The sequence below is a fragment of the Sarcophilus harrisii genome, chromosome 4 (genome assembly GCF_902635505.1).
Source record: "Sarcophilus harrisii chromosome 4, mSarHar1.11, whole genome shotgun sequence".
NCBI lineage: Eukaryota > Metazoa > Chordata > Mammalia > Dasyuromorphia > Dasyuridae > Sarcophilus > Sarcophilus harrisii.
The window spans coordinates 413,665,217-413,726,164 of record NC_045429.1 but is presented as its reverse complement, the minus strand read 5'-3'; the positions used below and the strand labels follow the sequence as shown (position 1 = coordinate 413,726,164).

Below are 60,948 nucleotides of genomic sequence, written 5' to 3'. Positions count from 1 at the left end.
GGTGGCCTCCACCACATTGTTCATTAGCTCTTTGGTTTCCCTTCTACTCAAATACTCCAACACCATCTGTTTAGCTTGGACCACAACTTTCTCCTACTTCTTGCTGCTCTTGGGGTCCATCCATGCAGCAGGGATGCCAGAAACCAATGTGGCTTGGCCATTATTGGCATACCAAACTTGTCTGCTGTTTCAAAGTTAACAGGCAAAGTCTTCATGACTCCATTCTTCTCAGCCTTGGCCATCAGGTCATTGACAATCTTGGGCTCCTCTTCAATAAAAAGAGAAGTTCCAATCTTCATGCTGTGAGAAAGCTGAAATCCACCCACCACCAATGGGAACAAACATTCTCCAGCAATAGAACTCTTATAGATAGAGCCACACAATCCTTTAGGAATAGAACATCTTTGCCCAGCAAGGATCTGAGCTCGGCAGCCATGGACTCAAACGAGTGTTTGCCAGGAATGGGGTTACCATCAGGTTGGCCTAAGGGGCTTACAAGAATGATGGACTTGATTCCATTATTTAAAAAGTAACTGAGGCTAGGAAGAGCAGTTTTGAGTTTTGGGTTATATCTTTGTTCTTTATGGGGACATCAAAATCTACTCTCATGATGACCCTTTCCCCCTTCAAGTCCACCTTGTTCAAGGTCATTGGTGGAGAGAAGATCACAGGGTGGCTGCAGCTGTATACAGGACACGTATTAGAGGGAAGATACTGGACTTAAAAGGAGATGGAACTCAAAGGAAGCCAAGGAGGTCAGGAGTTGGAGCAAGACAGAAGAGCTTTCCCCCTGGAGATAGGGGACAGCCAGAGAGAATGCCCAGAGCTGAGAGATGGGAGGTTCTTGTTCCTAGAACAGCCAGGAGACCGGTTATCACTGGTTACCTGCTGCAGCCATCATTGTGCTGATCTTGTCCCAGTTTCTCTGCTGACCTCCCATCTCATATCTTCATTTGCCCTTCAGATATCTTGAACTAGATGTCCACTAGTCATCTTAAACTCAGCATGTTGAGTTCAGCCTGCCTGACCTAGGGACTGTTCTGCACATTGGGGTCACTGCCTACTGCACAGGTTTTGAGATCTACCCAGGGATTCTCTTATCACTGAAGTGATTCTGGCAAAACATCCCACCCCCTGCAGCAAAAAGGAAGACATTTATTCTGCTTTGCCACCAAAAAAAAAAAAAAAAAAGTGGAAATATGGGTAGATAAGTGCTTACAGCTTCAAGGTTAGGGATTCCCAAGACTATACACAATGCCTATTTGGAGGCTTTGTCCAGAATACCTATTTCATCCTCCCCAAACCTTCTAAAAAGCAGCAGAAACTGACTTGGCTCAACCAAAGAAACAAGAACCAGAATGGAACTGGGAAGGGGTCCAATGTGAGCAGCTTCATCAGGCTTGAAGAGTGCTGAAATCTTACTGGAACCAGACCTAACATCCCAGAAGCTACATAGGGCAGACATGAAAAGTCCTCAACAAGAGTGTAGCCCAGATCTACCATTGATCAATCAGTGAGCCAAACATTAAGGCACAATGCTGAGCATAGGGGATACAGAAAGAGGGAAAAGATAGTTTCTGCCCTTGAGTTTACAATTTAATGGGGGAAACAACATGCAAACAAATTTATATACAGTAAGCTATATATAGGACAAGTAGGAAATATTAGAAGGAAGATACTGGATTTAAGAGGGGTTGAGACTCAAAGGAAGCCAGGGAGGTCAGGAGTTGGAGCAGAGATGGAAGAGTTTTCCAGCTGGACATAGGGGATGGCCAGAGAGAATGCCCAGAGCTGAGAGGCTTGGAGGGGGGGGGGGGGGAAAGGTTCCATATTCATGGAACAGCCAGGAGGCCAGTTGTCCCTGGATCAAAGAACAGCAAGTAAGGTGTCAGAAAAGGGAAAAAGTAGGAGGGGGCAGGTTATAAAGGTTAATGAGTGCCAAAGAGCACTTTATATTTGATCCTGGAGGTTATAGAAAGCTCCTGGTAGTTTGTATTTGATTCTGGAGGCAATACCACTGAACCACTGAAGTTTGTTGAGTAGGGAAGTGACACAGTCAAACCTATGTTTCAGAATAATCACTTTAGTGGCTGAATGGAGCATGGATTGCAGTGGGAAGAGACATCAGGCAGGCAGGCCCACCAGAAGATTATTGCAATAATCAAATGTGAGATGATAAGGGCTGGCCCAGAGCGATGGCAGTGCCAGAGGAGAGAGGGGAGAGAATCTGAAAGAAAGGTGTTGCAAAGGGGAAATCACGAGCCTTGGCAAATGGGGTGAGTTTAGAGATAGTGAGGAATACAGAATGACTCCTAGATTGTGGGAAGAGAAAAGGAAAGAAAGGTTCAGAGGCAAAGATGAATTCTGTTTTGACATGTTGAGTTTAAGGTGACTAGTGGACATCTAGTTCAAGATATCTGAAGAGCAAATAAAGATATAAGATGGGAGGTCACTTCCTCATAGAGGAATCAATGTATCTTATGCAATTAAATTATAGAATAGAAAGGAACAAAAATGAGAAAAAAAAGTGGAGAATAGAGTGGTATATGAGATACTATAATAAATTTCACAAGTATACAATGAGAGGAAGGAACCCATGTAGTAGGACAAGAAGAGAGACTTTAGAATAATGGGAGAGGTGGCAGAAGAGAGAGATTAGAACAAGGGAAAAGAAAGGGGGGAGTTTCAAACTAAAGTAGAGAGATTTCCATGAGAGAGCTTTCCTATATTAGGGGGGTCTTATAATAAGTCTACTTAAGGCCTACTCAATGTGCAAGGAGACCACTTTCTTTTTCACAAGTACAAGAGGGGCAGGCATAGCTAGCAAGTCATCTGGAAAGAATTCTAGATATAGAAAAGAATCAAAAAGGATCTTAGGCTAGAATAGTGGGTTGAATTTAAGATGAATAGTAATAGGGGTAAATTACACAAAGTAATTTCTGCTATGGAACAATGCTTCAAGCCTCATGATTTCTCCATTTTATGAGTGAAACACAATAATAGAATAAGATCTATAAAGACAAAAAGAAATTTTAAAGGGTAGTTTAACTCTGGTACTTTAAAAACCTTAGTTACTTGAAGAACATAAAGATTAAAGAAGGACTAAATAGCCTGAATCCAAAATGAAAGTTCGAAATAGAAGGAGAATTAATGAAGTCAATTGAGTAAAAAAAAAAAATCCTTCTTGGGAAAAAAAATATAATAAAATCAAACAAGAGGAGAGGAAGGGAGATTTTGAACTAATCACTAAAGGGAGGGAAGGAAGGAAGAAGGAATTAGATAACTAAAGAACATTATCAATAAATAAATCCACAAAACAAGCAAAGATTTAACAAATGGGAGAAGGGTGGTGTTGAATCTGGAAGAGAGACTATGGGATTAGGGTTGCATCAAAGCAGATTAAACCTCTCTCTGGTTTATAACCACAGACCAAAATCATAAATCACTTTGGGAAATTGTGTTTAATGCTTGATCATGGATGAATAATCCTTTCTCTACTATGAATACCCATTCCCAGTGAGAGCTAAGCGAACCTTATTAAAAAAAAAACTATTAGAGAAATTATAAATGTCTAATTTCCAGTTTTAAATAAAAAAAATAAGGGGTTTAGGCTAAGTGAGACTTTGCTTATGACAGTTTTAAATGCCAGGGGATTTTGTATCCTAGGATTAATAGTTGAGAAGACAAAGTCCAGAAAAATACATAGTATAAACATGAGTATATAAGTGTAGTTAATCACTACATTTTGGTAGTGTATACTCAATGTGCTATAGAAGTTAAGAGAGGAAAATCCTCTCACTGTAAGGAAAGCTTATTTGAACTAAGTAGCTAGCTAGCTTGAAGAGCAGATAGGATTTAAATGAAGAAATGAAAGGGAAATGAAAAAGTTTACTGTGAAGAAGACCAAATATAAGTTTCTTCTTTCGTTACTGCCCTGAATCTGTAGTTTTATGAATTTTAAATTATCTAAATTTCAAGTTTTATTTTGTTGTTCAGTTTTCAATAGTATCTGACTCTTCATGGCCCTAGTATGGTTTTCTTGGTAAAGATATTGGAGTGGTTTGCCATTTCGTTCTTGAGCTTATTTTAAAGATGAGGAAACTGAGGCAAATAGAATTAAAGGACTTGCCCAGAGTAGTAAATGTTTGAAGTCAGATTTCTTTTTTTTTTTTTTTTTTTTTTTTTTTTATTTAATAGCCTTTAATTTACAGGATATATATACATGGGTAACTTTAAAGCATTAACAATTGCCAAACCTCTTGTTCCAATTTTTCACCTCTTACCCACCCCCACCCTCCCTAAATGGCAGGATGACCAGTAGATGTTAAATATATTAAAATATAACTTAGATACACAATAAGTATACATGACCACAACATTATTTTGCTGTACAAAAAGAATCAGACTCTGAATTATTGTACAATTAGCTTGTGAAGGAAATCAAAGATGCAGGTGTGCATAAATATAGGGACTGGGAATTCAATGTAGTGGTTTTTAGTCATCTCCCAGAGTTCTTTTCTGGGTATAGCTAGTTCAGTTCATTACTGCTCCATTAGAAATGATTTGGTTGATCTCGTTGCTGAGGATGGCCTGATCCATCAGGACTGGTCATCATCTAGTATTGTTGTTGAAGTATATAATGATCTCCTGGTCCTGCTCATTTCACTTAGCATCAGTTCGTGTAAGTCTCTCAGGCCTTTCTGAAATCATCCTGTTGGTCATTTCTTACAGAACAGTAATATTCCATAATTTTCATATACCACAATTTATTCACATTCTCCAACTGATGGACATCCATTCAGTTTCAGTTTCTAGCCACTACAAAAGGGCTGCCACAAACATTCGTGCACATACAGGTCCCTTTCCCTTCTTTATAATCTCTTTGGGATATAATCCCAGTAGTAACACTGCTGGATCAAAGGGTATGCACAGTTTGATAACTTTTGAGCATAGTTCCAAACTACTCTCCAAAATGGTTGGATTCGTTCACAACTCCACCAACAATGAATCAATGTCCCAGTTTTCCCACATCCCTCCAACAATCATCATTATTTTTCCTGTCATCTTAGCCAATCTGACAGGTGTGTAGTGGTATCTTAGAGTTGTCTTAATTTGCATTTCTCTGATTAATAATGACTTGGAGCATCTTTTCATATGACTAGAAATATTTTCAATTTCTTCATCTGAGAATTGTCTGTTCATATCCTTTGACCATTTTTCAATTGGAGAATGGCTTGATTTTTATAAATTAGAGTTAATTCTCTATATATTTTGGAAATGAGGCCTTTATCAGAACCTTTGACTGTAAAAATATTTTCCCAGTTTATTGCTTCCCTTCTAATCTTGTCTGCATTAGTTTTGTTTGTACAAAAGCTTTTCAGTTTGGTATAATCGAAATTTTCTATTTATGATCAGTAATGATCTCTAGTTCTGCTTTGGTCATAAAACCTTCCTTCCACAGGTCTGAGAGGTAAACTATCCTATGTTCCTCTAATTTATTAATAATTTCATTCTTTATGCCTAGGTCATGAACCCATTTTGACCTTATCTTGGTGTCTGGCGTTAAGTATGGATCAATGCCTAGTTTCTGCCATATTAGTTTCCAATTTTCCCAGCAATTTTTATCAAACAGTAAGTTCTTATCCCAAAAGCTGGGATCTTTGGGTTTGTCAAAGACTAGGTTGCTATATTTGTTGACTGTTTATCCCTTGAACCTAATCTATTCCACTGATCAACTAATCTATTCCTTAGCCAATACCAAATAGTTTTGGTAACTGCTGCTCTATAGTATAGTTTTAGATCTGGTACAGCTAAGCCACCATCATTTGATTTTTTTCATTAATTCCTTGAAATTCTTGACCTTTTGTTTTTCCATATGAACTTTGTTGTTATTTTTTCTAGGTCATTAAAATAGTTTTTGGGAGTCTGATTGGTATAGGCTAAATAAATAGATTAGTTTAGGTAATATTGTCATCTTTATTATATTTGCTCGCCTATCCAAGAGCATTTAATATTTTCAATTGGTTAGATCAGACTTAATTTGTGTTAAAAGTGGTCTGTAATTTTGCTCATAAAGTTTCTGATTTTCCCTTGGCAGATAGATTCCTAAATATTTTATATTATCAGTAGTTACTTAAATGGAATTTCTCTTTGTAACTCTGACTGTTGGATTTTGTTAGTGATATATAAGAATGCTGATGACTTATGTGGGTTTATTTTATAACCAGCAACTTTGCTAAAGTTGTGGATTATTTCTAATAACTTTTAGCAGAATCTCTGGGGTTCTCTAAGTATACCATCATGTCATCGGCAAAGAGTGATAATTTGGCTTCCTCATTGCCTATTCTTATTCCTTTAATCTCTTTCTCAGCTCTTATTGCTATAGCTAGCGTTTCTAATACAATATTAAATAGTAACGGTGATAGTGGGCAACCTTGTTTCACTCCAGATCTTATTGGGAATGGTTGCAGTTTGTCTCCATTACATATGATGCTTACTGATGGTTTTAAATAGATGCTGCTGATTATTTTAAGGAAAAGTCCATTTATTCCTATACTCTCAAGTGTTTTTAATAGGAATGGATGTTGGATTTTATCAAATGCTTTTCTGCATCTATTGAGATGATCATATGGTTTTTGTTAATTTGGTTATTAACATGGCCAATTATATTGATAGTTTTCCTAATATTGAACCAGCCCTGCATTCCTGGTATAAATCCTACTTGATCATAGTGTATTATCTTGGAGATGATTTTCGTAGTCTTTTGCTAATATCTTATTTAAGATTTTAGCATCAATATTCATTAGGAGATTGGTCTATAATTTTCTTTCTCTGTTTTCAGCCTACCTGGTTTAGGTATCAGTACCATGTCTGTGTCATAGAAGGAATTTGTGGACTCCTTCATTCCTATTTTATCAAATAATTTATATAGCATTGGGCCAATTGTTCTTTAAATGTTTGGTAAAATTCACATGTAAATCCATCTGGTCCTGGGATTTTTTCTTAGGGAGTTGTTTAATTGCCTGTTCTATTTCTTTTTCTGAAATGGGACTATTCAAGCAATTTACTTCCTCCTCTGTTAATCTGGGAAGTCTATATTTTTGGAGGTAGTCATCCATTTCACTTAGGTTATCAAATTTATTGGCATAAAGTTGAGCAAAATAACTCCTTATTATTTCTCTAATTTCCTCTTCCTTGGTGGAAAGTTCTCCTTTTCATTTTTAAGACTACTAATTTCATTTTCCTCCCTCCTTTTTCTAATCAGATTTACCAAAAGGCTTATCTATTTTATTGGCTTTTTCATAGAACCAACTCTTAGTTTTATTAATTAGTTCAATAGATTTTTACTTTCAATATTTTTAATTTCTCCTTTTAATTTAGAATTTCCAATTTAGTATTTGATTGGGGGTTTTAATTTGGTCTTTTTAGTTTTTTTAGTTGCAAGCCCAATTCATTAATCTTTTCTTCTCTGTTTTATTCAAGTAAGCCTCTAAGGATATAAAATTCCCTCTTATTACCGCTTTGGCTGCATCCCACAAATTTTGGTATGATGTCTCATCATTGTCATTATCTTGAGTGAAATTATTAATTGTATCTATAATTTGCTGCTTCACCCAATCATTCTTTAAGATGAGATTGTTTAGTTTCCAATTACTTTTGGTCTATTTCCCCTAATTTTTGTTGAATGTAGTTTTATTGCATCATGATCTGAAAAGAAAGCATTTACTATTTCTGCTTTCTTGCATTTAATTTTAGAGGTCTTTATGTCCTATATATGGTCAATTTTTGAATAGGTTCCATGAACTGCTGAGAAGAAAGTATATTCCCTTCTATCTCCATTCAATTTTCTCAAAGATCCAACATACCTAATTTTTCTAATATTCTTTTACTTCTTTAATTTCTTTCTTATTTGTTTTGTGGTTTGATTTGTCTAATTCTGAGAGTGCAAGGTTGAGATCTCCTACTATTACAGTTTTGTTGTCTATTCTTCTTGCAACTCTCTTAACTTTCCTTTAGGAAGCTGAGTGCCATACCACTTGGTGCATATATGTTTAATATTGATATTGCTTCGTTGTTTATAGCTACCCTTTAGCAGGATGTAGTTTCCTTCCTTATCTCTTTTAATTAGATCAATTTTTACTTTTTGCTTGATCTGAGATAAGGATGGCTACCCTACTTTTTGACTTCACCTGAAGCATAATAGATTTTGCTCCAGCCTTTTACCTTTACTCTATGTATCCCCTGCTTTAAATGTGTTTCTTGTAAACAACATATTGTAGGGTTCTGACTTTGATCCAGTCTGCTATCTGCCTCCTCTTTGAGGGAGTTCATCCCATTCACATTTACGGTTAGAATTACTAAATCTGTATTTCCTGCCATCCTAATAACCTAGATTGTGCTTTACTTATTCTTGCCTCCCCAACCCTCTTTCCCCTTTTAAACTTATGTACCTCTTGTATCACGATACTTTATCCTCTTTATAATCCCTCCCCCTTTGAGTCTTTCCTCTTCCTTCCCTTATTACTTTTTCTTTTCCTTTTCCTCTCCCCGTTTTAATGAGGCGAGAGAGAATTTTCTAAAACAAATGTCAATTATTTTCCTTTGAGCTAACTCTGATGAGAGTAAGATTACACAATGTTCTCTCCCTCTAAATTCCCTCAGATATGATAAGTTTCCTTAGCCTCTTTGTGGGATGTGGTTTCCCTCTTTTATCCCTCCTTCCCTATTCTCCATTATCCTGCCTATCATCCCTTTTTCATATATCTACTTTCTTTTTATGTTATATCAGTACTATCAAATTTAATGTATTTTTTTTTGTATATCCATAACTAGAAATACAATTTCAAGAGTTATTTTACCTTTTTCTGCATCTCTTGTAGTTCTCATTCTTGGAAGATCAAATTTTGTAGTTTAGTTCTTGTGTAGTTCTTTCCTTCAGAAACAAATGGATTCAGTTTCATTAAATGTCCATCTTCTTCCCTGGAAGAAAATGCTCAGCTTAGCTGGGTAGTTTATTCTTGGCTGCATCCCAAGTTCTTGTGCCTTTCGGAATATCATATTCCAGGCCCTGAAGTCAGATTTCAACTCTGAAAGATGAATCCTGATTCCAGGCGCTGTGTCCTATCCATTGTGCCACCTTCATATTCTTAGCTTTTCATTTTTACAAACCACATATCAACTTTTTTTTTTTTTTTAATACTTTGGAGCTTTTGATCTGCTTCCATTTTAAGATATGTCAGCTCAGAAGGAGGGGATCGAGATGGTCCTGATTCTGAGTCATATATTTACTAGCTGTGTGACTCTGGGTAAGTCATTTAACCCTGCCTGCCTCAGTTTCCTCATCTATAAAATGAGCTGGAGAAAGAAATGGGAAAGCTCTCCAGTACTTTTGCCCAAGAAGACCTCCAAGAGGTTACAAAGAATTGGACACAATAATTGACTAAAGTCAGAAGGAGGTCTCCAGTGCATCTTTCAGGGACTAAGCTTGGTTCTGGAGGTTAATTAACATGTTTTGTTTTCTCATTGATTTAGATAAAGGCATATAGATGGTGAGCTTATCCCACATAGAGCTGACTAAAGCCAGTGGAGATAGCTTACCCAATGGATGACAGAATCAGTTCTCAAAAAAATCTTGAAAGGCTAGAACCTTTCAAAAGTCAGGGCCAGATGTGTTAGGATGTGATTTAAGGAGTTAATGCAAATGCACTTGGATTCAAACATAAACCTCACAAGTAAGAGGGGCAGGCATAGCTAGCAAGTCATCTGGAAAGAATTCTAGATATAGAAAAGAATCAAAAAGGATCTTAGGCTAGAATAGTGGGTTGAATTTAAGATGAATAGTAATAGGGGTAAATGTAATGTTCACAGATTTCACAGCTTTAAGATGGAGGAATTATGGTTAGTATTTGAGTATTTTCAAAGGCTGCAAACTCAAGGAGACAACAGTGTGATATGGCAACCAAAAAAGCCAATTTATTCTTGGACTACATTAAGAGAGGCATAATGAATGGGGGAGGGGGAAGGAGGAGAAGCATTTATTAAACACTTCTTTCATGTTGGAGATATACAAATAGAAAAGTAAGACAACTCTTGTACTTTAGTTGCCAAGCAGATGGAAAGGTCCCTTGGTCCTTAGGGTGAAGTGATGGAACAGCCAATAATACTTCTTCTTTAATGTTATTTCCTCTGTTAAAATAACAGTTGAATGTATGGGATTACCTACCATCTAGGGGAGGGAGTGGGGGGAAGGAGGGGAAAAGTTGGAACAGAAGTTTTTGCAAGGGTCAGTGTTAAAAAACTACCCATGCATATATTTTGTCAATAAAAAGCTATAATAAAAAAAAAATAACAGTTGAACAATTGGACAGGGCCAAGAACTTTGGGAACAAGATTTTCTTTTTTGGGGTCTTCAGTAGCTATGAGTGTAGCACCTATACAGGCAATTTTCTAAATGCATCTTCACAGTTTGCTTCCCAGGATATTAGCCAAGAGTACTGGTCTTGAAGAGTTACTATTCCCAGGCTCTTGGGTCCTGAGCTGTCTCCATCAGGGTCTAAGGAGAGATGGTGGTCAGTATATGGAATAGAGAGAGATAAGGCAAAGAACTTACAGGAATGTATGAATTCTTTTTCTGTATTTTATTTTCATTATTTCTGTGTTTCCCTTATGACCTGTATAATATGTGCAGGCTCATATTTACTTGAGCCTTGGCCAGTTAGAAACATATTTACTTAACCTGAGCTGATAACATTTATTGGTATTTGACATTTATCGATATTTAGTCTATTAGCTGGACCACTGTCTGCTTAAGTCTGAAGGCCTGATTTTCTGTTTTCTAGAAATCAGGAGATTTCAGGGAAACAGAAACCTTCCATTCAAATCTCTCCGAATACCAACAACCAATTAGATACCTCCCCCTCCCCTTCTCAATGCTCTCTTACTTGTGATGTAATTTCTTGTATAAAAGCTATGTATCTTTACTACTTCTTTAGCCCTCCTACCATGAGCTTTCTCTTATCTCACGATGGAACAGCTCATCCTCCAGAGGTTTTCAATAAAAAAACTTTTCTGCCTTCTATTGAGTGATCTCTGAGTAATCATTTTGGGTAAGGGTCTTCTACATCTCTCACATCAGGATGGGGGTGGTGGTAGTGGTTGGATTCATTCAGCACATAGACTGCCTCCTTTCTCTTCCCTATGGTCTCCTGTTGCTTTAATGTGATAGTGCTGCTGTATTCTGGTATGGTCAGACCATAATTAGGCTATTATATTCTGTTCAATCAGACAACAAGCATTTATTAACCACCTATTATATCCCAGGCACTGTGCTAAGTGTTGGGGATAAAAATAGAAACAAAAAACAGTCCCTGTACTCAAATAGTTCACAATCTAATGGGTGGGGAAACAACATGCAAACAAATTATATATATATATATATATATATATATATATATATATATATATATATGTATGTATGTAAAGCAAGCTATGAACAGGACAAATAGGAAATAATCAACAGAAGGAAGGTGCTAGAATTAAGGAATTGGGAAAAGCTTCCTGTAGAAAATGGAATTTCAGTTGGGACTTGAAGGAAACCAGGGAAGCCAGATTAGGGTGCTGCGATTTAAGGAAGGCCTTTGTTAAACTGGATAATGTCCAGAAGAGGACAACTAGAATTGCGAAGGACTTGAGTCATTTGAAGATCACTTGACAGAAATGGAAAAGAGAACCTGGAAAAATGGATATGATAATCATTTCCAAATATTTGAAGAGTTGCCACATCAATTAGGAAATATCTATCATGTGTCAGGCACTCTGCTATTCTCTGGAGATACAATAAGATAGTTCCTATCTTTGAGTTTACAATCTAATGAGGGAGACAACACACAAACAAATATGTATAAAGTAATCTATATCCACGATAAATAGGAAATACTTAACAAAGGGAAGACACAGTATTTAAAGATTGGGGAAGTCTTTTGGTAAAAGGTAAAAGGTTGGGACTTAAAAAGGAAACCAGGGAGGAATAGTTGGAGTGGAGGAGGGAGTGTCTACCAGAGGTAAGAAAAAATGTTTGGATCTGAGAAATGGAGGGTTTTGTTTGTGGAACAGCACAAATATTCAAAGAATTTCCAACTCTAGATCTATGGTTCTAAATCTTCATGAGTCCAAAAAAACAGAATTGAGGCTTAATTTAAGCCACAGGATTTTAGATGTAGAAGGAATTTTAGAGGTCATAATTATTAATAGATTCATATAGCACTTTGACATTGGTAAAGTATTTTCATTATCTCAATTGATCTTCACAATTTGTCATAGACTTTATTACCATTTACAAATAAGGAAACTTGATTTTGAGAGGTAGTGAGCTTCCTAGTATCACACAACTTGGTAATGTCTGAAGCAGGGTCTGAATCCAAGTCTTTTTGATTGCAAGTCCAGTACTTTGTCAGGTACTATGCCAGAGTATCAAATCACAGCCAGTAGGCAGTGTGGCCCAAAGCAGATTAAAGTACAACTGAGAAATGGTTAAGAGAGTGTAAATAAAAGACATAATTTTAATATTAGTTGCAGTGCACCCACAGGAAACCTTATGAACATGATACTTGTGCTCTCTCTCTTCACTCTTGTCCTTTGGCTTAACCGAGTGTCTCTCCAACAAGGACATGTGGGGTCCAGTGACAGGAAGTGTCCCCTCTCCACCCCCAAAAAACTGCAAGTGAACACAAAAGATCATTGCCAGATCAGGGGCTTGGCTTTGTGAGGCACGAAGAAGACCCTTACTCAAAATGACAACTCAGAGATCACTCTGTAGAAAGCAGAAAAGTTATTAATTAATAAATTCTCATGAGAAAGAGCAATTCCACTGCAAGGAGGAAAAGAGAGAAAGCTCCCAGTAGAAGGGCTAAAGATTTAGGAAAGATATAATTTTTATAGGTTTGGTTACAGAGGATTACATCATAGGTTGGAGAACATTGAGAAATAGGTGCCCTCTCCCCTAATTAAATGTTAAACATTGGTGGCAAAGACAGATTAGAACGGAATGCTTTGTTTCCCTGATTCTGAGAGGAATCATCAGTCAGACCTTCAAACTTCAGATTACTGAGCTGACGGCATTTAATAATCTAAATATTGATAACATTGAACAAGGATAAATATCATCATTTCTAGTTAAGTAAATATATCTAGTTTTAATTAAATATTGGCTTGCACACATCGTACTTATGCAGGTCATAGAGACATAAAAATAAAAAATACAAAAAAAGAATTTAAACATTCCTGTAAGTTCTTCATTCCACACAGCTTGAGACCTTTGCCCTTGAGAGAGAAGCCTTTGTCTCACCTTGCCTACCTGCCTACCTCTCTAATTATGTCTTCTTCCTACCCATGCTTGGGTACTGTAAATCTGTGCCGGCCCCTGGGTATCTTCTGTCCTTTTCTTTGTGTCTGGGTCCAGCACCCGTACGTCTTCTTCCTTCCTCTCCTTCCTTTTGGTTCTGGCCAGGTTCCATGTGTCTCCTGCTCTAATTTCTCTGTCCCTGGATTCGACATGTCCTTACCATCTTCCTCCTGCCCACAGCCCCCTTCCTGCTTTCTTCCCTTTCCTACTTCTGATGGTAAATTTGCATTACAGAAGTTGTTTTATATAGAGGTCTGTGAAATGGTCCAACTTACTTGAAAGTGAAAATATTGTACTGCCATGGTTGAGATGACACAAGATTTAATGGCTTTCATGTTAAAGGAATGAAGGGCTTGGAATGATATTCCATAAGGCAAAGGATCGAGGTCCACAATCAAGAATAACTTTTCTAGCAAAATTGAGTATACTTTTTAAAGCTTTTAATTTTCAAAACATGCAGTTTTCAACATTCACCTTGCAAAACTTTGTGTTTCGAAGTTTTTTCTCCCTCCCTTTCCCTCCACTCCTTCCCTAGATGACAAGTAATCCAACATATGTTAAACATGTGTAATTCTTCTATACATATTTCCACAATTATCATGCTGACAAGAAAAATCAGATCAAAAAGGAAAAAAAATGAGAAAGAAAAAAAATGCAAACAAAAAAAAGTGATTTATACTCAGTTCCCACAGTCGTCTCTATGAGTGCAATCATGGATCCATCACAAGATCATTGAAACTAGCCTGAATCACCTTGTTGAAAAGAGCTGCACCCCTCAAAAATACAATCTTTTTATTGCCATGTACAATGTTGTCTCGATTCTGCTCATTTCAATTAGCATCAGTTCGTGTAAGTCCCTCCATGCTCTTTGTATTCATCTTGTTGGTCATGTCTTATAGGACAATAATATTCCATAACATTTTAACTTAGCCATTCTCCAACTGATGACATTCACTCAAGTTTCCACTTTCTTGCCACTACAAAAAGAGCTGCCACATTTTTGCACATGTGAGTCCTTTTCCTCCTTTATGATCTCTTTGGGTTACAAGACCAGTAGTAACACTGTTGGGTCAAAGGGTATGAACAGTTTGATATCCCTGTGGGCATAGTTCCAAATGGCTCTCCAGAATGGTTGGATCCATTCAAAACTCCAGCAACAATGTATTAGTGTCCCAGTTTTTTCACATCCCTTCCAATACTCATCTTTTCCTGTCATATTAGCCAGCCTGAGAGATGTGCACCTTGGAGCTGTCTTAATTTTCATTTCTCTGACCAATAGTTGTGGTGTTGTTCTTTTCTAATATACGATGGTTCTCTGGGAGCAGCTTCTCAGGGGGCTTCTGGAGACAGCCTTAGTTTCAGTTCAGATCAATAATCACCTCAAATGCAGCCACGTGTTAAAAGTTTAAATCCTTTATCGTCTCCTTCAAAATAGCCCAGTTAGTTTTCTTTGAGGACTATCTCTCTCCTTAGTTCCAAGAGCTCTTGCAGCTTGTCTGCCAACTTCAGCCTCCAGCTCTTCCTGAATCTTGGTTTTGAATCTCCCGACTGAATTCTGCCTCTCAATCTCCTCCACTCATTCTTGACTTGTGAATCTCCCAAAGTCTCCTCCTCTTCCTAGAGGCTTCGTTCTGCCCGACTGCAGTCTCTGGCTTTTCAATCTCCCCAACTGACTTCTCACTTCTCAATTTCTTCAAGTCTCTTGACTGAAGCTCTAAGAGCTTCTTATATATGATCTCTTAAAGGTGTGAACCCAAAGGTTGAGTCCTCCTCTGAAAGAGTGGGACTATGGGAGGTGTAAACTTGTGAATCTCATACTGAATCCTGAAATCTCCCAAACTTGTGAACTAATATGTGAGCTAATGTGTGAATTCTAAAAAGTGTAAACATAAGCATTGTTTCTACCAATTCTAGTGACTTAACACCTTGTAAGGATTCTAACAAATAGTGATTTAGAGCATTTTTTTCATATGACTAGAAATGGTTATATTTCTTCATATGAAAATTGTCTATTCATATCCTTTGACCATTTATCAATTAGAGAATGACTTGAATTCTTATGAACTTGAGTTTTCTCTATATTTTAGAAATGAGGGCTTTCAAAAAGTTATCAAACTGTGCATACCCTTTGATCCAGCAGTGCTACTACTGGGCTTATACCCCAAAGAGATACTAAAGAAGGAAAAGAGACCTGTATGTGCCAAAATGTTTGTGGCAGCCCTATTTGTAGTGGCTAGAAACTGGAAAATGAATGGATGCCCATCAATTGGAGAATAGTTGGGTAAATTGTGATATATAAATGTTATGGAATATTATTGTTCTGTAAGAAATGACCAGCAGGATGAATACAGAGAGGCTTGGAGAGACTTACATGAACTGATGCTGAGTGAAATGAGCAGAACCAGATCATTATATACTTCAACAACGATACTGTATGGGAATGTATTCTGACAAAAGTGGATTTCTTCGACAAAGAGATCTAACTCAGTTTCAATTGATCAAGGATGGACAGAAGCAGCTACACCCAAAGAAAGAACACTGGAAAATGAATGTAAACTGTTTGCATTTTTGTTTTTCTTCCTAGGTTATTTCTACCTTCTGAATCCAATTCTTCCTGTGCAACAAGAGAACTGTTCGGTTCTGCACACATATATTGTATCTATTGTAACCTATTTAACATATATAGGAGTGCTTGACATCTGGGAGAGGGGGTGGAGGGAAAAAGTCAGAACAGAAGTGAGTGGCAAAGGATAATGTTGTAAAGAAAATTTTTTCAAAATAAAAAAAAAAATGAGGGCTTTATCAGAACACTTGGGATGCAAATCCCCCCCCCCCCCCCCCCAGTTTATCACTTCCCTTCTGATTTTGTCTGCATTTTGTTTGTACATAAACTTTTTGATATAATCAAAATTATCCATTTTGCATTCCATAATGTATTCTAGTTCTTCATTGGCCACAAATTTCCCCCTTCTCCACAGATCTGAGAGGTAAACTATCCTTTGTTCTTGTAATTTGCTTATTATATCACTCTTTATGTCTAAATCATGAACCCATTTTGACCTTATTTTGGTATAGGGTGTTAGGTGTGGGTCAATGCCTAGTTTCCACCATATTAATTTCCAATTTTCTCAGCAATTTTTGTTAAACATTGAGTTCTTATCCCAGAAGTTGGGGTCTTAGGCTTTATTAAATATTAGATTACTATAGTCATTGACTATTCTGTCTTGTGAACCTAACCTATTCCACTGATTGATTATTCTATTTCTTAGCCAGTATCAAATGGTTTTTGATGACTGCTGCTTTATAATTTTAGGTATGGTACAACTAGAGATTCGTGTCCATCAGAATTGATCACTGTATAATCTTCTTGTTGCCATGTACAATGTTCTCCTGGTTCTGCTCATTTCACTTAACATCAGTTCATGTATGTCTCTCCAGGCCTCTCTGAAATCATCCTGCTGGTCATTTCTTACAGAACAATAATATTCCATAACATTCATATACCATAACTTATTCAGCCATTCTCCAATTGATGGGCATTCACTCAGTTTCCAGTTTCCTGCCACTACAAAAAGGGCTGCCACAAATATTTTTGCACATGTGGGTTTTGCATTTGATTTCAAGGTTTTTATGCTCTAATACATGGTCAATTTTTTGTGCAGTACCATGTACTGCTGAGAGAAAAGAGTATTTCTTTCTATTTCTATTCAATTTTCTCCAAAGGTCTATCATACCTAACTTTTCTAAAATTCTATTTAACTTCCTTCTCATTTTGTGGTCCTATTTATCTAGTTCTGGTGGAGCAAGGTTGAGATTCCTCCATAAGTATAGTTTTGTTGTCTGTTTTTTCTTGCAGCTCTCTTCTAGGAACTTGGATGTTTTACCACTTGGTGCATATATGTTTAATATTGATATTATTTCATTATCTGTGGTATCCCTTAACAATGTGTAGTTTCCTTCCTTATTTCTTTTAATTAAATCTATGTTTTGCTTTTGCTTGATCTGAGATCAGGATCACTATCCTTGCTTTTTCTTTCTTTCTTTTTTTTTTTTTTTTTGCTTTTAACTTCAGCTGAAGCATAAGATTCTGCCCTAACCTTTTACCTTTATCCTGTATGTATCATTCTGCTTAAAATGTATTTCTTGTAACCTATTATATCTGAGGGAAAGGAAGGGGGATGAACATAGTGTGAATCTTACTCTCATCAGAATTGGCTCAAAGAGAAAATATTAAACATATTTGGTTTACAGAGAAACTCACTGAAAAATGGGAGGGGAGAAGCAAAAAGGGAAGGAGTAGGAGTAGGGAAGGAGTCCTTATTTTAAGGACTTTTCTTCCTTAAAATAATCAGGAGCATATATTTAAAACCATCAGTAAGCATAATATGTAATGGGGATAAACTAGAACCATTCCCAGTAAGATCAGGAGTGAAACAACCTTGTTGTTATTGTTGTTGTTGAGTGAAACAAGGTTACCCACTATCACCATTATTATTCAATATTGTATTAGAAAAGCTAGCCTTGGCCATAAGAGTTGAGAAAGAGATTAAAGGAATCAGAATAGGTAATGAGGAAACCAAATTATCATTCTTTGCAGATGATATGATGGTATACTTAGAGAACCCCAGAGATTCTACTAAAAAGCTATTAGAAATAATCCACAGCTTTAGCAAAGTTGCAGGATACAAAATAAATCCACATAAATCCTCAGCATTTTTATACATTACCAACAAAATCCAACAGCAAGAGAAATTTCATTCAAAAAAATAAATAGAATTCATTCAAGCATAAAATATTTGGGAATCTATCTGCCAAAGGAAAGTCAGGAATTATATGAGCTAAATTACAAAACACTTTCCACACAAATAAAGTCAGATTTAAATAATTGGAAAAACATCAAGTGCTTTTGGAGAGGTCAAGTGAATATAATAAAGATGAAAATACTCCCTAAACTAATCTATTTATTTTGTGCTATACCAATCAGACTCCCAAGAAACTATTTTAATGACCTGGAAAAAATAATAACAAAATTCATCTGGAAGAACTTTTGGTCAAGAATTTCAAGGGAACTAATGAAAAAAATCAAATGAAGTTGGCCAGCTGTACCTGATCTAAAACTATATTACAAAGCAGCAGTAACCAAAATCATTTGGTATTGGCTAAGAAATAAGACTAGGTGATCACAGTTGGTTCACAGGACAAAATAGTCAATACCTATAGCAATCTAATGTTTGACAAACCCAAAGACCCCAACTTTTGGTATAAGAATTCACTGTTTGACAAAAACTGCTGGGAAAATAGGAAATAGTATGGCAGAAACTAGGCATTGACCCACACTTAACACCATACACCAAGATAAGGTCAAAATGGGTTCATGACCTAGGCATAATGAGATTATAAATAAATTAGAACATGGGATAGTTTACCTCTCAGACCTGTGGGAGAGTAAGGAATTTATGACCAAAGAAGAATTAGAGATCATCATTGATCACAAAATAGAAAATTTTGATTATATCAAGTTGAAAAGCTTTTGTACAAACAAAACTAATGCAGACAAGATTAGAAGGGAAGCAATCAACTGGGAAAACATTTTTAAAGTTAAAGGTTCTGATCAAGGTCTCATTTTCAAAATATATAGAGAATTGACTCTAATTTATAAGAAATCAAGCCATTCTCCAACGGATAAATGGCCAAAGGATATGAACAGACAATTCTCAGATGAAGAAATTGAAACTATTTCTACTCATATGAAAAAATGCTCCAAATCATTATTGATCAGAGAAATGCAAATTAAGACAACTCTGAGATACTACACAGTTGTCAGATTGGCTAAGATGACAGGGAAAGATAATGAGGAATGTTGGAGGGGATGTGGGAAAAGTGGGACACTGATGCATTGTTGGTGGAGTTGTGAATAGATCCAACCATTCTGGAAAGCAATTTGGAACTATGCTCAAAAAGTTATCAAATTGTGCATACCCTTTGATCCAGCAGTGTTACTACTAGGCTCATAGCCCAAAGAGGCTATGAAAACTAAGAGGCTAAAGAAGGGAAAGGGACCTGCATGTGCAAAAATGTTTGTGGCAGCCCTTTTCATAGTGGCTAGAAACTGGAAATTGAATGGATGCTCATCAATTGGAGAATGGCTGAATAAATTGTGGTACATAAATATTATAGTTCTGTAAGAAATAACCAGCAGGATAATTTCAGAATGGCCTGCAGAGAATTACATGAACTGATGCTGAGTGAAATGAATAGAACCAGATCATTATACACTTCAACAATACTATATGATCAATTCTGATGGAGGTGGCCCTCTTCAATAATGAGATGAACCAAATCAATTCCAATTGATCAGTAACGAACAGAACCAGCTATACCCAGAGAAAGAACACTGGGAAATGAGTGTGGACCACAACATAGCTCTGTTGTTTGCTTGCATTTCTGTTTTTCTTCCCGGGTTATTTTTACTTTCCAAATCCGATTTTTCTTGTGCAACAAGATAACTGTATAAATATGTATACATATATTGTATCTAATATATACTTTAACATATTTAACACGTATGGAACTACCTGCCATCAAGGGGAGGGTGTGGAGGGAAGGAGGGGAAAAGTTGGAACAGAAGTTTTTGCAAAGATCAATGTTGAAAAATTACCCATGCATGTTAATAAAAAGCTATAATAATAATGTTTCTTGTAAACAACATATTGTAGGAATCTGGCTTTTAATCCAGTCTACTATCCACTTACATTTTATGGGAGAGTTCAAACCATTCATATTCAGTTAAAATTACTAACCATATTTCCCACCATCTTATTATGCCCACTATTTTTTTTTCCCTTTCCTTTCTCAACAATGCGTTTTGCTTTTAGTATCCTCAGGGCTTGTGGTCTGTTCTTCTCTGTCTGATAAAAGCTATTTATGGTCAGAGCTTTTTGCTTTTTTGCTCATTTTAAAAGGTTGAGACCTGCTTTTGGGGAAAAGGAGAGATTGTCCCAAGCTTCCTCTATAGGTGACTTTACACTGACAAGGTGCTGCTGGCTCCCTTTCTGAGTTGGATGGGCATGGCCAAGTCCCATGCATTATATTGGGATTCAGGTGCTTACTATTTGCCGTTTGTAGATGTGTTGGAGGCCCCACAGTTAATCAAAGGCTTCTGAACCAGGGCAGAGTAGCAATGCTGCTGTATTTTGTCTACAAGACTCCCACTAGATTCCCCCAGCACGGAAGCTTCTCTGCCCTGGGTCTCCCTGTACTTCACTGTGCTGTGCTGGCCTGCAATCCTCCTCCCCTCCCCTCCTCATATTGCCTGATTGAGGCAGCCTTATCCTGAAGTTCTTCCAAAATATCATCTGCTGGAAATTTGTTACTCTCTTTACTTTTATTTTGCAATGTGGCTGTTTTACATGATTTCCCATGGATAACTGATATCACATTGCTTACCTTTTCATTGGTGAGGGAAGAGAATAAGGAACGCAAAACTTAAAAAGAATGCTAAAAATAATTATTTTTTAAGTTAAGGTGTTATCTTCATCATTTTGAAATTAGTATATGACTTTTGCTCTTTCCAGATGAGATAAATTAGGAAAAAAATAAGTGATCTGTCCACAAAGACAGTGTCAGAAGTATAATCTGAACCAAGATATTTCTAACTCCAACAATAACACTACCCACTCTGGCACAGCTTCTTAAACTTTTTCTACTAGGGACTCTCTTGCTAGAGAAAAATTTACATGACTGTCAGAATATAATAGGTAGGCAAACATTTGTGAATAAGTAATAATAATTTTGCAACCCCTTCCTTTCTTTAATAGCTTTTTATTTACAAAACATATGCATGGGTAATTTTTTCAACACTGACCCTGCAAAACTTTTAGTTCCAATCTTTCCCCTACTCCCTCCCCTAAATAGCAAGTTTAAAAGAGGGAAATATGACTTCAGTTTGGGACATATTGAATTTGAGAAATCTGGAATATCCCATTTGAAATGTTGCATAATTGCTTAGTGGAGAAATTGAAGCTGGATAAATAGCACCTGAATGGAGATAAGAAATTAATCTACTGAAAGAAAGTATAGCAGAACAGAGACTCTTACCCATTTTTGTGTCATGACCTCCTTTGGCAATCTGGTGAAACTTTTGGGACCTTTTCACGATGTTTTTAAATAATCAAATGTTAAATTTCTTAGTAAAAATAAAATGTAATTCTTTTCCCATTTAAGTTGAGGAGCTCCATGAAATTTCTCTGTGGTTTAAGATTAAGAATCCCTGGTATACAAGGGGAATAGGGCCTAGGACAAAGGCTTAGGAACAATTAAGACACTTTATGAGCCAGCATAGGAGACTGAATAGTCAGACAGGTAGGAAAATCAGGGAAAATGGAAAGAAAACCCAGAGGAAATATCCTTGAGGAAAGGCCAATTACCAGTGTCAAATGCAGCATTTGAGAAAAATGAAGACTACTGTAGATTTACCAACTCTTGAGGATTCTTCTCATCATTTCCTCTTATCAATATTCCAAGTTTGTTAGCCAAAGCTGGAACTCTTGGTAAATTATGATAGCCCTATAACACTCTAATGATTTACACAATAATTTATGTTATTAACATATTATGTTATGTTATTAACATACGCTATAATGTATTAACATAATAATTTACCAAAACAAATTACACCCTAGAGCACCAAAAGCATTTATAAAATGTGGTTCCAGTACACCTTTCCCTTGAACTCTGTGGAATCAGAAAGTAAGATCAAAGATTCAAAGTTGTAGACCTTCAGAGATCACTTAGTACAACACGCTTTAAAAAAAAAAAAAAAAAAAAAACATCAGGCAGGATTCCAGAATGGATGACTAAATGGTTTGTGAACGCTAAAATGTAGTGATTATAACAAACAAGTGTGAATTTAAGAAAAAGTAACTTCATTCCCTTTTTTTGAAAGGGTTACTAGACTGGTACATCAAGGAAATAATGCAGATACAACTGACTTTCGCCAAGATCATCTCACAAATACTTTCAACTAAATTTGCAGTTAAGTGCCTGCTCATCACTAGGCATGATTATACCCTGGAAACACAAAATGAGACAGTCTGTGCCCTCAAAGAATTTACCTCCTACTGAAAATGGAACCTCGGGGAACAGGGAAGGAAAATCATTCACCACTGTAAAAGGAAGACTTTCTTTTGGAGGTGACTTGTAAATAGGAGATAACCTGTGTCAAGGCATGAGGGAATGTCTTCTACTGGGAAAAGTAATTAGGCCAACCTGGCAAAAATGTAGAGAATCTGAAATCAGTCTGGAAAGTTGGCTGAATAAGAAAATGCCCGTCTTGTCTTTGTGTGGTTGAAAGAAGGCTGAGGTGAGTCAGAAGGAATAGGTTCACATTAGGTTCTGTCACTATGTGACTTTGGGCAAATCATTTTACATCTATAGACCTAAACCCTCAACATCTGTAAAAGGAGGACCAGATTAGGTACCTTTAAGGGTTTTTTCCAGATTTATTTTCTTGTAAGTAACCACTGGGAAGACAGGTAACTATAGAAATAAAGCTCAATTCACGGGATAAACATCTGGAATACTCTCAGAATTTAAGCAACAAACTTTTTTTAGCTTGATGGATTATATTTAGTTGGATTCTCCAGGCCCCAATGGCTTCAATATTAATTGAAGTAAAAAAAGATTTTCTCCAAAGAGACATCTCTGGTGACTGTTATCAATTAGGTAGGAGACTTTAGAAACTCCTTTATTAGTATAATTATTAGGTTTAACATTTGATAGGTTAGGAGCTCAATTCAAGTAAAAGTAAAGTCACAGCAGTTGCTGAAATAACAAGTTCCATAAAATGAATGAAAACATTAAGGAACTGTGAATTAAAATATGTGGTATATTTTACAATATCCTTTTAAGTGTGACCACAAAGTGTAATATAACTCAATCACATAATTAATTGCACAATATTTTCTTGAAGTGGTTGAGAATTACATGATTTCTGATACTGTTTAGAATCTTAGCATGATTTTTTTTTTGACATTATAAAGGAATTCAATGGGAAAACATTACACACATTTCTTATGCATACTTTCCTGGAAATTGTTAAAATAAAATAATCTTCTTTAGCACCTAATCAAATGGCAAATATGAGTTCTACAGATTCCAGAAATTCTGATACAATTTTTTTCTCTGGAACCACACACTAAATTTTAATAAAATTTAATAAAATTTTAGAAATCACCTATGTCTTAAAAGTATCAGTTATTTCAAGATGGTAGATTGAGTCAAAATTAAAACTTAAGCTATAATTTGAGAACTTCTGATAGTGTTCTAACCTTCATTAAAGTTTTTAATTACACCAAAACATAAAGCAGTTGATACGAAAGGTGATCTTTGTAAATCATTCTATTTCCAAACCTCATAGCTCTAGAAAGATTCAGGCTCAGTTCTAGGAGGGATGGCAATACAATGTTTAGAGAAAGATTTTTATTGAGGGTCACAAAGAATACAGTTTCTACATTGTTAGTGAACTGTTTTTCTTTGTCTTAATTAAAATGAAATAGTTTTTACAGAACTGACTGTGATTGTGCTTGTGCCTTCTTTGCTAGTACCTTCAGGTCTGCGATGCACTTGGTAATTGTTTCCTTTTCCTGTGACAAAGAGAAAAAAAGGGCCATAATAATTATAGTTATATTCACATATGTGTATTATAAAAAGTTACTTTCTATTTCTGAAATTCTATGATTGTATGAGACCCATAGGATCTAACACCTCAACACAGATTTCCCACTACAGCTTCCCAGCTAGGGAATGAGATAACCAAGAGAAATTAGTTATCCCGGGAAGAGAACTGAAAATGAAGAATGGGACAACAAACTAGAGACTAGGCATGAATCTACCTAGCACATATCTTTCATAAATAGTGCTTGTGCATATTTAAGTGATCACTGGCTCCTACAACTTTTAGTCATATTCCAACCATATTCACATGTCTTTCTTCTCTACTGCTGAAGTCTCAGTCATTTCTGAATAGAAATAAAGTGATAATAGAGCAAGTAACAAGAAATTATTAATTTGTAGTACCAGCAACTAGGTAGGTAACTATGGAGACCTACTGTACCTAAAACTCAGAAGAAGTATCTTTTATAAATCAGATTTTAAGAAAGGAAGAACTCTGCATCAGCTGTGCAGTAACTTCTTCTGAAAATGATTTTCTCCAGATTAAATGATAGCAGCTTCAGTTTCTTCTGACAACCACTGGCCAGGTTCCCTTCCATCTGCAGCCCAGGACCCAGATTCACCAGACATGCCAGAAATGTGATACCTCCTGAGCAGAGATGCTCTTCATAACATGGTTCTCCACCCATGAGATCATGTGTTCTTGCTCCTTGCGTCGCATCATGTTCTGCTTGGCAATGTGATAGTCCAGGCGATTCTTCACCTCTGTGTACACCTTGTGCAGCCTCTCACGGTAAAAGACTTCTAGTGTCATGGCAATGTTGTTCTAAAGAAGGTGAGAAAGCTTAGTTTTGTGGTTAAAGAAACACAAGTTCTCAAGAGCTGTGCCAGGAGAACAATATGAGCATCATGCTTTCATATCCCATACAAAAGATAAGGGTTTTTTTTTGTTAGTTATTTTCATTTAAAATGTAGTGATCTGCAAGTAAAAATCTTAGCCCAATTGGATATAATATTAACATGTGAAATGACAAGTGGTCCCTGATTTGTATGAGGATAAATTGTACATAACAAGCAAGGACCTGTGCTACTGAAGCTGGATTAAAATGTCCCTAATAAACCAACTTCTGATTTGTCCATGTTCCAAGAATTTTGCTCGTCACACTATAATCTCAATATAGACAGGCAGTTGACACTTTTGTTCAGGATTCATTGATAACATGGTAGAAGTAAATGAAATACTTAATAATCTGAATATAATTCCTAAGTCACAAATGAATTAAATTCTCCCAAAATGAATTATCATAGTTTCTTTATATCAGACACATTTAATTGAGCATTTTGTTTTTCCTGAATCTTAGTGTACCGAATGCCCAGGAGGTATGTTTTTTCAGGTGGGAAAGGTGCCTTTTAATTCCCCAAAAATACCTACCCTCTGGACATCAAAAAGGTAATGACGTTTAGCAACCAGGGCTTGCTGTTTCTTTTCCAACTCAATTGCATCACTGATACCTTTCAAGGAGGCCTGTTTAAGTCCTTCTGCCTGACCCAACTGGTCCTACAATCAGAAGATATTTATGATAATATTGATGAAAAGGTCAATGTTAACAAGCACCGATTCATTTTCCCCTTCCTTTGTGTGCAATGTGAAGAAAAGATGCACACAACTTTTATGGCAGCCCAATATCTGAAAGAACTCAATCTAAAATTTAAAAGTAATAAAAGCATTTTAGTAAATACAGAAAATTATTCCATAGGACTTGATCTATCATTCAGATTACAAAATGTTTATTGCCATGGCTATAAAACAGGTTATTAAAATATTTGAAAAACATAGGGTAAGTAACAGTACTAAACTCTGCAATAATTACATTATTTTCTCCCTCAAAAAACACTTTAAATCCAAATGGGTAATAAGTTGAAGGCCCTATCATGAATTCCTAAATTTCTATCCAAAACAAAAATTGGGAAAAATCAAATTTCCAACCATACCTCTCTGAGTTTATCAGCAAAACTGGCTATAGAGGGACCATATTTTTTAACTACATAAATGAAGAGCCCCAATGTTGTCATGGCAGCAACTGTATCAGCAGTTATAACATAGATTTCTTTGGAAAGAAGATACAGGATAAGCCCTGTGCCCAATACATAAGGACCTGAAAGAAAAGGAATATTTATGAGAACTTCTATATAGCATTAAAAACAAGGAATGAGTGAAATTTCAAGATGAAGACTAGGCTAGGTAAGAAAAATTCCAAAAAAAAAAAAAAAAAAAAATCAATTCACTCTAGTGCATAACCTCCCCCTCACCCTTTCATTTAGAAAAACTATAAATTAATGACATTCAATAATCACTGTTGTCAAAGTCACATATATTTGAAATCTATCCACTACTATCTATAGTTAGCACCTTCACATTAAAAATAGGGAAAAAAGACTATGATCCTGTCAAAGGGAGTACTCTTTGCAGCAATGCAAATTGTAAGCTGTGATTTAAAAAAAAAAAAAAAAAAAAAAAATCATCCAATAGCCCACCTTTTACACTTAGGCTGGCTAAAGTTGTCAGAGTTTAAGCCACTCATTTCAACAATTATACACTTTAGAATTTCTTAGCTTCCATGTCATAATTCTTAGTAAGTTCTGACTTTATCATCTAGACATCAAAAGTTATTATGCACATATATCCTTAAATACTTTAAAAGGATGAAGAAACTATATCATACTTTAGAAAGTCCAGAAATATTTAGTTTCCAAAGGCTAGTCATTATAGCAATAAGTTTGCTTGTCAAGAATAAAGATTACATCCTTTAAAAAGCACTGATTTGTTTTTCATTATAACAAGGTATGATGAAAAGGAAGAAACAATGTGAAATCCATGTACCTCAAACTATTACTATAATAAATATCAGACTAAATCATCTCTGCAGGAAAGCTTGCTTACCCGTAACTCCAGTTTTAGGATACATAAACCCAAAGAACTCCTCAGGAATCAACCCATGACGAATTTTCCCCCCGTGCTCAGGAAGAGGAGGCAAAGGAGCCAGATGGGGAGAAGCTGTGTGAAAAATTCTGGATGCCTGAAGTACTCTGCAAAAATAAAAAGACAGCATATAGAAGTTCTAACTTTAAGTAAGTGAAGCATTCCCCAGACCGTTTATATAATGAGAATTTGCCTCTAGAAATGGGGAAGAAAGGGAATCACATGCCCTTGCAGAAGGGGCTGATGACAAAGAAGTAGAAGCAGAAGCAAGAACACAGGGATTGGGCCAGCTACTTGGGGGGTGGGTAGGTGGGCGACAAGTACAGATGCATGGGAATTAGACATGAACAGACTGGGGCCAGGGACAGAAACATAGTACCCAAACACAGAATCAAAGACGGCCTCAACTAAGGTTGGATGGAGTGGGACAAAGGTCTCCTTCTCTCCATACTACATGTCTCAAGTTAAGCCCTTATTCCATTGGTGGCAGAGGTGTTCACATGTCTGTTTTTCTATGTTCATCTAGCAGGTTTTTTGTTTGTTTCTTTTGGAGGGTAGATGGAAGGCCAGAATGCAGAGCTGAGGGAAGGGACAGGAGTAGAGGGAGTGCAATGAGTTAATAGATGTTTTTCCAGAATGCCGATTACTTCCAGAATTCTTTAAGTCAAATTTGCATAATATGAATTTACATAAATAACTATTTCTAGTCCCACTACTACTACCTATGTCTTCCTTACAGAGATTATCTAATACGATTTGCTTCCCAATACACGCTTTTTTTCTTCAACATCTCAATAACTTGCTTTGAACATGTCTCACAATAGGTCTGTTATCTTTCTAGACAGTTTACATTTCATGGTGGACAGCTCTAACTGTCCTTTATGTTAAAGGAGTTCTTTATATTAAATGAAAAATCTGGCTTCTATTAACTTCTAGCTATTGCTTCTAGTTCTCTCCTTTGAATTCAACAACAAGAATCTCTCTTCCAGAAGGTTCCCATGGATATTAGAAGATAGCTAATTTTTCCTGGGCAACTTTCCTTTTCAGACAAAACACTCTTGATTTCTTTAACTGTTCTCTTTGGGTGTTAAGCCTTCTAGAATCTTTCCAGTCTGGTTACCCTGAAGAAGTCTGTGCCACAAGGAAGGCAGATTTCTCTCCTCACAATTTCATACCAATTTCATCTTAGAACCTATGTATATTCTACTCTTAATTCTTTCCCTTTTAATATACACAAGGCTGGGGAGCACCAAGAGCAACAGGCCCGAGGTCCCCTCTTCCCAAGTGTTCCTACTTTGTCTTACATAGCCCAGGCCAGTTTCTCTGTGACCTTGGATGGCTTCTCCTGGAATGTGACATCACAGATAAGAGTAGATACAGGAAGGGAGGCACTCAGTTATGGATTCAGAAAAGCACTATTATTCCTAAACTTTCAATTGAATGAAGGCTGACTTAAAAATAAAATGCGAGAAGTTGGGAAGTGAGAGCAAGTGACCTGTCTATATGCTAGCCTCCTGCTTATCTGAGGAGTCTACAAAATCCTGAATAAGAACTCTTTTGTCTTAAAATATGGAGTGTGGTACAATAATTATTTTTTCAATTTATGTTTCTTTACTTTCAAAAAATTCTCCTCATATGGGTGTGAGTTATATTTGTTCTACATTAGCAGTCTTCCTTGATTTACTTTCATTTCTTTCATTTTCGATACTGAAAAATATTAAATATGTTTGTTCAATATTTTAAAGGGTTAGAAAACACTATGCATGTGAACCTCACAATATTCTTACGGAAGTACTGCAGACATACTCTGTAAAGGAGATAGAGTGGGACAAAAAAGCCTATGTTCACTAAGACTCAATGAGTTAAGAGGCTTGTCCAACTTCAGAGCTCCAAATGTCAAACTGAGACCAGATACAGGTCTCTCTGGACTCCAAACCAATGCTCCGCTAAACTCAAGCAGGTCAGCTTTGAATCCTACTTGAGGTGGCAGTATGCAAATAAAAAAAAAAACAAATGGAGAAAGGGCCGACTATCTCACGTGCTATTTCTTCAAAAGTAGCTTTAAAAAGCCATGGGAAGAATGAATTGGTAGGTACTATCAGAACAGTGCTAGTTGCACATCACTAAGATCTCCACTTAAATGTACACCCATATACATTGATATGGATTCATCTAACATTGATTATTTGGACCACATTTTCAGTTTGGGCCAATTCATTATATTGAGCAATGCCTGCCTAAAAACAAGATGCAAAATGCCCAGAATGCTCTTTTAATTCAACAGTTTAATAAACCTTATCAAAAAAGGAAACAAACATATATCAGAACTGCCCGATTTTAGCTAAGATTTTACTTCTTATTTGGTTTTTGCTGTCAAAGCGGGGTCAGTCAACAGGTTTGGCAGTCTTACTGTAACCATGCTTGTCCTTGGTGAAGCAAGCATTCACGAGCTAGATTTCTTTCTTCAAGCACCACACCTTAAAGGCAAACCACTGGCTCTCATTCATTCTAGTTCAAGCCCCACAGGGCTTTTGTTAGGGCCCAAATTAGAGTGAATGTAAATAGCAACGGATTCAGGTTTAGAATAGAAAACCCGAGGATCTTCCCCTCCCAGATTAAATTTTTTTGGACTAGGTTTAAAAAAGGTCATTCTTTTCCTCATTTCTTTCTCATCACCTAGCCTTAAGGACTGGTTTGGTGTTACCTCAACCCAACTGAGACCCGTTAAAAATCAGATCTTAGAAAGGTCGGACAATAATACCTGGAAACACCTCCCCTGGTCCAGCGGAGGCAGTGAGGCAGGTTAGCCAGCCTCCTTCACTTAAATCCAATTCGGTGTCACAATTGACAACAAAATACCAACAAGACCGTTTTCTCTCATTAATATCACCTCCGTGTCAATTACCACGGGCAGTATCTCAGCTCTGAAACCGCACTCGCCTTCAGGGCCACAGGACGGATCTTCCAAGCACATAAAAAAACCACAGAACAAGGCCCGGCCCAAGCGCGTGACTTCACTGTATATGGAACTCTCGGATGAGGAAATTCCCTCGAACAACGCACGCGGGCACCTTCCAGAAAACCTCAAAGTCGGAAAGAGAAGGCACCAAAATACTAAGCGATTTCCCCAGAATCACCGAGCCGGTACCTGTGGATCTGAGTCCCGGCTTCACGCACTCTTAAGGTCAGCCCTCTAACCCGTAAGCGCACAGCTTCAGAGAAAAGCCGCCTATTTTCAAACGTGCAAACTCAAACACCCCGGGGAAGGGTCGGGCCTCCGGCGGATGGGGGGGACCGCGAGCTGGCCCCGGCGATGCAAGGTCTCGGACCTGGAGCAGGACGGGGCCGGGCAGCCCGGGTGCCCAAGGTCACGGAGGAAAGCTAACGCCTCCAAGGCCTTCCCCTTGGGCACGAGGCATCGGGCGAGACGCTACGGCGCAGCCCCCCCGCCCGAGCACCTTAGGAGGGCCGCAAGCCAGGCCCCTCGCCCTCATATCCGCAGCGGCCCCGGGCTGCCGGGCGGGAGGTTCGCTAGGGCTCACAGCGAGGGGCGGAGGGCAGGACTTACTTACCCTGGAGCCAGCGGGGCCGCATTCTTGAGCGCCGGCGCTGTGGAGAGACAGAGTTCACAGGTCAGTGGGGTCCGCGATCCCGGGCCTCCCTTCCCTGCGGCACCCCATGACCTCAGGGTCTCCCCACCCCCCTCCTTGTCGCGGTCGCTACCCAAGGACGTTCTCCTTCCCAGCTATGACTCCGCGGCCCCTGCTCGGGGCTCCTCACCCAGAGCGCCGGCAGCGTGCAGAGCCAGCCGGGACAGCATGCTAGCCGGGAGTCCGTTCAGCAGCCTCTGCGTCCCAATGACCCCGGCGGGGAGAACTTGTCAGCCGCCGCGCTAAGATGGCGGATGGCAAACCTCGCGAGATGAGGAGGGCGAGCGTTCTCTCGCCTCGTCCAATCTCTGCTTCTCCCGTCGCTAACCCCTATTGTCGCGAGAACAGGAAGCGAGCAGGGACAGGGACGGGGGCGGGGGGCGGGGAAGGAGAGGAGGAGGGAGGACGGAGAGCGTAGCTTAACCAGAACCCAGCGGCTAACGGAAGGGGGAGGGGGCGGGCCGGGGCCGGGAAGTAAGTCTCGCGAGAAGCGGGGGCTCCGGGCTCTCTGGGCCGGAGAGGGGCGGGGACCCTAGTGGACACCACGTGGGAAGCGGAGCCTGGGACCGAGGGAAGGTTAGATCCTGAGCCGCGGAGATGCGGAAGGAGTCGCAGCAGTCGCTGTCGCAGCTGTCGCAGCAGTCGCAGCAGTCGCAGCAGTCGCTGTCGCAGCAGTCGCTGCCGCCGCAGTCGCAGTCGCCGTCGCCGCCGCCGCAGCCTCCCGACGCCCCGGAATGGAACCTGCCTCCCAACGCGCCGGCCTGCATGGAGCGGCAGCTGGAGGCGGCGCGCTACCGGTCGGGTGAGCCCCGCCCCCCGGCCCGGGCCCGGCCGTCCCCTCCCCCGTGGCCGCGCTGACCCGCGGCCCGCTCTTCCCGCAGATTGCTCCCTGCTCCTGGGCGCCTCCAGCCTTAGCGGCCGCAGCTGGGCCGGCTCCCTGTGGCTGTTCAAAGACGCCAACGCGGCCCCCAACGAGGGCTTCTGTTCGGCCGGGGTCCAGACCGAAGCCGGGCTGACGGACCTCTCCTGGGTAGGGGACCGGGGCATCCTCGTGGCCTCGGACTCGGGTGAGTGCCCCCTCCTGCCGGGGCGGAGGGGGGGGGGTGGGGGGGCGGGGGGAGGGGAGGGTCCCCAGGTTTGCCCATTTGGGGACTGAATGACTCCGAGCAGACTCTGCAGGCGCCCGAGATGGGAATGCAAAGCCCCTTCCCAGGCAGGTGCCCGGTCAGACTGGGGCTGGGATCAGGCAGCACTTGGCTCCCACGGCCCCCCGGGCTCAGGCTTGTGCACGGAAAGTTTGTTCGGCCCCCCCCTCCCCCGCTGGGTGAGGAAGATCTAATCTTTGCGCTGTGGCTACCAGGTTCTGGGAACAGAAGCCGGGGAAAACCCGGCTTGGCCGCCGAGAGCGGGAAGTCTGCCCCGCTGCCCCTGTTTTAACGTGCGCGCCTGCCCTGGCCAGCTCTGCATCTTTTCCGCCGAGTTTTGGAGCAAGTATTTTATTAACGGTTTTCACTTCCTGCGGCACAGTTGCTCCCCAGTGACCTCCCCTCCCCTGTGGAATTCTTATAACAGGAAAAAAAACCTGTTAAATGATAGCAACCGAAGGAGCAACTGCCCACTGGGGAAACATTCCATGGGCCTGGCCCGGGCTCCAAGGAGAGACGCAAGGGTTGCCCAGCAGGAGGAGCGGAGATTGGGCTCTGGAGAGCCGAACTGGGGCAGTAAGGACCCAGCTTTCAACGAGTGTTCTTGTTTCCCAGCCTCTGCCTTGTCTTGTTTGGGAGTCATCTCTGGCCTGCTGGGCACTTGTTTTCAAGGTTTGGGCAAGCTGGATTGATGGATCACACTGACCAGTAGCTGCCAGAAGACCCGAGGGGAAAAGATTCTTTTTCCTTAGGAAGCTCATTTCTTTTTTTTCCCCCACTAGAAGGCTGACAATATCTCTTCTATTCTTTTCTTCTTCTTTTTTTTTTTTTTGGTCAGGCTTTTCCTAGGAAACCAACACCAACATAAAATCATATGAGGAAGGAACCAGTTCAAAACTTTGATGATGAGAGTTGCTGTCATTCTGCAGTTTTACTCCCTGAAAAATAATTAAATTCACTTTGTTGATGTTTAGGATAAAAGCTAAAGGAGAGTCTCCAGAGTCCTAGAAGTCAACTTTGCTGCCCTATGAATTGTAGATCTGGCATAATTCTAGCCCCCACATCTTCTAGGTGCTGTGGAACTATGGGAACTGGATGAGGGTGAGAGACTTATCGTCAACAAGTTCTGCAAATATGAGCATGATGACATAGTGACCAGTGTTAGTGTCCTCGTCACTGGCACACAGGCTATCAGCGGCAGCAAAGACTTCTGGTGAGTCCCTCTTCTCACTTGTTGACCTTGCTTGTGCCCCTCTTCTCCTTTTGATCCCACTAAATAATGCTAGTTCATTCTTGGGGGGGAAAAAACTCCAACCTTGAATAATAATGGAGGATATCCTCAAAAATAGCAGGTCGTCTTAATACACTTTAGCATGAGCGTTTCGGTAAGGAAATGAGTAAAGTGAAAACTCATTTTTCTAAACTTTATTTAGCGTCTGTATTTGAACGTGTGCTTTTTATGAACTATTTTGTTTACTAATGAATGTGGGGTTTTTTTTCTCTTTAGTATAAAATTTTGGGACCTTTCAGGAGAGAGAATGCTAACCTCCTATAGAGGTGAGTTTTGCTTCTCCTTCCCACTTCCATTTTTGTCATCTTGGTTCTTTTGAGTTTCTTGATTCTGTTTTCATGGTAAAAGCTGTGTATGTTGATGGGTAAGGCCCCATTGTAATCTACCTGGTCATTAGAAAAACACTTATTCATCCTGTTGTAAGGGAAAATATATTTTCTGTGTTCTCCGCCTCTGGTGGCCTCCTGAAGCCTCACAAACATCTCTTCCCACCGTTGTCCACTTCCTCCAGGGAATCAGCTGAGGATCCTAGGTAGATCTAGAGCTGGAAGGAATCTCTGAGATCATGGCCTTTGTTATAGAGAGAGGGAATCTTAAGCCCTTCGAGGTCTGGGAGCCACATGCTGTGACCACCCAAGTAATGGCTGTGATTCATTCACCTTGTCCTTTCTGCAAACTCCTCAGTTCTGCTTGTAGCTGTCCATGCATTTAAACATGAGAGTTCCACCTTGAGGCTGGAGGGGAGGGGAGGGGCGGGAGTTCCGCTGCTTCTGCCTGGTGGTGATGGTGCTGTTCCTTTCCTCCCTAGCTCACTCTGGTCCCGTCTCGAGCGTTGCTGCTTCTCCCCACAAGGAGGCTCTGTTCCTGTCCTGCGGGGAGGTGAGGTGACCCCCTGCCCTTGCCCACACCACGGGTGTTAGCTGCTCTGTACAGCTAGAGCCTAGAGTGGTCACCTGAGGTAGATTGGGGAGAGACCCTTATCTTACACTGAAGAAATGGAGTCCTGGAGAAAGGGGAGAGCCAGGTGACCTAGATAGTAAGGGTCAGAGCTGGGCCGTGAACTCAGGAATCCACTACACTGATCATGAAGCACTCTATATTCTCTTATTTGTAGGACAACAGAGTTTTACTGTGGGATCTCCGATGCCCCAAGCCAGCTTCACATGTTGGTGAGTCTGAATGGTAGCCTTAGGAAAGATCTTTTAGAACAACCTCTGTCTTCTAGGACAGAGATCAGCAGACACCCTAGGCAACTACCTGTTTTTGTATGGATCCTAGAGCTAAGAATGATTTTTAAATCCATTATAACTGTTAATGCAGCTAGGTGGCGCAGTGGATAAAGCACCAGCCCTGTGAGTTCAAATCTAGTCTCAGACCTTAACATTTCCTAGCTGTGTGACCCTGGACATATGAAATGCTAAAACCATTATTAATTCAAGAGGACTATCTAAAAATCAGCTGCTGGATTTGTCCTGTAGTTTTCTGAGACCCTGCTATAGGTTTGTATTAATCCAGGTAGCAAGGAAAGATCACTTTTTCCTGGATAGGACCTGATTGGGGAACTGAACTGAGTCACTTTAGGGGAAGGGGACTTGAATATCAGTTTATCTTTATTGGTTAGTGTCTTGGAAGTATAGGGTCATGGGAGAGTATATCCTAACACCAGGCTCAGGGCTGAAATATGATTGGAGGATGTAGTTTTCTACCTCTGGGGTTTTCAGTTCCCTTGCTCTCACTTTAAAAAAGCCAAATCTTAAGCTTGTTTATTTTTGTTATGTTTTGAGTTCTGAGTTATATTTTCCCCTCTTAATCCTTTGTTAGAGAACTGTTGTGTCAGATCTGTATGTGGAACCACACTACACATACTTTGACTTACCAGGTTTTTTCCTTTGGAAGTAGAGAGAATTTTCTTCATAGTTGATTTGAATGGTCACATCACTCAGAATAGCTTAGCCATTCAGTTTTACTTTGAATAATACTGCCGTTGCCCTATATAATGTTGTCTTAGTTCTGCTCATTTCCCTCTGCTGTTCTCACTTTCTCAGGCCAAAGTGCCTCCCATCACCTTCCTACCTCACTGGCCTGGCATCCTCAGAAGGAACGCGTTTTCACTTTTGGTAAGAAGTCTTGGAGCTGAGGCGATTGTCTCTTACTTTCATTCCTTAGAGTAGCCAACCTCCCTCTTGTTCTTTTGTATCTCTGGGCTGTCTGTGGTTATGATAAAATAATCTCTCCCTTCATGATTGTTTGCTTACCTATATATGTTAGCCAAACTGCACACCACTACTCCTAAACTCATGACAGACCAAAGGGCTTGTGAGGTGGGGAAAAGTTGATTGAGTAGTTAGTTTTGATTTGAAATGGGCCATAGGTAACCTACAAAGAGGCACCTTGAGTCTAGGCCAGGAGTAGCTGTGAAGCCTTGTATACTTATGCCATCTTGGTTCGTGCCCTACAGGTGATGAGAATGGCACTGTCTTCCTTGTGGACTTCAAGAACCCCAACTCGATCCTCTCCTCATCGGTGCATTCTCAGAGCGTCACGAGGCTGGTGTTCTCACCCGATAGGTATTGACCTCCCTGCCCTGATGCTACCTATGTGCCTTGGTGGTGTTGGGGGGAGGTTGACATTTGCAGGTAGAGCTCCAGAAACGAATCCAAACTGCTGGGAAAGCCGAGCAAAAGCACTACCAGGCCCGGTTACTTGGGTGGTAGGTGGGTCACTGACAGTGGCAAGGGTACCCCCATCCCTTGTGCATCTGGCTGTTGGTGTGGCAGGGGAAACTTGGGTGCAGCTGAAATTGTAGGCTGGGTATCAGGCCCAGGAATCCGTCCTCCATTCTCCTGATCCCTGCCTTTGCCCGGCTGTAGATGCCTTGTTGAGGTCTGAGCAGTGGCTCAGCATCTCCTGGGCTAGTGGGGAAATCAGGAACAGGTATTCAAAGGTTTGTTGAGGGAGCCGCCAGCTCTGCTGTTCTTGCCCTTTCTTCCTTACAGTTCGCCCCTCCTGGCATCCCTCAGTGAAGACTGTTCCGTAGCTGTGCTTGATTGTGATCTCTCGGAGGTGTAAGTATAGAATGAAGTCATGAGCCTGAAGCAGGAATTCCTTGGGGGGGGCGGAGAGTGGGGTAAGGGGGAGCTAGCCAGCATGTCTGCTCAGGTTCCTACCGTCCTGGTGTTCAGATGGCAGGACTTTGGTTGTCTGGTTTAAAAAGTCCTTAGTCTGTCCAAAGTTTTCCAGGTCCTGGGGCCAGCCTGAAACCAGCACTTTGCACTGGAGTGGGTGAAGGGTGGGGCCTCACAGCAAGAGTTCCTTTCTAGGAGACAGAGGCTTGTGCTGTGAGTACAGCTACATCTTAGGAGCTGCAGTCATGGCAAGAGTCCCCAGTTGGGAACCAGGGAGCGCAGGTGCTGCTCTTCACTTGGCCTCTGGTTGTGGGATGTTAGTGGACCTCTTCTGAGGGTCTGAACACACTTGGAGCTCTAAAATTCTTAGTAGCCAGTAGATGTAAGATGCCCTCTTCAAATGACAGATTCTAGACCCTCCTAACTTGTTTTCTCCTTTTAGTCCTTTCGCATCAAGCCAGGCCCTGTTGTCTTCCTTTTCCAGGTTCAGAAGCCGGGACCACACAGACTTTGTGAGAGATGCTACGTGGTCCCCAGTCAACAACCAGTTGCTCACAACTGTGGGCTGGGACCATCAGGTTTTCCACCACACTGTGACCTCAGAGCCAGTTATAATTCCTGATCCCAATGGTGCCAGCAACTAGATTGGATTTGAGGCAGAAAAGGCAAAAAAAATCCTACAAATCCATACCCACTTACTCCTTGGTTTGTGAGAAGACAAGTCCTGTATGTAGCAGGTTTGATCTGTTAGAGCTGAGCAGTTGGGAGGCACTGAGTTTCTCTGCATGGGGTCCTGTAGACTCATAAGGAGACAGCCATTTATTTTTTTAGATTATATTTAAATTTTTAAAAAATGATAATCCGGGACCGTTTGTTCCCACATCTAGTTACCTCCCCTCCCCTTGTTGTTCCTTCCCAAAAGTACATAAAAAGGTATAGAAGAGTCTACTCGGAAGTTTCCCTCTGGTGGTGAAGCATTTGCAGAATCCTGGGCACCAGCTGAGATTGGAGCATCGCTGTGGCCTCCTGTGCCCTCCTGGTTATTGTGATTATAGAAACCAGAAATTCTCAGCTTGGGGATCCCAGAAATCCCCAGAACAGCCTCTTGCCTTAGTCATTTGATGTAGTTTCTTTCCCTTGGTATGAATCCTTGCTTGGTAGAGCAGGAAGGATACCTTCTTGCCCTAATCACAAGAGACTAGTTCAGTGTTTTGTTTTGGCTAAGTGCCAATGGGGTTAGTTTGACTTGGTTTAGGGGTGTCCATCCAGGTGGATTTGAAGAGAAAATGGGAAGTGGGGACAATTCAGAAAACTGACAGACTAGAAGAGGGGGAGGGCTTGGGGATTTGTTCTCTGGTATCAGCCTGTCCTGACCACCACCTCCTGAGGCTTCTCAGCTTTCAGAAGTTGGCTTGCTGTGGTTAGGGCCATGTCAAGGATAGATTTTGTTGCCATGAGCCATCCCAATGGAGAATCTGAGATGACTTGGTGAAATAAAATACTCTGGTTTAGGATCTGTTTTGTGTGTATGTGTTTAAAAGTTTGTGTTGAAGGAGAAGAGTTAAGGGCAACACAGCCAGTGCTGCTTTGAATACCCAGAAAGGCACTAGAAAGACGAGAAATTCAGGTTTGACTTCTTAACTTGTACCTTAGCTGCAAGCTTCATTTGCTTGGGCACGACAATTAATCTTGTTAAACTTCTTCATTGATAAGATGCACATTGTCCAAGAATTGGAAAGGTATCTTGTGATCACCGAGGCTAGAGCTTCCTTAACTTTTTCCACTTGGATTCCTTTTCACCTGAGAGATTGTGATCCCAGATATATAGTAATTAAAAAAAAAAGGTATACAAATCAAACATTTACTGATTAGTAGTCATAATTTCTGACACCCCCCCCCACACACACACACATTTAGTTACCAATTGCTATGTAAGGTCATGACCCACAGTTTAAGAAACTTTTGATTTAGGCTCATAGCTAAACTAGAATCCTCAACAGCTGCTGGGAGGTTTTCCAGCCTTGACTTAATGACCATTTCTTGACTGGCAATTTGTATTGATTAAACTTTTTTAATTATCGATATCTTTTCCTGTCAGATTTTTAATATTAGTACCTTGTATACCTTTTTTTTTTTAAATCTGTTTTTATCTACCACTGCAGATAGCTGACTCAGGTGTGATTGCCACAACAATAATGATTTTTGTCTCTTTTAAAACTAAATTAATTTCATTTTTGTTAAGTTATTAGTAGCAGGGGTTATTGCACTTTCTCCACCTGACACCAGTAAATTCTTTTGAGAACAGGGTTTGCATTTTTATCTGCAACACCTAGCAAATAGTACCATTGAATAATAGCCATTGAATGCTTATTGGATTGGAAGGAGGATGATAAATGATCTACCTAGAGGCAGCTAGTTGGCACAGGATAAAGAGCTGGTTCAAATCAAACAGACCTGAATTCAAATCCAGTCTCAGTGACTTTGGGCAAGTCACTTAAGATACCTTGGTTTCATTAACCGTAAAATGGGCATAATGATAATACTTATCTCAAAGGACTATTTTGAGGATCAGATGAGATCCTTGTACTTAGCACAGTACCTGGCACATAGTAGGTAATAGTGTTAACTACACTAGTTAATATATATATTGCATATTAAGAATGTTTTACAAACTAAGCTATTCTGTACAAAGGGGAAAAATGGGGATGAGGTTGATCTTTTTCCTAGGATTTTTTTTTTTATCAGCAAAAGTTCCATAAAGAGAGTCAGAATACAGATCTTAACCACTAAAGAGATGAGCAACTTAAGTTTGTAAACAGTAAAAATATGCAGACAGTATGGCCTTGACACACCAGAACTGCACAAAGTTGCAAAAATGGTTTTCAGTCTACACTGGTAAAAGGGCTTCTCACACCAATTCACTAAAATATTATGGTCTGGTTAAGAAAAAAAAAATTAGACCTCCAATCTTGGCACCAGGCTCTGGGAGATACCAAATTTATATAAAACTACAAAGTGAAGTATCCAGCAAAAAACTGGTTAAGATTTGACTTCCAGTTCTATTGAAGGCCAAAAAAACAGGCTAATTAGTCTGGTGAATATGTAGGTGGGAAAGAATCAAAAGTTCACAGGGATGGAGCTGAAGAAATGGGCCAGTGAATTGGGCTACAGAAGTGACCCAAAGACAACAAGGAAAAGGTTAACCTGGCATTAGGTCACAGTCCCTAGGCTCTGGTACCTTCACAAAAGGGTTTCTTGGTCATTTTTGTCTCATTCCCTCCTTGGCCATCCAGTGAAGCCTGTGGACCTCAATATAGTCGAATGCATGGAATTAGAAAATGTTAGATTTAAATGATGTTTTTTTTTTCCATGTAAGTCAGACCTAGATGAACCCCTGCCTTAGAAAATGGGAATTTCAGAATTCCCTCTACCTTATGAGGGTTCCCTCTCAAAGTAATATTTATCTCTTCATATCTTACTAACCAACTGGTTGTGTGGCTATGAACAAGTTACTTTCTAGGGCTTAAATTTCTCATGTATTAAGGGGGTGGATTAGTTGATCTGAGGGAGCACAATGAGGCAGGCAGGCACCGCGTTCCAGCTCTGCTCCCTACCTGATAGACTTGGGCTGCTTGCTTTGGGCCTCAGTTTCCACATCTGTAAAATGAGTTCGGACTGGATGAACAGATGCTCCTCGGTGTTGAGGTTTCTCATACTATGAGAACATTGTTCCCCACCTTACAGAGGAGAGAAACCTCACTGAAATCAACTGCTCTTCAGTAAGGGTGGAAGCGTCTGAACGATATCCTGAAGGAGACAATGTCTCCGGTTTGTCAGAATTGGCATTTAACTGAATCAACCAATAAATGTGCTTATTATCTACAAATAAGCTACAGACAGGATAAATATAAAAATAACAGAGAAACCCTGCTGGAGGCCTTAGACCTTGAGACACTTTGATCAGAGGCCAGGACTTGCTTACCACCCAACTCCCTCACATCTGCAACACACCTGCGTATCACTGTTAGCAGCAGAAAGCCAAACAATGATGTTTTTTATATACACATACACCCCTCTACATTCAGCTGTCTGGAAACAATGGGTTTAATCCTTTTTCTAGGTCTTTATGAACTCTTGGGCATGAACAGAAGGAAAGTAACCTTAACTTCCTTGTATATATTTGTGATGTTTGGAACTTTTCTGGGGTTTTTGTCTGGCCCCAACCCCAAAGTAAGTTGAAATTGTTTCTCTTGGATGCCTGTGGAGTCTCCTAGCAGCCTAAGTGTGTAGATGCTGTAGCTAGAGCCCCCTCCCTCTGGTGGTAGTGCATCCCCCAGCAGCCAGGACTAAAAAGTCCCAGTCTCATATATAAGCCCCTGAGTGACTCCACTACAGCACTGTCAAAACCCTCATCCATATTGCTCTCAAGTAAAATTTTTTTTCCTCAAGGGGGCCCTTGATTTTAACCTAAAGTCTGCTGGATAATGTTTGTGGAAAATGCTCTAAATCATGAGAAATGAAAATTAAAGCAGCTCAAATTCCACCTTATACCTACTGAATTGGTAAAGAGTAAAAATTTAAAATGTTGGGAGTTTGGAGAAAACATGTTGAGGCACTGTTGATGGAACAGTGAAATTGGTTCAGGTTTTCCGGAAAGCAATTTGAAACTGTTTGAAATGATTAGAAGGTGCATTTTCCTTGATCGAATCATGATTAATGCTATTAGACCTACAACCCAAAAAGATCAAAGAAAAAAGCTCTGAGTACATACAAAAAGTAACAGCTTTTTTGTATTGGCAACCCCCCCACCCCCCACAAACCAAAACCAAACTAAACACAAAACAACCAACTCTGAAAACCTAAGGCCTTATCAATTGGGAAATGGGTTGATTAAATTATGGTATATTAAAGTAATGGAATATTATTGTATTATAAAAAATGGAAAAAGATGACCAGAGAAACCTGGAAAGACTATGAATTGATACAGAATGAGAACATAATCTAGGAAAACTATATAAGAGCAACAGCTTGATAAAAATGAGCAATTTTAAAAGATTTAGGATTGATGAGCCATTCTCCAATTGAAAAATGGTCAAAGGATATGAACAGACAATTCTCAGATGAAGAAATTGAAACTATTTCTAGTCATATGAAAAGATGATCCAAGTCATTATTAATCAGAGAAATGCAAATTAAGACAACTCTAAGATACCACTACACACCTGTCAGATTGGCTAAGATGACAGGAAAAAATAATGATTGTTGGAGGGGATGCGGGAAAACTGGGACGTTGATGCATTGTTGGTGGAGTTGTGAACGAATCCAACCATTTTGGAGAGTAGTTTGGAATTATGCTCAAAAAGTTATCAAACTGTGCATACCCTTTGATCCAGCAGTGTTACTACTGGGACTATATCCCAAAGAGATTATAAAGAAGGGAAAGGGACCTGTATGTGCACGAATGTTTGTGGCAGCCCTTTTTGTAGTGGCTAAAACTGAAACTGAATGGATGTCCATCAGTTGGAGAATGGCTGAATAAATTGTGGTATATGAATATTATGGAATATTACTGTTCTGTAAGAAATGACCAACAGGATAATTTCAGAAAGGCCTGGAGAGACTTACACGAACTGATGCTGAGTGAAATGAGCAGGACCAGGAGATCATTATATACTTCAACAACAATACTATATGATGACCAGTTCTGATGGATCAGGCCATCCTCAGCAACGAGATCAACCAAATCATTTCTAAAGGAGCAGTAATGAACTGAACTAGCTATGCCCAGAAAAAGAACTCTGGGAGATGACTAAAACCATTACATTGAATTCCCAATCCCTATATTTATGCACACCTGCATTTTTGATTTCCTTCACAAGCTAATTGTACAATATTTCAGAGTCTGATTCTTTTTGTACAGCAAAATAACGTTTTGGTCATGTATACTTATTGTGTATCTAATTTATATTTTAATATATTTAACATCTACTGGTCATCCTGCCATCTAGGGAGGGGTTGGGGGGAAGAGGTGAAAAATTGGAACAAGAGGTTTGGCAATTGTTAATGCTGTAAAGTTACCCATGCATATATCCTGTAAATAAAAGGCTATTAAATTAAAAAAAAAAAGATAAAAAAAAAAAAGATTTAGGATTGATGATCAGCCATAATTCTGGAGGACCAGTGATAAATAATGTAACTCACCTCAACACCGAGATGATGGGCTCATGATCCAAAAATCATATTTTTGGACATGACCAGTGTGGGAATTTGTATTGTTTGACTATACTACAGAGGTCTCCTTTTTTCCCACCCTTGGGAGAAGGGAGATAAGGGAGTAGGAAGGAGAAAAATTATTAATTGAAAAGATGTTTCATGAATAAGGGAAACCAAAATGTATTAGAGGTATGATGCTAAAGTGTTTCAAAATATGCAGGGATTTCTTCAAAGCTTTTCATTGCTACACAGATTTTGAAATTCCCCAAGCTTTGTGTAAAGTCAAAGTATGAGAAATAGTCATGGTTAGAGAGGGAAAGGATAATGGAAAGAAGAAACTACCAGGAAACAGTGAGTGAATATCAAAAAAGGGTCTAAAGACCAATGAAGAAAACTGAATAGGACTGAGAAAGTCAATTTAGACATCTTCACTACCTTGCTTTTTAGTTATATATTTGCCCAGGAGGGAAGGGTGACAAGGGATGAGAGCTAAGTGCCAACTGTAGGAACTGATTCCCAATTAGTCAATGAACAAGCAATTTATTAGACATTTAATATTTTCCAGGCACTGAGCTAATAATAGTTAACATTTATATAGCACTTTGCAAAATACTCTACAAATTTATCTTGTTTTATACCTACAACAACCTTATGAAAATAATCTGGATTTGAACCCTGGTCTTTGACTCCAGACCCACTACTGAGCCAAGAGTGATGAGAAGGCAAGTGCCAAGGATGGGCAAAATCTCTTAGTATAAAATGAAGGCTATCCTAGATCCCACAAGTGTTGCCACTAGCTCTAAAGTATGTGCTGTGATCTCCATGGCTGAAGTCAGGGACAGGCTCAGTACTTATAAGGGCAAAGTTTAGAGACCCTGCCAGAAGTTAAAAATGCTGGGAATCTCAGTCCTACATGGACAATATATTCCTTTAGAACAAGCAGGTGGGCTATGTAGGACTGCCAGGAGGCCCTGAGGACGTTGTGACTCTGGGGCAAGGTGTCCCTGCAACAGGTGACGGCACCTATGAATCACCAATGACTAGCATAAGACTGCTGGGCTTGGGGCTGGACTGTCCTTTGAAGGTACCCATCCAGTGGCTCATAAAAATCAGCTCCACTTGGGCTTCACAGCTTGAGGGCTGACAAAATGGCAAGGCTGTTGCTCTGGGCTGGTAAGGTCCCCCTCTGTTTCCCTGAACCCCATTTTCCTGCAGAGAAGCTGTGAGTCTCCCCTTCTCCTTGGTCTGCCCTACCAAAGAATCTCAGATGGACAGACCATCTTAAGATTAGAATCCTTAGGTGGAATGGACTATGGAATTGCTGCTGGGTCTTGTGGAAAGTATCCTATATCTGTGCAAGAGGGTGTGCTCCTATAGGGGAAGAGGGGGGAAAAGGGAAAGTTGAATGTGTATTTGTGTATGGGGTTCCTGCTTATGAGCCTTTGGGCAAATCACATCATCTCCTCTGGATTTGGTTTCTTCATGGGTGTTCTTTGCAAACCTTAAAATGCACAGTTACCACAAATACCAGTTATTTTGCCTTTTTTTTTTTCAGAGTCCCAGTAGATTGAGGGGCTCTTCTGATTTTAAGTATATTAGTTATACAAAAAATAGATATATTACCAATTTTAGGTATATTTCTTAGTATGTATATATATATATATATATATATATTGTATCTCTGATTACTACTATTTTATGTATATTTCTTTGAATTTTAAAGTTAGGGGGTATTCAGTCTATATTCCATGTGGGCATATGTATTCATGTATGTATGCATGTTCTTGTCTACATTTCTGTTTGTATATAGGAATGTTTTGATTTAATACCTTAGGTTTATAGTTTTAGACTTTAAGGGACCTCAAATGTACACATACATGCACACACGCCTATATATGTGTGTATATGTATATATGTGTATGTGTGCATGTGTGTGTAAACATATGTTAGAAAGTGCTATGGATATGTTACAGGGACAACTAGGTGACACAGTGGATAAAGCCCTGGGTCTGAAGTCAGGAAGCTGAGCTCAAATCTGGGCTCAGATACTCACTAGCTGTGTGACCTTGGGGAAATCACTTAGCCCTGCTTGCCTCAGTTTCCTCATCTGTAAAATGAGCTGGAGCAGGAAATGGTAAACCTCTCCAGCATCTTTGCCAAGAAAAGCCCCAAGTGGGGTCACAAAAGAATCAGATATGATGGAAATGACCGAACAACAACAATGGACATGTTTGCTATTACAATAATGATGACGATTGCTGAGGGCCCTGTATGTGGGAAATAACAAAGCTAGGATTTATAACTCATCACTGCCTCCCTAGCCCGCAACACTCTGCGGGGGGTGGGGGGTGTAATATTTTCTCGTTTCTCCTGCAGGTTTGATCCTCCTGCTCCAGCTCCAGCTGGGTAAGGATACCACATAACCTCTCCCCTCCCCATATTATCCCACTTTTCCCTAGGGCTGAGGACTTTTCACAAACTGATAAGTTCTCTAAACTTTTAATGTTTTTCTTGGGGAAGGGAAACCTATTTCCTCTTATTTTAATAAAGAGGGTCTCCCAGCTGGGGAGAGGGATCTTTTGGGGATGAGAAAGCACAGAACACCAATCCCACTCCAGCATCTCATTCTGGACACAATTGGTTATTTACAAGGAATCTTGGGGAGTCTATGGCAATTGGGTTTCCTCTCAGAAGGCAGAGGGCACAGTGAGAAATACAAAAGATTTACAGTCAAATTCTGGTGGTGTCATTCAGGTTCTGGCTGTGTGGACTAAGTCCTTTTATCTCTCCTAGACTTAATTTCCTCAGTTGTAAAATGAGACTTTGGTGTTGTTTTGGACCAGAACAATCTCTTGCATTTCTCAGAGGGTTTGGTGGTGACTTTCTCCTGGAGGCCGTTTCTGGCCCACGCTGGGGAGAGAGACCCTTCGCTCCTTCCCCAGTAATGCCTGCTTTCCCATGCTAGGTACGGCCTACAAACTGGTGTGTTACTTCACCAGCTGGTCCCGGCAACGCCCAAGCCCGGCCTCCTTCTTCCCCAATGATGTGGACCCCCATCTCTGTACCCATGTGGTGTACGCCTTTGCCTCAATGAAGAACAATAAGATTGTCCCCAAAGAGAATGATGATGAAAGGGAGATCTACCCACAGCTCATGAAGCTCAAAGAAAGGTCAGATGTCTTTTTGTGTGAGGAAGCTGGGGGACAGTAGAGAAAGGACCCGCCTGTTGGTAAAGGACTCTGGGTTCTACTTCTGACCCTTCACCAACTGGCAGTGCCTTTGTGGGGCAAGTCACTCTTCTATAGACTGGTTTCCTCATCTGTAAAATGAGAAGATTGCTCTCAAGTATCTCTTTATTTCTTTATGTATTTACTTATTTATATATTTATCTTTTTCATTTATTTATATTTATTTATTTAAAAAAATTTATTCTCAACTTAAGAAATAAAAGAAGCATCTCAGCCCCCTTTTTGGGCTACATTCTTTGATGCTACTCTGCTCTGTTTTGATAACTGCTGGGAGATGCTGGAAAAGTTGGGGGCCTGCTAACAGAGACTGGAACAGAGGCAGATGAGTTCATGCCTTTCTTCCTGTTCTGCCTGGCACTTCCGTTGGTTCCCTTGGGCCTGTCCCTCCAGTCTTCCTTTTCCTTGGAAGAACTTTCCCACTTATCAGTGCAGATACTAAGAGGGAAAAGGCCAATTTCATATCCGGAAAGCAGCTGTCTTGGAATCTTCTTGTTTTCTAAGTCTGCCCAGAGGTGAACAAAATGATTTAGGGTCAGGAGAACTGGGTTTACATGATTGCCATTCACTGGCCGTACTTCACAGAGACCCTGTAAGGGCAGATGATTGAGAGCTGGCTGTAATTCCCTCGATTTCCTTCTTCCCTGTAACAGAAACCAGGACCTGCGCATACTGCTGTCCATTGGAGGCTGGTACTTTGGCACAAGCAGGTGGGAATGTAAAATCATCATCTCCTTGGGTTGAGACAGAATTGGAACTGGTGTAAAGGGTGGCCAGAATCAGGTTAGATCCTTAGAGTTGGTAGAACAGGAGCTGGGACTGTGCAGAGGGTATGGCCAGGGAGGACTGGGCTATAATCTAGGGCCTGGGAGACTGGGCTGTGCAGAGGGCATGGCCAGGGAGGACTGGGCTATAATCTAGGGCCTGGGAGACTGGGGCTCAGACTGACCCTAGGAAAAGTAGTTCTCACTATGGCCTAATTTATCCAAAGGGGTATCCCTACAGGCTTTGTGGATAGAAATTCCTCCTCCTCCTCCTCCTCTTCCTGTTCTTCCTCCTCCTCCCCCTCATTCTGCTCTTCCTTCTCCTCCTACTCTTCTTCTTTTCTTCTTTCTCCTCCTCCTCTTCTTTCTTCTTCCTCTTCTCATCTTCCTCTTTTCCTCTTCTTTCTCTTCTTCTTCTTCCTCTTCTTTCTTTTCTTCTTCTTCCTCTTCTTCTTCTTTCTCCTCCTCTTCCTCTTCTTCTTCCTTTTTTCCCATAAAAGCAGTAGCAGCAGTAATAGCAATAGTAACAACAGTAGCAGCAATCTTTTCTTATTCTTAGTAGTAGTAGTAGTGATTAATTAATCATTATTATAATTATTTGCTAGTAACAGTGGTAGTAAAAGCAGCCACAGAAGCAGTATCTTATCATTAATATTATTCTAAAATAATACTTAGTAGCAGTAAAAGTAGCAGCAGCAGCAGCAGGAATAACAATAATGTTATTCAGTAGTAGTAGTAATAGTAATAATAAAAAAGCAGCAGCAGCAGCAGCAGCAGCAGCAGCAGCAGGAGCAGTGGTAGCCTATAATTATAATGATGATAATAGCAGTAGCGGTGAAAGCAGCAGCAGTGGTAGTGGCGGTGAGAAGCTGTGGAGCCAGTGGAGGGAGGGCCACTCCGAGCCCAAAGACTCCCATTTGGGGCTTTTCTCCCGACACCACATAACAGCTGTGTGACGCCGAGCAAGACACTTCATCCCTTCCTCCAGAAAATGTGTTGATCTGCATTTCTCTCACTGGGGGCTCCCCGCGGAATCAGAAGTCCGTTCCATGTCCCTTAAGAGGCCGGCACGGCCGCTGCCACCACCCCGGGGCAAGCCCTCCTCCCTCCGACCCTGACCCCTTGCTCAGCTTCCAGGGGGACCTTCCTAAGTGAAACTCTGATCTTGGCACTCCTGATTCAGCACTTCCCACTGGCTCCCTGTTATTTCCCAGATCGAATAGGAAGTCTTCTGGCTTTCTCAGCTCCTCCTAACCTGACTGCCCAACACGGCCCAGCTCTCCCCCCCTCGTTCCCGCCTGTTCTCTCTGGTTCCGCGGCCCTGGCCTCGGGACTGATTGCTGCCCAGATTCCGGGCTCGTTCGCCGGCTGTCCCTCCCCTGCCCCCCCCCCCCCCCCCACGCCTGGAGGCCTCCCCCCTCTCACCCGGCTCCTTTAGGCCCCCTCCCCGTGGGGAGCCCTTTCCTGTCCCCCCGGTGCAGTGCCGCCCCTCGGTGGGTTTTCTCCAGTTCAGTGTGTGACATCTCTGCGTGTCTGGTCTGTGTGCAGTTGTCTGCCTGTTCCCTCCCTCCTCGGACGAGGTTGTAGAGATCGGGGCTGCCTCCCGCCCCTCTTTGGGGGCTCGGCGCAGTCCCGGCACACAGTAGCTCCCAAACAGACGCTTGTAGACCGGGATAAGGAAAAGCGGCCCGGGGGCGGGCCAGGAGCCCCCGGGCTCCGGGCAGCCTCGGGCCTCCCCTCGGGGTACGGAAGGGCAAGCGCTGCGCTCGCGCTCCGGAAGCCCCGCAAGGCTGGGATGAGAGCCCCGAGTCCGCAGCGGGAGGAGAGGGCTCCGGGCTTGCCCCGACGCTCCCTCCCGGGATGGCTCTGGGCGGTTGGTTCTGCCCTGGCTCCGTTTCCTCACCTGGGAAGGGAGGGGGCGCGACCTGCCGGCCCCCCGGACTTGCTTCGGATCTGGGGGTTTGGTGTTTTAAACTACCTGCCCTGGGGCAGGGGTGGGGGGCGCGGGACTAAAAATCATCCTCCTGCTTAGGAGGGGGCTGGGAGGGGGAGGCCCGCCGAGCCTCGGCCCTGCCCTCCCCGCGCGCGAAGCTCGGCGCTTCCCCGGGTTCTGGCGGGGACCCCGCGGCGCCTGCCTGACCCCGAGGTCTCCCCCAGATTCACCGCCATGATGTCCACGTTCCAGAACCGGCAGGTCTTCATCGCCTCCGTGCTGTTCTTGCTGCGCGCGCACGGCTTCGACGGCCTGGACCTCTTCTTCTTGTACCCAGCGTCCAGGGGCAGCCCCAGCCAGGACCGGGTCCGATTCTCCCAGCTGATTCAAGTAAAGTCGCCTCTGAGGCCCGGGAGGGGCAGGGGGCTGGGAAGGAGCCAGCCGGGCCTTCCCTCCCAAGGCCGGCGGGAGCAAGGAAAGTGATGCCGAGACCGAAGGGGCTTGGCCCGGGGCGGGGGGGAGCGGCCGGGCCCTGCTGCACTCCCGGGGTTTTCTCCCGGCCTGCCTCCCTGTCACCTCCATCTGCCTTTCTCTCTGATACTTTGTAACTGTGCTGCTCTCTCTTTTTCTACTTCTCTGCTTGTCTCTCCTCCCCTTCTCCGTCTCTGTCTCTCTGCCTTTCTCTGTCTCTGTCTCTTTTTCTGTCTCTCTCTGTGTCTCTGTCTCTTCTCTCTCACCTTGCCGCCTTTCCTCTGCCTCCTGGGCCGGGCTCTCTCCATCCGCCTCCTTCCTGCCCCCTTTAGCTCAATCCCTCTCCTCTGCCTGCCTCCCTCTCCCCGCTCTCTAGGAACTCATTGTCACCTTCTATGAGGAGGCTCACACCACGGGGCGGAGGAGGCTGCTGCTCACCGCCGCCGTGTCTGGGAACCGGGACATCATCAAAGGGGCCTACGAAGTGTCCAACATTGCCAGGTGAAGTCTTGGCGGGAGTCGGGGCATTGCGGGGGGAAGGGGGGCGGCACCAGGTCCCAGGCAGGCAGAGGAGCTTCCGGCTGCCCCCTGTGAGTCTGTGTCCAGTTGAGAAGGAAGAGAAGTTTCTCGTCTACAAGACTTTCCTGGGGCATCGAGAAGACAGGCGTTCATCTTGAAATTCCCCATAATGACCACCACAATCCAAAAGTCTTGGGCTGGACATCAAGCCTTCTGGCAGCGCAATGCAAGATGTGTATTCTGACCCAAATGGATGATAGGCCCAAAATGTAAAATAAAAATAAAGCATTGGATCTTATGCTGGTAACCCAACAAGAGAAATATGTTTCAAGGTAGAGAGTAATGGAGGCAATATAGGAGCTCCCTCGGCAGGCAGGCCTTAGTCCAGAAGGACTTACTTCATAGAGAAAGGAGGATTTTAAGGCTGCTGGAATGATGGGGATAAAAATGGTGCCCACAGCATAAATTGGGAGAAAAAGACAAAAGCAGAAAGCAAAGGAACAACTTGGCAAAAAAGTTCTGCCTTTTTTTGAATGGGAACCACCTGTCTATGTCTTTATGTTCTTGTATAACTTTTCTTTCCAGACTTCTGGACTATATCAGTGTCTTGACTTACGATTTCCATGGAAGTTGGAATTCTGTCACTGGGCACAACAGCCCCCTCTATGGAATGAATTGGGGAAGCAATAAAATAGACTATTTAAATTGTGTAAGAAGGTGGACATGGGGTGTCTGCTACAATGATGAGGGGAATTGGTGGGGCTCCGACTAACACAGAGTGGGGAGAAATCCATCCTCACTTTTGCAGGAATATGCCATGAAGCTATGGGAAAAGAAGGGAGCCCCTCCAAAGAAGCTCATCATGGGATTTCCTACCTATGGACGTACCTTTGACACCCTGATCTCCAGCAGGGAGCCAGGGGCTCCTGCTTTTGGGCCAGCACCTGCTGGGAATTACACCAAGGAAGCTGGTGTATGGGCTTATTATGAGGTGATTGGAGTAGACTTTCCACAGAGGGCAGGGCTACCTTTGGGAGAATCCTAGTGTAGGTCATTTTTGTTTATTTGGCTGGGGGGGGGGGGCGGTTCGTGGCAAAAGCAGTTGAGATGAAGGAGGTCTGAGACCTTGGGAATACTTGGGGGAATCTCAGTGTGTGTGTGTGTACTCTGGGTAGGACTGAGGAGGAGGTATTCTGCCCTTTGATCAGTGGGATGAGGGGAGAAAATAGAAATAGATGCCTCTAAATCCATCCTTTTTTATCTCAGAGTTTAGAGATACTCAGAAAGGACAGGCTTTGTAAATCTTAAAGTACCATATAAATGGGAACTATGGTTATCACTATCCTCTAACTACTTAGTTAATCTCAGCCTAGAGTCCTTCCTCTTCCTCCTCCTCTCCACCCCAATACATATGCTCTTAATTCTTGGTGAGTTTCCCCCACCATATTCCATGCACATCTAGTTAGTCTTCACCTTTTGGGGAAGGTAGGGGGTCCCCACAAATCTTCCCTCCCTCTTTTCCCATCACTTCTGCCCACATCTTCCATTCACACCTCCTACTCTGTGCTCTGCTGACAGATCTGTCCGTTCCTTGAGAAGGCCATGAAGAAATGGATTAATGCACAAAGAGTCCCCTATGCCTATATGAACAATTATTGGGTTGGCTATGATAATGTGCGCAGCTTTGCTTACAAAGTAAGTATTCTTTGATTCTTCTTCTCAAGGTTCTATGGGGTTCAATATTTGGTGATGCACAAATGGGCTCAATGTCTTCCATATTTCCGCTTCCTCTTAAAATTCAATTTTAAGGGTGATTGATGTGTGTGTGTGTATGTGTGTGTGTGTGTGTGTGTGTGTGTGTGTGTGTGAGAGAGAGAGAGAGAGAGAGAGAGAGAGAGAGAGAGTGAGAGAGAGAGAGAGAGATCAGAGAGACACAGAGAATGAAAGAAAGAGAGAGAGGAGAAAGAGAGAGAGAGACAGAGAGAGGAAAGGAGGGAAAGAGGGAGAGGGAGGGAAAGAAGGAGAGAGGGAGGGAGAAGTGGGGAGGGGGAGAGGGAGGGAAAGGGAGGAGAGAGAGAGGAAGAGAGGGGGGAGGGAAGGAGGGAAGGAGAGTTGGAGTTTTTTGGAAGTAGACAGCTTTTTTCTCCTGGGATTTTGTTGGACATGTAGCAGGAAAGCCCCTCCTCTCATTTTCTGGTGTAACACATGTCTAATCTCCCCTCCTCTCAATTCCAATTTGATTCCTTTGGATAAGATGTTGCTCCTGGGCAGAAGGCATTGTGAATACCTGTGGCTTAGCTGGTTGCCAGTCATCTCCCCCTCAGTAGGACTTGGTGGATCAGACCCCTTCCCAGAGTTAGGTGGGCAGAAGATTAGGTTTGACAAGGGTGAGGGAAGAGGAGGTCAGAAGGCCTGGTGGCTGCCTGAGGACTCCTGGCAGACACTGAGGAAGAAGGGAGCACCTCATACTGGAGTTGGGAAGCTTTCCACACCACCACACAACTGGCTTTAGGTTCAGAATGACCTGAGAAAGAAGGCTGTCTTCCTCCTCTAACTCCAAAGCCAGTGTTTGCACTGTGGCCACCCCAGCTCTCTGGGCTGGCTATGTGACCAACGTGGGCTCTTCAGGACAATGGGACAGTCCTTACTTGGTGAGCGTGGAAGGCAGCCAGCCCTGGGCTGGTGAGCCGGGACTTCAGCGACTCAGACTTGGGTTGTCTTCGTGGATTTCCACCTACCTTCCTCCATTCTGTCTCCCGGGCTCAAATACATCAAAGTCCTTGTCTGTGATGGGAAGGAGTGGGTTCTGGTGCTTGTGGCCATGTAGGCAGAGGACTCATACCGGGTCTCAGAGGGAGGTGCCTGGTGGGGTGTCCAAGCAGGCCCGGGTGTGCCAGTGTGGCTGGGGCAGGGGCTGGTGGGGGGGGACTGGGAGTGAAGCTCAGCTGGCTTGTGGTCATGTGCCAAGTTTCTGCCCCTCAGCTTTCTGCTCAAGGGCATGGGCATCTCCAGCACTGCAGGCCATAATGTGGCCTTGACCCAACGACTGCCAGATTATTCACTAAAACAAAATTTTTTGGCACCTTTCCCCCCCGTTGCTAACAATAATTATAGCAAACTTTTAGATGGAACTTTTAAGGTTTGCAAAGTACTTTACATGTCTCATCTCATTGAGTACTCACAATCACCCTGTGCGGGAGGGCTGTTATTTATTGTTCCCATTTTACAAATGAGAAAATTGAGACAGAGAAGGATTAAGGGATTTGTTTATAGTCTCACAGCTAGGACACATCTGAATCAAGATTTACACTCAGCTCTTCCTTACTCTAGGTCCAGCACTACCCCTGGGCCACCTAGCTTAGTCCTGGCTGTCTTTAGGATCAAGTCTCAACACCTAAGCTTTGGTAGTTTCTATAAAGTTGGAAAGGCTTAAAATATCATCCTGGTAACAGACTGAGTCTGCTGTCTGAGGACCAACCAAAGTAATTACATAGAGGCCTCTCACTGGCAGGTTGGACCCTAAAACCCTGCGTGTTTCATGGTCACCCATGAAAACAAGAAAAAATACAAGCTGGCTCTCATTCCCATGAGGAAGAGAGGACTCCTGGTTTTTCATCTCCTCCTCCTCCTCTTCCTCCTCCTTTTTTCTTCTTCATCTTCTTCTCCTTCTCCTTTTTCTTTTCTTCTTCTGTCTGCTTTCAGAAACATGTTTCCTAGAGTTAGAAGGGACCCTGGTAATCACAGGATCACAGAATCACAGATGGAGAGTAGGACTAGTCCTCGGAGGGCATCTAGTTCAACACTCTCATTGAATAGAGAGGAAGCTGATGCCCATAAGAGGTAGGTGACTTGTCCAAGTAACAGCAAACCAATGGACTTGTTATTTTCCACCATGTCATCTTGTTCCAAAATAACTTCCCAAAGAGGGAAGCCTCCAGAGAGGCTGATTTGTCTAAATCATATCTCTAATTGATCCTAGGACCAAGAACTTGGTCAGGTCTTCTGCCTGTACTCTAGTATTTATTTTGGACAGGACCCATTCATCAGTGAAAGAACTTCCACAGTGAAGAGCTCCCTCCACCAGTACTGAGAGGTGCCTTAACATCTTGGAGAGTTATATGATTTATTCAGGGTGCATCACAGTGGAACCTGAATCACTTAAAGACCAGTTCCCTATTATTCCATGCTGGCTTTCACTTAAGTATTTAAGAAAAATGCGTGGAACCATGAGGGACATAGGAGAAAGACAACTCTGTGTGTGTGTGTGTGTGTGTGTGTGTGTGTGTGTGTGCATTTAGAATATTTTATAAAGTAATCTTAAGAGAATCAAAATGGGGAAAGAATATTTTGAATTTATCCTTGCTTCTTTGGAGTGGAAGAAAAAGATTTTTATAAGCGCTGTACTTGACTTCAAGGTCATATTCACCCTTCCATCTTTCTACAAGGGGAAAAGGGGGCTCACTGGCTGTTCTCTTAGTGTTCTCAAGGGTGCATTGTCTCCCAAACAATCTGGGGGCTCCCACAGGTCAGAAGCTGCGTCCCCCATCTGTCTCCCACGGCACAAAACTGGATGGGGCTCAGAACAGTAAGGCAGCTAACAGTCACTTACTTTCCCAGACAGCGTTCATAAAGGTGAAAAACTATGGGGGAGCCATGGTGTGGACCCTGGATTTGGATGACTTCAAGGGCATCTTTTGTGAGCAGGGCCCCTATCCCCTTGTGAAAACCATAAAACAAATCCTGTTTTTCCAGAGTAAGTGGAATGCCGTGGGCAGCAAAGGGACCTAGGCCAAGGTGGGCTCTGGGGTTTCAGCATCAGTGCTGGGGAACTGCAGGCCCTGAGTCTTGCAGCAGACTACAGTGGGGCCCGTGTTTCCCTGCTCGTTGGCTGGGGGACGGGGAGGAGTTAGGAGGTGGGAAGAAGCTTAGAGCTTGCCCCGTTCAATCACCTCATTTTATAGATGAGCCTGGGCCCAGGGGGGCAAGCAGCTGCCTGGGGGGGGGAAGGGCGGGGACTAGGCCTTCTGGGTCCTAAGCTGCAGCTTTTCTGACTCTGGCTTGAGGCCTGGCTTGTCCTGTGTCCCGCCCAGCGCGAGGCCTCAGGCGGCCTCCATCCGGGGCTGGGGATTCTCCCTCAGAATGCTCGTCTCCCAAGGACGAAAAAGCCCCTTGGAGAGGGTCTGCCCGGAAGGGCCGGGGCCGGGGTTAGGCACAAAGGAGGGAGGCGGCCTGCCTGGCTCAGGCCGAGGCCTTCCTAAGTGCGCCCAGGCGGGGGGCAAGGCCTGGGAAAGGGAAGGCCGAGGCCTTAAAGGCTAGAAACACCGCCCCGAGCAGGCTTCGGGGAGGGGCCGCCGCCAGCGGGCTCTGACGCTCCCCTCTCTTCTTGCTCCAGTGCTCGACTCGACGCTTCCCCCACAAGTCTCTCCTTTCACCCGTGGCGGGGAGATAGCAATGGCGACGTCTCCCACCATTTTCTTCCGCGCTGCAACGGGGAGCCCGACCTCTGCCTCTGCCCCCCCCGCTGGGCCCGGCGCGCTGACGGCCGGCTCCCAAAGCGCGGCCCCCGCCGCCGCCGCCGCCGGGAGCACGGCGGCGCTGGCCCCCGGGAGCACGGCGGCGCTGGCCCGCGGGAGCACGGCGGCGCTGGCCCCCGGGAGCACGGCGGCGCTGGCCCCCGGGAGACGGGGGCGCTGGCCCGGGAGCACGGCGGCGCTGGCCTCCGGGAGCACGGGGGCGCTGGCCTCGGGAGCACGGCGGCGCTGGCTTCGGGAGCACGGCGGCGCTGGCCTCGGGAGCACGGGCGGCGCTGGCCTCGGAGCACGGGGCGCTGGCCTCGGAGCACGGGCGGCGCTGGCTCCCGGGAGCACGGGCGGCGCTGGCTCGCTGGGAGCACGGTGGCGGCGCTGGCCCTCGAGCACGGCGGGCGCTGGCCTCGGGAGCACGGGCGGCGCTGGCCTCGGGAGCACGGCGGCGCTGGGCCTGAGCACGGGCGGCTGGCCCGGAGACGCGGCGCCGCCGCTGGCAGTCGCCTCGCCGCCCGTGCGCGATATTCCCCAGGGCGGCCCCTCAAGTGGGCTTCCTGGGCCTTCTGCTGGCCTAACGTCCTGGGCGCCGGGACCCCAGGCCGCAAGCTACAATGCTACTCTGTAGGTGAAGAGGAGGAGCCTCCAGAGCCCTGGGCCCGGCCCGAGCCGCGGGGGGGGGGGGGGGGGGGGAAGCATATGGCACAAGAATCCCCTCTGTTTCTTATTATCACAACACAGTAACATAGATTTTTATCATATAATATAGATTTAAGAATATAGCACATAATAGACTTATATAATATGTACATATATTTTAGAATATATAGTATGCACATTTAATAATATATTCATACATATTTAATAATACACTGTATAATATATTTACATATTACAACATATATATTTGATGACATATGGCACTGCTGTGAAAAAACAGAAGGGTTACACTGAGGCAATTCTTTTCACAAGATACCATTTATTAAAAGGGGCACACTGCCTGCCAGTAAGGGGCTGTTCTCCACTTACAGCAGAGACTTGAACCAAAGGTCGGTTCCCCTTTCCTAGCTCTCAGGGATACAGAACAAAGAACAAACAGGTAGATGACATGAAATTGGGAGCGACATGACTGTTACAAAGCTGTGGTGCAGAGAACAAAGTGATCGGTTGGAAGTTTAACAATGGGAGCTAGCAACAACTTCCCCCATCTCTCATAGACCAAGAACTGCTCATTATTTGAGTGCAGCTGCAAGGTTTTGAAGGTAATGGACTAGACCTTTTTGGACAATAGACTCCTTTGAAGGATACCTTAGGGTGTAAAGAGACTAGGTCTGACTCCCTTGTATTCATACGCATACTCCAAGGTCAGTTAAATTTGTTGGGATCATTAATTAGAAGGAGAGATGAATTTTTAAATGTAATGCAGCACGGGCCAGCCGAATCTCTGAGCCAAGTTCAGAGATAAAGAATCCTAACTTAAGCAGTTACAGGACAAAATCAATTTCTTGTAAATAAGGTCAACAAGAAAAATCACAGAGAATCAACCTTTATCTTCTCAATCCCCCCCCCCCGATACTCAATCTATGATAATAATAGCATACCCGACCCTTTCAGAAAAAGCTGACATCAATTTTCAGACTAACGGATAGTCATCTCAAAAGTATTGTACATTAACCACTAAAAAAAACCCCAAATCTTTAAGACTGGGATCTGTTAAGATTAAGTTGGTTAAAGATGTAACTCCAGTACAGACCACTGCAGATATAACTTAGTCATTTTCATAATCACAAATCAGCACATAACTTCCGTGCCATAAACAAACCTGAAAACATTTCCCCTTATTTGTCATGGTGGAGGGGGATCCTATTCCCTACATAAACTAATTTAGTTATTTTTCCACAGGACTGATAAGCTTTGCACTCAATCAGAACTTGGCAGGCTTAGTTAGATATGATAAGATTTTTTTTTTAAGGTTTTTATCTTACTTTTTTTCCCCCAAAAAAAGTAAGCAATTATTTTTACCTTTTAAAAATACCCAATTAAATGTCTTATAGATCTTGCCCAATAAACCCTAATAACCTAATAATTTCACAATAGTCAACGCAAAAAAAAAAAAGGAATTAAAATCTTCAATGAAATAAAATTACCATTCTCATATTTTTTATACAATATTTTCCCAGAATTTTCAAGACAAGAAAATATGATAATAGTTACAATTTTGTAAATTTAAAACCCAAAAGAAAACACATTAATCAACTGATATTAATTTACTCAAAGGCATTTCCAAATTGTCATTACATAGAAAACTATTCATCCTACTCCAAGGGACTTTTAAATTCACAATCTTCATAACCTGGAAAAGGTATTGGTACAAAGCACATTTCATGAAAGACCCAGTAAGCAAAAAGATCATATAAATAGGACAAATAAAACCACTTAAGACAATGAATCTCATAGAAAAATCATTAGGAAATTATTTATCTATCTATCCACCTTTACTGATTTAACTTTACACCTATTGTTGTTGGGTCAATTCAAATATGCAGGGCTAAATATTATGTCTTTGTTGCTAAAGACTCCTTACTGTATTTAGAAGGTTTGTAAGATATTAGAACTCTTCCTTTCACAAATGAAGCCATCTTGAAGAGATTTCCTATTATATCAAATTCACAGTAGAAACATTATCATTATCCACTAATAATTTTTTGAGCAATTTGTACCATCCTTTTAGCAATTACATCTATAACTTACACAAATCCAGATTTAAAAAGAATTTACCACTTTAACAACATTGCTAATGAATTGTCAAATTGTCAAAACAATATTAGGCACTATTTTCATACACATTACAGAATGAAAATAAATGAGGTAACTTGCTTTAAGATCACATAATGAACAAAGTTCCTAATTTAGGCATTTCCCCAACACTGTCTTAAAGCCAAATAGTAGATTAAAATATGATTTATCATAAATGTCCTATTAGGAGAGACACATTTTGCTTAAAAGGAGGCCAGAATAAAGTAGATCACCTAAATGTATTTCCTAAATGGCATCACACAGAATCCCAAGTTATAATTTCAGTTATGTTGTATTATATTTTTAACAAGGGCCATTTATTCCAAGCATTTCATTTTATGGGTCCATTTTTCCATCAAATCTACTGCCAAAGATATAAAAATGGCAGCCTGATATGAGGTTTTAATCGACCTCAATAATCCCTTTAAAGGCACTTTTTAATTTAGTTTATATTTGAGTTTTATACTTACTAATTCAATGTTTAAAATCTCAGAAAGATAATTCTAGCATACATTGTTCTTAAAAATCAATGACTTGTTTTATTTTCAAGGTAGAATATTGACTATAAATATACCTGTGACAATTAAAATGTTGAATCATGGCCATTCACAATTCTATTATTCCCTGAATTATTATCCATTATCTCTTCCCTCCATTATCCAGAAGGAGAGTTTGATATAATGTTTCTAACAATTCTAGTACTAATTTTGTCTATTGTTTTTTTTTTATTATAGCTATTTATTTACAATCTATATGCATGGGTAATTTTTCAGCATTGACAATTGCAAAACCTTTTGTTCCAATTTTTCCCCTCTTTCCCCCCACCCCCTCCCTCAGATGGCAGGTTGACCAATACATGTTAAATATGTTAAAGTATATGTTAAAGACAATGTATGTATACATGTACATACTGTTATTTTGCTGTACAAAAAGAATTGGACTCTGAAATATTGTACAATTAACCTGTGAAGGAAATCAAAGATGCAGGTGGGCATAAATATAGGGATTGGGAATTCAATGTAATGGTTTTTAGTCATCTCCCAGAGTTCTTTCTCTGGGCATAGCTGGTTCAGTTCATTACTGCTCCATTAGAAATGATTTGGTTGATCTCGTTGCTGAGGATGGCCAGGTCCATCAGAACTGGTCATCATATAGTATTGTTGTTGAAGTATATAATGATCTCCTGGTCCTGCTCATTTCACTCAGCATCAGTTCGTGTAAGTCTCTCCAGGCCTTTCTGAAATTATCCTGTTGGTCATTTCTTACCGAACAATAATATTCCATAACATTCATATACCACAATTTATTCAGCCATTCTCCAGTTGATGGGCATCCATTCAGTTTCCAGTTTCTGGCCACTACAAAGAGGGCTGCCACAAATATTCTTGCACATACAGGCCCCTTTCCCTTTTGGCTATTAGTTTTAAAAAATTCATTTGAATGTTCTTTAGTAATTATAAAAATCTAAACAGATTACAAGACCTGATCTATTTAAATAACAACTAAGTTGTTATATTATTCATAAATGTAACACAAAGCATTTATCCAAATGAAATTTTATTTATATTTCAAGTTGCTTTCTTAAGTAATCTCTTCTTTTCGATGGAAAAGAAGCAAAACAGCTCTCAAAAAATTAAAATACATAACTATAAAAATGAATAGGAGTCTCATATAATTTATAGCAAAATTTCTAATTTCAAAACATATACCAATTCAAGTAATTTCTAAATTGATTTCTACTTTTCTTCAATTTGTGAAACTCTTGAGTATTCAATTAGGTTAATTTTTTTTTATTAAAGCTTTTTAATTTTCAAAACATATGCATACATTTTTTTGTTGTTATTGCTTTTGTTTTTTCTGCTGAGGCAATTGGGGTTAAGTGACTTGTCCAGGGTCACACAGCCAGGAAGTGTTAAGTGTCTGAGATCACATTTGAACTCAGGTCCTCCTGACTTCAGGCTGGTGCTCTACTGGATAATTTTCAATATTCATGTTTGTAAAAACCTTGTCTTCCAAATTTTTTTTCTTCCCTTCTCCCCACCCTCACCCCTCCCCGGCAAGTAATCCAATGTATATTAAATGTACAATTATTCTATACATATTCCCACAATTATCATGCTGTACAAGAAAAATCAGATCAAAAAGGAAAAAAAAAATTAGAAAGAAAAGAAAAAACAAGCAAGCAAACATCAACAAAAGAGTGAGAATACTATGTTGTGAATCACACAAAGTTCCCACAGTCCTCTCTCTAGGTGTAGATGGCTCTGTTCATCACAAGCTCATTGGAACTGGTATCAATCATCTCATGAGGGGAAAGAGTCACCTACATCAGAATTGATCATTGTATACTCTTGTTGCCATGTACAATATTCTCCTGATTCTGCTCATTTCACTCAGCATCAGTTTGTGTAAGTCTCTCCAGGCCTTTCTGAAATCATCCTGCTGGTCATTTCTTACCAAACAATAATATTCCATAACATTCATATATCACAATTTATTCAGCCATTCCCCAATTGATGGGCATCCACTCAGTTTCCAGTTTCTTGCCACTACAAAGAGGGCTGCCACAAACATTTTTGCACAAGGGGGTCCCTTTCCCTTTTTATGATTACTTTAGGATACAGGCCCAGGAGACACTGCTGGATCAAAGCGTATAGTGTACACAGTTTGATAGCTCTTTGGGCATCGTTCTAATTAGGTTTTCTAATAAAACATATTTACATGATTTATACATTTTTTCCTCTTTTCCATCAACTATAAAAAAGTTAATATTTAAAATATGAGCCACAATCCATTTTCCCTCTTCATTTTGAAACTTCCCTGAAAACTCTCCAAATAAGCTGCTTCCTAATCAGGAAAATGACCTTCTCAGAACAATAAATCTGTTCTATTGGGGGAGTGCTCTTACTTTTTAAAAAGCACATTTTAAAGAATGTTAACTCAAAATTTACTAGAATATTTCAGCATTTATTAAAATCATTACCATTTGGAGATTCACCAAAGATAATATATGTTTCAGTTATAAACTCAGATTCTAATTAATTTGCATTGTCATAAATTTTCTGCAGTCTGAGGGAAATCATTCCCTTATTTCTTATCTGTCCTTGCCCTTGTACTCCCAGAACTTAACTGAAGCTTAGAATGTAATGAGGAGAGACTTGTTCTGAAAACACAGGCCAATTACATACATATTCAGTTACAGATACACAGACAAACAGCCATCT

The 60,948-nt window shown here is 41.4% G+C and overlaps 3 protein-coding genes across 4 annotated transcripts; 2 read left to right on the top strand and 1 right to left on the bottom strand.

Moving 5' to 3' along the window:
- Nucleotides 1-23,850: 23,850 nt before the first annotated feature.
- Nucleotides 23,851-30,988, bottom strand: ATP5PB (ATP synthase peripheral stalk-membrane subunit b). The gene is made up of 7 exons (XM_031967279.1): nucleotides 30,831-30,988; nucleotides 30,623-30,659; nucleotides 27,012-27,157; nucleotides 26,063-26,226; nucleotides 25,503-25,628; nucleotides 24,717-24,896; nucleotides 23,851-24,042 (listed from the first exon to the last, which is right to left on the bottom strand). Exons 1-7 carry the CDS (start codon nucleotides 30,868-30,870, stop codon nucleotides 23,959-23,961), a joined length of 777 nt encoding a protein of 258 aa, XP_031823139.1. The 5' UTR covers nucleotides 30,871-30,988; the 3' UTR covers nucleotides 23,851-23,958.
- Nucleotides 30,989-31,156: 168 nt separating this feature from the next.
- On the top strand, nucleotides 31,157-37,777 carry WDR77 (WD repeat domain 77). Of its 2 annotated transcripts, XM_031967277.1 has the most exons (10): nucleotides 31,157-31,502; nucleotides 31,582-31,767; nucleotides 32,917-33,058; nucleotides 33,353-33,402; nucleotides 33,945-34,015; nucleotides 34,251-34,305; nucleotides 35,182-35,253; nucleotides 35,595-35,703; nucleotides 36,133-36,201; nucleotides 36,746-37,777. In XM_031967277.1, the coding sequence occupies exons 1-10, from the start codon at nucleotides 31,298-31,300 to the stop codon at nucleotides 36,903-36,905; spliced, it is 1,119 nt and encodes a 372-aa protein (XP_031823137.1). In that variant the 5' UTR covers nucleotides 31,157-31,297; the 3' UTR covers nucleotides 36,906-37,777. The 2 variants fall into 2 exon arrangements, with proteins under 2 accessions (XP_031823137.1, XP_031823138.1); XM_031967278.1 differs by lacking the exons at nucleotides 31,157-31,502; nucleotides 31,582-31,767 and adding an exon at nucleotides 32,188-32,517.
- Nucleotides 37,778-45,408: 7,631 nt separating this feature from the next.
- Nucleotides 45,409-55,556, top strand: LOC116423646 (oviduct-specific glycoprotein-like). Its single transcript, XM_031968709.1, has 9 exons — nucleotides 45,409-45,644; nucleotides 46,373-46,429; nucleotides 48,641-48,806; nucleotides 49,264-49,388; nucleotides 49,992-50,115; nucleotides 50,215-50,397; nucleotides 50,985-51,101; nucleotides 54,024-54,159; nucleotides 54,799-55,556. The coding sequence occupies exons 1-9, from the start codon at nucleotides 45,433-45,435 to the stop codon at nucleotides 55,554-55,556; spliced, it is 1,878 nt and encodes a 625-aa protein (XP_031824569.1). The 5' UTR covers nucleotides 45,409-45,432.
- Nucleotides 55,557-60,948: the final 5,392 nt, after the last annotated feature.

What these genes read in the sequence shown, in the direction of transcription:
- LOC116423646 (XM_031968709.1), top strand. Translation starts at nt 45,433, where the DNA reads ATGCTAGGTACGGCCTACAAACTGGTGTGTTACTTCACCAGCTGGTCC. An exon ending in AAATAGACTATTTAAATTGT is followed by an intron (nt 50,116 to 50,214) that starts GTAAGAAGGTGG and finishes TCACTTTTGCAG; the next exon opens with GAATATGCCATGAAGCTATG. An exon ending in TGCGCAGCTTTGCTTACAAA is followed by an intron (nt 51,102 to 54,023) that starts GTAAGTATTCTT and finishes TTACTTTCCCAG; the next exon opens with ACAGCGTTCATAAAGGTGAA.
- WDR77 (XM_031967277.1), top strand. Translation starts at nt 31,298, where the DNA reads ATGCGGAAGGAGTCGCAGCAGTCGCTGTCGCAGCTGTCGCAGCAGTCG. An exon ending in GGCGGCGCGCTACCGGTCGG is followed by an intron (nt 31,503 to 31,581) that starts GTGAGCCCCGCC and finishes CTCTTCCCGCAG; the next exon opens with ATTGCTCCCTGCTCCTGGGC. An exon ending in AGCGGCAGCAAAGACTTCTG is followed by an intron (nt 33,059 to 33,352) that starts GTGAGTCCCTCT and finishes TTTTCTCTTTAG; the next exon opens with TATAAAATTTTGGGACCTTT.
- ATP5PB (XM_031967279.1), bottom strand. Translation starts at nt 30,870, where the DNA reads ATGCTGTCCCGGCTGGCTCTGCACGCTGCCGGCGCTCTGG. An exon ending in GCACGCTGCCGGCGCTCTGG is followed by an intron (nt 30,660 to 30,830) that starts GTGAGGAGCCCC and finishes GTCTCTCCACAG; the next exon opens with CGCCGGCGCTCAAGAATGCG. An exon ending in GCGGCCCCGCTGGCTCCAGG is followed by an intron (nt 27,158 to 30,622) that starts GTAAGTAAGTCC and finishes TTATTTTTGCAG; the next exon opens with AGTACTTCAGGCATCCAGAA.